Source organism: Cheilinus undulatus, linkage group 22, assembly GCF_018320785.1.
Source record: "Cheilinus undulatus linkage group 22, ASM1832078v1, whole genome shotgun sequence".
In the NCBI taxonomy this organism is placed as follows: domain Eukaryota; kingdom Metazoa; phylum Chordata; class Actinopteri; order Labriformes; family Labridae; genus Cheilinus; species Cheilinus undulatus.
The window spans coordinates 16,631,083-16,690,126 of NC_054886.1; the positions used below are offsets into that span (position 1 = coordinate 16,631,083).

The 59,044-nt window shown below is 38.5% G+C and overlaps 2 protein-coding genes across 2 annotated transcripts; both read left to right on the forward strand.

Moving 5' to 3' along the window:
- Positions 1 to 28,025: 28,025 nt before the first annotated feature.
- LOC121505021 (G-protein coupled receptor 26-like) lies at positions 28,026 to 33,671 on the forward strand. The gene is made up of 3 exons (XM_041780142.1): positions 28,026 to 28,696; positions 28,998 to 29,111; positions 33,434 to 33,671. Exons 1-3 carry the CDS (start codon positions 28,026 to 28,028, stop codon positions 33,669 to 33,671), a joined length of 1,023 nt encoding a protein of 340 aa, XP_041636076.1.
- A 9,849-nt stretch (positions 33,672 to 43,520) lies between these two features.
- Positions 43,521 to 58,797, forward strand: LOC121504860 (carboxypeptidase Z-like). Its single transcript, XM_041779937.1, has 11 exons — positions 43,521 to 43,772; positions 44,260 to 44,289; positions 46,538 to 46,912; positions 50,472 to 50,699; positions 50,934 to 51,163; positions 51,673 to 51,834; positions 51,947 to 52,105; positions 52,245 to 52,380; positions 52,596 to 52,735; positions 52,911 to 53,010; positions 56,905 to 58,797. The coding sequence occupies exons 1-11, from the start codon at positions 43,700 to 43,702 to the stop codon at positions 57,261 to 57,263; spliced, it is 1,992 nt and encodes a 663-aa protein (XP_041635871.1). The 5' UTR covers positions 43,521 to 43,699; the 3' UTR covers positions 57,264 to 58,797.
- The last annotated feature ends 247 nt before the right edge of the window (positions 58,798 to 59,044 follow it).

Genomic DNA, 59,044 nt, shown 5'->3' on the forward strand with positions numbered 1-59,044 from the left:
CTGAAACAATTTGCTGTCTGATTTAGGAGCTAACTAAGTTAATGTTAGCTTAAATCTCTAATGGTCTCCTGCTATCCCAATTGTGCCTTCATTCTAAGAACAAGAGCTTTAAAAAGGCTTTTAAGAGTTGTAAGAATAAAAACTTTAAGTTTGGTTTGTCTTACAATTTGCTGTCTGAACCCATGTTTCAATAGAAACTTAAGCTAATGTTAGTGTAACAGTCTCCAGCGTATTTTTTGTGTTATTCTAAAAACAAGAGCTTTGGAAGGGTTTATGAGACGTGTAGGAATGAAAAAAAAATCACAGGTTTGGTCTGTGTAACCAAAACAATTTGCTTTCTAAATGATTTTAAAAGCTACTAAAGCTAATGTTAGCTTAATTTGCTGAAGAGGTCTCCTACTTTTTATGTGTCATCATTTTTAAAAACAATATCTTAAGATGGGTTTATAAGGCTTAAGAACTTTAAGTTTTAGTCCATGTTACCAAAACTATTTGCTGTCTGAACTCGTAGGATATTTTAGTAATTAACTAGCAAAGCTACAGCTTGCTTAAATTCCTGTGACAATCTTCTGCTGTCTTGTTTCTGTTACCATTTAAAAAAAGAGCTTTGGAAGGGCTTATAAAGCTGTGAGAATGAAAAAATTACATGTTAGGTCTGTTTAACCAAAACAATTTGCTGTTTGAGTCATAGCATAGTTTAGTGGCAAACTACTTAAGCTAATGCTGGCTTAAATTCCTGTGATGGTCCCCTCCTATCTTGTTTGTGTTATCAAAACGAGAGCTTTCGAAGGGCTTATAAAAGCTATGAGAAGGAAAACTTAAAGGTTTTGTCCGTGTTACCAAAACAATTTGCTGTTCTTTGAAAAAAATCAGGCTCTTTAGTAACACTTATGATCGCTCTGAGTATGAAAAGTTAAAGGTTTGGTAGGGTCGACCAATATGCTTCGCAAATTAGATATTAGATGCTAGTTAAAGTCCCTGTAGAGTTATATCCAAAATTTGTGTCTCAATTCACTTGATATGTTGGAATGTGGTTGCTGTAAACATGTGAGAAAGATGTGGGACTGAATTTTGGATTTAGACTTTAGAAAGTTTTTCACCTCTTTCATAGCTTGGTTTAATTTGGGCAGGGCAAATATAGTGCCCCATGATGTCACCAGACACTATAGGGAATTACCTGACCTCCTAATGCTATAAAAATCGAATGCAGTTTATCTCAATAGTCTGCTGTTAGTCGATGTCCCTGCCTTCAAAATGAAATTTTGGCAGAAAATGAAAGACCAGGTAAATGCTGTGTTTTTGTTCATTGTGAGTTAAATTTGCCAAATCTATCAGGCACAGTGGTCTATGGGTCACTAAAAGTATCACAACAATGCAGAAAATAATCTTCTGTCTCTTTGCTCTGGTACAGAGCCAGGCAGCTGTGCTATAGCCATAGTTCACTTTAAGGTCAGGGGGGATGGCTAATTGCTGGAGTGCTTGTCTACTTATCACTTGAGCAGTAACAAACATCTTACCTGCTGAAGATGTGTGATCCATCACTTGTCTTTAGTCCAGAAAGATTTAAAGAAGCAGATTGTTGCTTTGTCTCTCTCTAAGCAGCAACAGTTCAATACCTCCTGTCTGTTAGTGTCGTGATGCCAAGGTTTATTTAAGTATAGTGATAGACACATTATATTCCTGCCAGGTATGTCATAAAAGCCTCTGATCCTAATCTGAAAACTTTTATTTTGAAGTGCAATATCAGGGAATGTAATGTTTTCAACAGCAGCCTAACAATGAAGATGTCTCATGAAGGAGAGAGAAACATAACTTCACATAACTCAGATAGTGAGATATAAGGATTACCTTGAGTGTTATATACAGGATGAGGAAATGAAACTTAGTCTGTTTCTCGCTTTCATGACTGGGTGTAGCTTTGGCGCCTTCAATACACCCACACCATCCTAGAACAGATATTACTGGCTCATTTTTCATGACATTGCAGCTAATTTGATCAACTGATATTTTTGCCTTGACTAAATTTGACCTGGTGGTTCATAACACAGTGGCCTGTCATACAACAAGCTTAAACCACAGATTTTTCGATCACTTTACAGGGACTTTAATATCTCCATAGAGCTGGTTTTGACTTCTTTGAAGTCTAATTATTAAAGCAAGTAACATGATGTCAGTGTGACTTGTTTTGAGTGGAGCCTGTGGACTTGATTTTTTTTGTTGATGGTAAGCAGTGGCAATTGTTAGATCATTGTCTCTTGTTCCTCTGAGTGGTGCTGGATTGCCTTACGTTATTTGCGTCATAATGTAGGAACATATGTAAATTTTTGGATGTAAATGATGCGCCAAAAGTGAACAAATTAGAATGAAAATAGATTTTGATTTTCAAAAAGTCCATGGGGAGGACCCCTGGCCCCCAAATCCAAGCTCATCAAAAACCTCAAAACACCTCCATATCAAGCAAATTAGGTCGATTGTATAGACATGGTGAATGAATGTGCTGGTGGATTACCATGTTGTTGAATATGAATTTGGCAGATGAATAGATACTGAATTGACAGTGAGCATTTTTATAAGTTACACCTGGTCAAAGACATGTTAAAATATTTAGATGGAGTTAGTTTGAGTTATGTTGCTTTTCTACGAAGTGACAAGCAAGTACCACTAGGTATCAGGGGGTTAATATTTCAGAATTTGGGTACGTCCTTGCTCTGGCGTTGTTACTAGGAAAAAGATGCCTCAAAGTGTTTTATTCGCTCATGATTGCTTTTAGCTAAATGGTTAAGGGCCTCTGTCTTTGCCTGGGGCCCTCCAGATCACTAAAACCATGTCTGTGTCGGAAGTTTTTATGAAAAATAGATTGAAAATCTGACATGTTTCAAATAAGGATGGAAAAAGCTCATTTAAACTTTATCAGACAGTGCTTGAACTTCCTTAAAAAGAGTTCCTTAGAAGACTTTCCAAACACAGAAAGCCTAAATCCCTTCTTAAACCCTCTCCTCCTTCAGGTTTGATAAGTCAAGGATGGAGTTCTCATCCAGACACCTCGATCAATATCTTAAAGCCGACCAGTGGATGGTCAGAGTAGATAACACACTTTATGTGTGTGACTTACTGTACCTGCAGGAGATCGCTTTTTCACCCACTTCCACCCCGGTCTCCTTCATCCCTCCTTTCACCCCCTCAGATTTGGGTGACTCTGAGAGATAAAGGTCTTATCTGCCGTCTCTCCAGCTGTCATACCTGGTGCTCCCTCGCTGTGACATTTCATGAAGCGTTCCCTGCCAAGAGAAAGAGAGATGGGAGGTTGTTGTTTGGGAATATATTCCGTCTGACATTTCATTTGAATTTCAAAAAAGTTCATAACCTCGTGCATCATTGGTGCAGAGTTGCCAAATATGGATGCAACTTCCTCTCGCTGGATTTAAACAGTACATTCACATATGGCATATATAGAATCCTCCTATGTTAACACAGAGCTAAAAATAGGGAAAGCTACTTGATATACAAGATTTGGATAATTAATCTGATTTATTCAGTCTGAACTATGATATAATTTCCTAAAGTATCCTGATTTAAATAGCATTCCTTTTAGATCATTGATCCAAGGAACCCTTACTGTAAGATAAGTGTTCTGAGATTTTTCCCAAAATATCCAAAAAAGGGACATTGTTTAAAATGGGAATCAAAACAGAATACAGTGATTTGCAAGTCCTTTTCAACCCTTAACTGAATATAGCACAAAGAAAGGAGAAACCATATGCACAAAAGTATTCATCCACCTGTCCATTCCACCAACAGGGACTATAATGACATTGTTTTCAAATACATGTACTGTAATATGGAGTTGCCTCCCCTTTAGCAGCCTCCACCCTTCTTGGGAGGCTTGCCACAAGATTTTTGCAGTGTTTTTTGTAGCATTTGTTCCCAATCTGTAGAGCATTACTGAGGTCAGAACAAACTGTTGCCACAAAGTTGTCCAAAATGTTTTGGTATGCTGAAGCTTCAAGATTCCCCTTCACTAGGGAAAAGTGGCCTAACCCTAACCCAAACCCTGACAAACAGCTCAGTAACATCCTTTGTTCACATGGTATTCACCAAACCCAGACTCACCCATCTGACTGCCAAACAGAGAAGTGTAATTTGTCACGCCACAAAAGACGCTCCATATCCAGTGTCTGTGTACTTTATACCACTCCATCCAACACTTGGCATTGGACTTGGTGATGTGAGGCTTGCATGCAGATGCTCAGTCATGGCAACCCATTCCATGAAGCCCCTGTCACAGTTTTTGTGCAAACACTAATGTCAGTGGAAGTTCTGAACTCCTCAGCTATGGAATCAGCTGAGCATTGGTGACTTTTAAGCATAATGCACTTTAGCAGTTGTAGACCCTGCTCTGTGATTTTACATGATCTTCCACTTAATGGCTGAGTTGTTGTTGTTCCTAAACGTCACTGAGCTTTTCAGAACGACCCATTTTGTATCACAAATGTTTGCTTGGTGCTTGACACCTGTTGCAATGGGTCTGACTAAAACACCTGAATTTAATAATCAACAGGTGTGGCTAAAGATGCAGATCCATGTAATGTAATTAATGTCAAACTGGTGCACTTTACATTTCTATGGGACTTTAGACACATTCTGAATTTGATGCTGCTGAAGTTGAAGTTCTTAAATGCTCAATTTTTGGAAAAGAAGCCCTCGGACTGAAAGGAAAAGGACCTTCTAGATTATTATCAACACAAAATTCAAAAGCCAGTGTCTGTGATGGTGTGGGGGTGTATTAGTGCCCATGCCACTGGTAACTTGCACATCTGTGAAGACACCACTAATACTGACAGGCACATTAAGTTTTTGAAGCAACTATGCCTCCATTCAGACCATGTCTTTTTCAGGGACTTCTCTGCTTATAAAAGTAAGACAATGCCCAGCCATATTCTGCATGAGTTACAACAGCATGGCTTCACAGTGAAAGAGTGCGGATGCTAGACCTGTCAACCATTGAAAACATAAAACTCCCTACAAAGTGCAAAATATGATGATGGGAACTTTTTGCTGTTGAGAATCTTAAGATGTGCATCAAGCAAGAATTAATAATTCAACAATCAGTGTCTTCAGTCCCCAGATGCTTACAGAGGGTTGTTAGAAGAAAAAGTGACAACATGCTCTTGTCCCATCTTTTTTGGGACATTTTGGAATCTTCAAATTCAGAATGTGTGCAAACTTCAAGAAACATTATTGTATATCACTCTTAATATTAAATATCCTTGTGTTGCATTCAGTTGAATATAGGTGGATTTATAAGTCAATGTATTCTGTTCTTATTCACATTTTGCAAAATGTCCCAGCTTTTTTAGACTTTGGGTTTGTAGATCAATACAAACATTTCAGAGCAATAATTAGACATGTGGCACCTTTACACCTAGCATTCCTGATTTACATAAAACCATTAAATTCCCTCTCTAACTGATCCACAGCATCAAAATATCTCATTCACTGCGTTCAATTCACCTCTTGGGAGCCAACAAACTAAATGAAAATTAAATGAGGTTTTAATCTAATTCTGTGTGCAGCATTAAATCTAATTCCTCACACAGTGTGAACTCTCTGTACTTTCCCTTTCTCACACATCTCACCAGACTAAAATATAGATTTCCTCCTTTCATGCACTCCTCAGATAACCGGCTGTTTAAAATTTCATTAGCATGGAAACGTTGAGAGAGAAGGACGCATTTTCAACTGTGGGATGCTCCAAACTCTTATGAATAGTATGACATGTTTTTCTTTGGGATACTTGTTTCTCTGTCTAATCCTTTGGGGATTCTTTGGGCCAAAAAGTCCGAGGTACAAGTAAATAACTTATTTTTCTTGCTTTTTGGGCCTTCAGGGGCTCCTTAAATATCAGCATGAGGTACAGTAAACCCCTCACATCCTCACATTAACAAACATGTAAGGTGTACAAGAAAAAAACATCTGACCCATGTATGAGCAGCTGTGAAGTGAAGTGAAAATGGGGTTATCACAGAGGCAGACCTCTACGGGCGATGTGACCTAGATGCCATAAAAGCAACAGAGACTACAGGACCAACGCTGTGACATCATCACCCTGTTTGTCATTGGATTAGGACCATGGTCATCATTGTCACATCACAGAATGCACAGACTGTACTGGGCTAGACTGAAAATACTGCATCCACATGCATGGATGTGTTTACCTACAGCCTCCACTGGCTGAAAAAATCAGTTAAAAAGTAACATTTACCTTACAGAAGCTCTAAAGGGACATACATCCAATCATTTTATTCTCTTCATATATCCCTGTGAGTAATCTGTGGGTGTGTTCTTGAGAACTTGATTTATTCATGTTATTTCTAGATAAAAATACTTTTTCTAATATAATACTGACTTAAGTTCTTGATATCTTGCAAAAATAACTTAAATTGAGACGCCGTATGTCCCAGAAAGGAAGTGCTCTAATTTGCCAGTCCAAAGTATATCCAGTTTTAGATTCTTTTAAATTCAACTTTATTCACAAACAAAAGCCGGCAGTTACATTCATGAATTAACCACATTGCAAACTGTACAGACTAAGCAACATTTCATAAATATAACAGAGAAAAAGGTCAGTGGTCTAATCTGGGATTAAATTATGTATAGACCAGTTTAAGAACTAGTTACACCAAAGGTGGCTCGCTTTAGCAAATGTAGCTAATGTAGCTACATTGATAACATAGATATTTGGCTTAAGCTATGTTAGCTACATTAGCTACATAAAAGTCCTAAGCTACATAGCTTATGTGTAAGAGTGCTTTTATGGAGGACAAGCTTTTTTCTTGTAAGCAGACTGTTTACTTGGTTTAATTTACATTTTGTAATTAGGCTTTACAGGTCAGGTTTCTAACTTTCATCATCTGGCATCCTAAGTCTTACCTTAACCCTTAATGAAAGTTTAATCTGATTTTATTTTGAAAGTTTTAGCTTTTATTTGTGTTCTGAGATATATGGCACCTCAGATAAATGGTCAGTGAGAGTGGCTGTGAGAGATGTACGGTCTACCCCCTATAGACGCTACCTCTGTCAGGCTGGACATACACCTTATAACTTTCAAAATAAACTCATATTAAACTTCCAGAAACTCTGAAATCTGCAAAACTTATTACAAACTTTTAGTACAGCTGAGTAAACAGTCTGCTTACAGGAAAAAACGCATGTCCTCCAGAAAAACACTCAAACACTGAAAATCTCATAAACCCATATCTTATTCACTTGAAATAGTTACGTTTGTACCCACCTAAATTGAATAAAGTTTCCTGAAAATGCCAGATTGTGCAATAATGTCATGGTGTTATCTTTTAATCATTTACGTCATATTTTGTCCTGCTGTATTTTATTCTTTCTCATTGTTATTTATTGCCAGCATTTTTTTAAAAAGACTACTTCTATGAGAGTCTTGTGCAATATGAGTATGTGCCATATGTGTGGGTTATGTGGTTTTATCTTTATTGATATGTGCAACTTTGTTCACAAAATCATTGTTGCTATTTTTCTGATTTATTACTGACATGTTCCTACATCTGGCAGCCTCATCTATGCAGCTCTTGGAGTCCAAGACAAATTTCCCTAAGGAGAAAATAAAGTGCATTGTATCATATCATTGTATTGTATCGTATCATATCATATCGTATCATATTATATCGTACCGCATCGTATTGTATCGAATCCTATCATATATAGTATCATATTGTATCATATCATATCGTATCGTATCGCATTGTCTCGTATAGTATCGTATAGTATTGTATAGTATCATTGTATCGTCTGTATCATTGTATCATATGTAGCAAACGTAGCTAAAACTAAGTTAAAGCTAACACAGCTACATTCTTATGTTATGTTTGCTAATGCTAACTTACCTATGTTAGCTAAATTATATAAATAGCTAACAAAGCTACATTAGTATTAGATATGTTTGCTAAAGCTAATGGTGCATAAGTAAAGCTAACGTAGCTACATTGACTTACATTGGCTCTCTGATGGTATGGGGTTGCATTAGTTCTTATGGCGTGGGCAACTCACACATCTGGAAAAGCGCTATCAGTGCTGAAAAGTATACAGAGGTTTAAGAGCAACACATGCTCCCATCCAGACAGCATCTCTTAAAGAGAAAGCCTTGCATATTTTGGCAAGACCATGTTAAACCACATACCGCATACATCACAACAGCGTGGCTTCACAATAGAAGAGTTTGGGTGCTGAACTGGCCTGCCTGCAGTCCAGAACTCTTACCAATAGAGAAGACTTGGTGCATCATAAAACAATGAGTAATAGAACATTGTGATAGGAAGCTTAAAGTAGTGTGCTGTGTTGACAGGGACCAAAAACTGCAGAGTAATAGATGTCTAGGTTGTAAATAGTTCCAGAACCGTCAAACTGTGTCTTTAAGCAATCAAAAGTCTTCAATGTGCCCCCTTCATCTTAGTCCCTGTTTTGGGAATGATGACTTCCTAATGCAGAGCTTGGGGTTAAGCCATATGGAGACTGTAGAGTGAAGATGGAGGTTAAAATTGTGTATGAAGGCCAACATTTTCCTCACCCACTGAATGTGAGAAAATATAGGGTGAGTTTGAGCCTCTGGGGGAGCTTAGATGTAAGGGGGTGTGGGCCGCTGAGAAAACTCTCAAGGTTAAACCATGGAGGTAAGACCAATTGATCATGTGTCCGACACCTAATGCATAGTGATAACAGGTCGGAACACTCAAACCCCTTTGATCGACTGGTCTCTGTAGTGTTTTTTTTTTTTCTTCTTCTTTTTTAGCCTGGGGTGTTTCTCAAAGAAGGTTTTCAAGACCACTGAAGGTTTCCAAGAGCACTAATAGAAGAGGTTTGGTACAACCAGGACTCTTCCGAGAGCTGGTCACCCAGCTGAATTTGGCAATCGGGAGAGGGGGCCTTGGTAAGAGAGGTGATAAAAAAAAAAAAACAAGAAGGTCACTCAGACTGAGCTCCAAGATCCTGTGTGGAGATGGGACAAAGTTCCAGAAAAACACACATCACTGCAGCCCTCCACCTATCTAAGCTTATGGCAGAGTGGCTAGACAATAGCCTCTCATCAGTGCAAAACACAGGAAAGACCACCTGGAGTTTAAAAGAAACCACCTGAAGGGCTTGGAGACTGTGAGAAACAAGATTTTCTGATACTTTCTGAATGCAGTGTACGTCCATCTTAAATGTAGGGTACTCTAAAATTGCTGTACTCTACATAATATGTAAAGGTGTACTGAGGTGGAGGCCGTGTCTCTCATGAGAAAACTTGTGCTCATTTGCCACCATCATGCTTAAGACAAGTACCAAAGCACTCTGGCAAAGCTTGGGAAAACTACTCTTTTGACTTGAACATAATAGTTTTTAATTACCATATAATCTTAAAAATAATCTCACACACCACAGACACAAGTTGCATTCTTAAGATCTGCCTCAAAGCATACTCTTTAAATGTGTGTTCCTTAATCTAATCACGCTTTCAGAGGAATGTTTGGTAGCCTTTTCTTTGCTTTAAAAGCCTTGCTTTGCCTCCCCAGAGAGGGTGAGAGTGGGCGACGGTGGCTGAAAATAGCACCCGCTGAGAACGGATGAATCCACGCTGCACCTTATGCTTAATTAAAGATTAACGAGAAATTGCTCGCTGGTGTGGCGCTTTCTCAAAGCCTCACTTTACTTCCCTGATTAGGCTTACGTAACACTTGTTAATACTGCATGGTCCCAGCTAAAAAAGTAATGACATCTAGCAATGTGGCCCAATCAATCCAGGCATCACAGGCCCAAACAGTTTAGGCTGGCGGGGCTCCAAGACATTGATGAACTGACTGCTCACAGCTGCAAAATGACTCAGATCATACTGACTTCTGCTAAATGCATGTGAATTAATGATGAACCCACATGAGAAGTCAGAGGATTCGATTTGTCATCTGTCTGTCTGAAAAGAGAGTTACTGCTGCACTAAATGACCCACAGAACTTCCCAGTTCACTCTATATTACTTTTAACCAGTTTCCATGAAACAAAGAGATGTTTTTTTGTTTCTTGGTCAGAATCGAGACGTTTCATGTTGGTTTGGTCAAACTTAAATGTAAACAAAATACATCTGTTCTGACTCAAAAATCCTTATGTCAAATATGTGAAAAAATCCCTTTGAAAGAAAAAGACAAAAATCTCATTAGTCTGTGTACGTACTTTAATTAAGCAACAACAAAGTCAACTGCAATACAACAGCAGGAAGGACACTGACAAAAACTGCAATCAAAACCAATTTTAAAGGACAAACAACATGGTAAAACAATAAACAACTAAGCAACCAACAATAACAGTAAACATTTTAAATGATAGAAGGGACTTATTAAAGCAAACAATTATGCACAAACAAACCAAGCAACTAGAGCTATGGCACAAAATGACACACAGTAAACAACTCATGTCAGGTAGGAGCATATGCCGGATTGGCACTTCACCAGCCTTGGTCCTGTACTCCTCCGGCCTACTGATGGCCAACATCCAGGCATGTGCCAGTCCCATGCTCCATCTCCCCAGGTATCGTCCCAGCTGTCCCCTCTTCGAAACCCACTGCTGTCCCTGAGGTCTAGCCTGGGAACCCAGTAAGAGGTGAGCCAGGAAAACATGCCAGGTTCCTGTAGAAGTGCATCTGCCTCTTCTTTGTCCAGCTGCTGACCCTTCCAATCCCCAATCTCCTGAGCCAGCTACATTAGACACATGGTCTTGGCAAAAAAAAAAAAAAAAAAAAATCCTCCTACAGACTGCACTTTTAGAAATCTTATAAGATTCTGGCATGCTACACTGTGAGACATGAATCTCACATGACATCAGGTTTGATGTCATCGATGACGACTCCCACTAAACACCGCTGAATGTGGGCTACATGGTACTCCAATATGCAAGAAATAAACGTGTAACAGTGTAACAGTTACATCTGATATCAAGATTTTCCTTCTTCATTTACGCATTGTACCCATGCTAACTTGTTTGTTTGTTGGCACCAGTGTTGCGTTTATTGTTATGTCATTTCCTGCTAAATTAGTTGGTTAGTAGCAGCAGTCACATTATGAGATGGCCATCCTAAATTTCTGACACTGTCAGAGTTTTATCACAGGCTATCTTTGGTAACCATGACAACTGCCGTCTGTCCACCTGTCTCACAGTGCGACGTACGACCAACGTTACTGAGCCACGACCAAAGATATCATCACAATTGGTCAACTTTCCTTTGGGACAACCCGATATCACACGGTGTATACCAGACTTAAGAGAAGTCGACACAAAGGAGTCAAGCTGGCACCTTTGGCCATCAGTCAACATCCAGGCCTCATGAGAGTATAGTTAGACTGTAAGGACCGAGAACTGGAAGACTCGGACTTTTGTGGGCATGCTCAGATACAGTGAGTGCCACACTGCTGTCTTGCTCAGCGAACCTCAAAAAAAAAAACAAAAAAAAACTGTCATCAAAAAAGTGTCATCAAGAGCATAAAACAGTTGAACAGCTAAAAGAAAGAAGCTAAATATAGTTTAATCGAAACAGAATATTGTCAAAACTAATTAATTTCAGTAGTTCAATTCAAAAAGTGAAACTCATACATCATCTGTTTAGTCATCTTTTAGTTGAAGTGATTATGGCTAACAGCTCATAAAAACCCAAAACTCAGTATCTGAAGAAATTAGAATATTACATCAGACCAATATAAAAAAAAAAAGATTTTTAATACAAAAATGTTGGCCTTCAGAAAATCATCTTCATTTATATGCAGTCAGTACTTGGTTCTGGTTCTTTTTGCATCATCACCAGTGCGGCATAGCATGGAGGCGATCAGCCTGTGGCACTGCTGAGGTGTTATGGAAACCTAGGTTGCTTTTATAGCAGCCTTCAGCTCATCTTCATTATTGGGTCATGTGTCTCTCATCTTCCTCTTGACAATACCCAAGAAATTCTCTATGAAATTCAGTGCCAGCGAGTTCAGATATAAAGATTGCCAACGAACCAAATACTGCGGGTACAGTCTTGTACTTAAAGCTACTGAGCCGTGAAGCTCATTCACTGCTGCCATGACTCCACTTTCCAAAAAAGGGTGCATGATTCTTTTTGCAATGAAAGCCGATGACTTCAACAATCCTCATATTTCTTGTTGTAAACCCAACATGTCGATACAAGCTTCCACTATGCAGCTTTTAACTCCTTATAAATATCCAATGACTGCGTGCCTCTGCTGTGTCAGAAAGAGGAAGGTGTCTACTCTGACTTCGCGCTCTGTGACTCATTCGGCTTCTTTGCAGTGAGTCACTACCCAAAAGTCCACACCTATGAGAGCATCCACGCCTGAACAAACGCCTTAAAGGATGGTGGAAGCAGATGGTTGGGGATACAGTGTGTTCTCGGGGTGTCTTGTCCTTAAGACTGACGGGTCACAGTGGAGATGAGGAAAAGCTGCAGACAGGACAAACCGCTACCTTTGGGAGCTCTGCTTTGGATCCTTGTGTGTATCAGGGAAAGAGAAGGAAACAGAGCCAGTAAGAAATGAGTCAGTGCTTAGACTGGGTGTTTTTACTATGGCAAAAGGCTGAAGCTCAGGGGAACAGCCTCGGAAATTATAGATCTGATAATAAAGTCATGGGCAGTTTAAAATCTGAAATGGACAACACAAGCCTATGCAGCCACAAATGTTTTGTTTCACAAGCAAGACAAAACGTCACTGTAATCACTTCTATTTTTTGTAGATAATGAAAAGTGATGATAAAACATATTCTTGAACAAGTATGTGCTGATGTTGAATGTTGAATATGGACTGGCTTATGCTTATATTGGCTTATGCTACGTTTGCTTAAACTAACATAACTATGTAGACAAAGTTAGCTGTGTTAGCTTTGTAGCAAGCATAGATAAAGACAAATAAATACATAAATACATTGTCCTCTATGAAAACACTCTAATACAGCTAATTTAGCTCAGGCTAATGCTATTGAAGCTACCTTTGCCACTTTAATAGTTTAGCCATGAAGCTAACAGTACCAGTCTACGTTACTCAGTTTGCTATGTTGGCCTATGCTAGGTTTGCTAAAGCTAATGTAACTATGTAATCAAAGTAAGCTATGCTAACTTTGTAGCTGTCCAGTTACACATAAATCCAAATGCATACTGTACATTAATACTTTGTCCTCCACGAAAACACTCTAATGAAGCTAACATAGCTAAGCTAAAGCCAACAAAGCTCCTTTAGCTATGTATACAATGTAGTTAGTAGATAACGTAGCTAAATCAAAAGCTAACACACCTGTGTTAGCTACATAAGTTATGTAGGAAGAGTGGCTACATAACTAAAATAGCTAAATCTACACCCAATAAAGCTACTTAAGCTACATAACTAGCATAGCTAAAGTTAAAGCAAATGAAGCTATGTTATCTTAAGATTACGCTATAATGCCAAAGCTAGACCCATTTTTAGAAGAAGTTATGAGAACTCTAGCTGGGTTTCCATTACACTTGGAAATGTGCAAAATCAAAATTAGCGCAATAAAAACTGGTAATGGAAACACCTGAATTTTAAAAAAACCCTAAAATATTGCTAAAAGTTAAAAAGTTTTTAAGCTTTCATGAGGAAGTTTTTCAGGTGTTTCGATATAGAAATATATCGCAAAAGTGCAATGGAAACACTTTTTCCGCATTTACAAGTCACGGGACATGACGTATGGTGCCACGTGACCAGTCACTCCGAGACAACATGGTGCAGTATGTGTAGACAGAAGAAGAGACAAGACTTTTCTTAACATCATACTTCTACCCTTATACATGGCTTTTGCCATACATACGGACTTTACCTCTGAACTATCATCCGTTGCCTTTGTCTTTTATACAAAATTATCACGGCAACCGCTGTAGATGTAACCAAAACCGTACCAACATGCAACAGGTTTTGAGCATCAAGCTTCCCTGCAGCAGATTCATGCAAGATGAGATTTTACGAGAATTGCAAGGCTTATGCCTGAAACTCCCTTCAATGGAAACGCATTCAAAGCGCAATTGTACTTAATTGAAATTTAAGGAATATCGCTTTTATTTTGCGAAAAACTGTAATGGAAACCCAGCTACTGGCTCGCTTTAGCCCTGTAAATTTAGCTACAGCTACCAAGGCTATATTAGATACTAACATGTTGGCTTATGGTACGTTTGCCAAAGCTAATGAAATATGTAGCTGAAGTTACCTGTTTAGCTTTGTAGCTGCTTTTTCACATAGATAAAGATGAATAAATGCATTAATAAACTGTACTCCATAAAAACACTCTGATGAAGCGTACATAGCCAAAGCTAAAACCAACAAATCTTCCATAGCTATTTAAACAACATAGCTAAATCTAAAGCTTACAAAGCTATGTAGCTCATAAGTTATGTAGGTAAAGTGGTGACATAGCTAATTCTACAGCTAATAAAGCTACTTAATCTACATAACTAACATCGCTAAAGCTAAAGCAATGTAAGCTATGTTAGTTTAGGATTATGCTACGTTTGCAAAAGCTAGACCCATTTTTGGAAGTAGTTACGCAAACAATTGCTTGCTTTAGCTTGGTAAGTTTAGCTCAAGCTAATGTAGCTACACTGGCTTACATGGTAACATAGACTACATAGCAAGCAAAGCGTTGTTTGATTAAAGCAAGCCACCTCTTGAGTAACTCCTTCTTTAAAGGGTCCATACATCATTTAATGCGGGTTTAGACATTGGACCTTTTTCTGTTTTATTTAGGAAATGTTGCTTAATAAATTAAGTCATTTCATGAATGTAACTGCCAGACTCGGTTTATGGATAAAGTTGAATTTAAAACAAAACTTCTAAAATGTACTGGAAAATTACAATCTTTCTGTTCTGACAGGGGCAACATCTCAGCAGTTATGTGTGCAGTTATGCGTCTGAGATCTGTGATCTGCAGCCAGACTCCTCTCAAATTGTGACTATATAAAAGGGATAATGTTCAACCAAGTGGCAACCTGCAACACTGGAACTTAAAGTCAATGAGGAAGAGCAAAGCTGCAGTCCCTGAAGTGTCCACTGAAGGTTGGCTTCAAAAGCTCTAGAAGTTCCATTAATGTCCATGTTAAAATGCCATCAGTGCAGCAGGAAAAAGATACATGTTTACACCCTTTTTGATGTTTCTTTTCTATACCACATTTCTGTAGAGGCGCACACACTATTAAAGATGTGTTTGTACTGTATATGTTGTGTGTTTGGACAAACGTGAACATGACAATAAATCTATGTTTCGCAACAAAACAAATGAGCTGGGATCACTTAGGGCACAGATATACAAGTGTTTGTGTATGTATGATGGCTGTTGTTCATATCCACTGTCAATTCAGCACATCAGATGTAAATATTCTCTAAAATCAACTGCTACTTGGACCTGTGGGGAAAAAAAACACTTTTTGCAAAGTGTAAGTATCAGGTGTATGAAGAAATTTTAATAAGAAAACTGCAGCATGCTTGTCCATGTAGAGCTTTAAATACTGACTTTCTTCTGTTTCAACCGCTGTTCTTCATCTCCTGCCCCTTATCTGACTTTCACACATCACTGGGATCATGTGACTGCAAACAGCCTATAGGTGTGAAAGCACTATAAGAGTTCTTCTTAACTGGAGCATGGCTGATGTGACTGATGGACAGGCATGCCGTTGTTTGCAAGGAGAATTGGCTCCAGCTCTACACCTGTTACTTGGCTGGTACAAAGTTAGTTTGAGACAGCACTTCTAGTATGGTCACCACCATTGATCAGCTTCAGAACTGCACATCAGACTCTTTAGAGTGTTGTTATGGAGACTGCGTCCATGTTTTATAGTCTCTGCTTCATAGTAGCTGGCTAAGCTAACCCTGATTGGCTACCTTTGCTCCATTTTTCAAGTTTTTGTTTTGTTCAAGGCTATTTAAATTTATTTAGATATTTTCTACCCTCCTGAAAGAGTAGGCCATGAATTTTTCAACTTCTTGTGAGCTCTGCAAATATGGCCAGGCTTTCAGCAGCAATGAATAACAATGAACATATATCCATCTATGCCCACCATGAGATCCATCAGTGTCACAGTTTAATGGTATAATGGTATGGTGTAATTGCAGAAGGACATTAAACTGTGGGGTTTGTTATGGACGACAGTGATGGGCTGAGTCATTTATCAGCAGCACTTTACTCTCTATAGTACAGTTTGTACCTAAAATACGGCTCTTCATATCAGAGCTGATGAATTTGTTCTGATATGAAACTTTCTCTGCTTAGTGAACTGATTTACTTGTTAGATGCCTCTGTTAAGGCTTAAAAAGGCCATCTTTTATATAACAGCCAACCACAAAAACTACTAATCAGATTATGGTAAGGGTTCATAAAAAGAAAAATAAATTCACCAAAGAATGAGCTAAGCTGTAATAAAAACAACTTTAACCTGATTAACTTGAACTCAAGGCACATCTATGAGCTTTTCTGTAATGTAATTAATAAAACAGGGTTAACTCATGTCCTAACAAAGAGATAAAAGGTACTACTTTGTCCACAGGGGGTGCCAAAATCAACACAAACTAAAAATATATCAAAGAAGCTTTATGAGAAATACATTTCGTATCATAGTTTTATGTGACATTAACATTTTTGACTTTTTCAACATGATCTTTTTTTAACACTAAAATTGCCTTGGAGTAGGTTACTTTCTCTCCGATCCTGGTCAGGCTAATCCAAATTTGTAGACACGCATTGTCATTGTCATTAGATATCATCAATGTACTGAGTGAAGAAGAATCTAATGGTGGGGAAGTTTCAGGACCTGAGATTTTTGATGTGATGGATCATCATCCAGCAGTGATCCAGTTCTCTGGCTGGGGTAAACCAGCAGTTCATTGGTCATTGTATCTAAAGGTAAAGCAATCAAAGCTATGTTAGTTTAAGATTATTCTATGTTTGCCATAGCTACTCTCATTTTTGGAAGTAGTTTTGCAAAGGGTGGCTCGCTTTAGCTTTGTTTGTTTAGCTGAAGCTAACATAGCTACACTGATTTATGTGGTAACATTAAGTACCTAGCTAGTGAAGCGATGTTAGATTATAGCGAGCCAATGCTTAGGTAATTAATTCTAAATGGATCTATACGTTCATAATTTAATCTTGGATTACACATTGGACCTTTTTTCTTTTTTGTTTATGAAATGTTGCTTAGTCTGTAATTTTAGCATTGAGGTTATTTCATTTAAGTTATTGTGGACATTTCAGTGCGAACATCCTTCATATTGTGGCTTTGAGTTACATACTGTTGCGCTGCAAACATGACCTAATATGTTCAGTGGCACATAAATCTTAGAAAGCAGTTGTGATCTCTGCACAGCATCCCACCAAGCCCGTAAAAAGCCTTGTTATGTTGTGTTTTCTTCATCAGTGTTTCTGCACGTTTTTACAAGGCTGCTGCAGAAGCTGTGACTCTTCATCACGTGCGTGCTGGCCTGCTCCTCGCTCCGTCTGCTCGCTGGAGCCTCGGCTGGCTTCAAAGCGCCCCTGTCGCCTAATGATAATGAATGCAGTGTGTCTGCTGGATGTGCTCAGTGGCTCTCTGTCAATCTGTTCCACTCAGACTCGGGTTACACTGCTCTGTGCTGCTCTCTTTCTACAGAGCCAAGAAAGATGCCTGCGGTCACGAAACTTTTGCAATAACAATGTGTTTACGAATTAAAGGAATGCTCCTCGAAGCCAATAAAAACACTGGTGTGGGCAGTTTGATTCAAAAGTTAACTCCTGCACTATTCTCCAGGAAGCATGTTTAATACATTTCATCTTTATTTAAAAAAAGTCTTTGACTGTGTGTGAAGATTGATGAGGAAATCAATAAATAGGCTGGGTACAGCCTAGTGGGTCATTAATAAAACACTAAAGGAGTCCTTTATGTGCTCTGTCCTCACTGGGTCAATCTATTTATGCTGCTTCCTCACCCCCTGCTATCTCTGTGTCCAGTCCTTTAGGTCTGCAGATAAAAGAGGGCTCATTGTGAACAAAGCAAAGGGTCTGACAGAGGGGTCTGGACACCTGCAGTCGACCAAACCAGCTCGATACAGAGGCTATCTGAGGCGGGAAGACATTTCACTGCATTCAAAGCTGTCATGACCAGCACTAAAGCTGTAAAATATTCCTCGGATTACACAGACGCCATAAATAGAATATAATGGATTACCTTTGAAGAGTAATTTTAAAGCAGCAGATAATAGAGGCCTCATAATCACTTTGTCCCGCAATAACAGCCCCCATGTAAATGATATACGCTGCCACATCCAGCAAGAGATGGTGCGATAACTTTGGGGTGTTGCTATGGGAACATGACTCACCTGTGGCAGCTGCACAGTACTCGTGGAAGCTGCTCCATGCCCCCCTTTTGTTTGCCAACCAGCAGTGCTGACTGAGCCTCAGTTTTCAATAATATATCACATCAGATGTCTGGGAAAACACCAGCGGCTTGAAAAGATCTTCTGTTTTCTTCTTTTCATTTCTTAAGGGTTGTTACTCAGTGTACAGTCAAAAATCAGTTGATTATTACCTCTTGAATGTGAAAAACGGGGGGAAAAAAATACCATCCCAGTTGCAAAAAAGTTGAGGCACTTTGGAAAATGTAAATAAAAGTGGTACTAATGAAAATCAGCTGGAGGAGCATTTTGCAACCAATTAGGTTGTTTGGAGGCATATAGTTACATGACTGGGTATAAGAAGGCATTTTAGTGAGTCGGCCAAACGCATGTAAAAGCTGTATCATGCAAAAAAGAAGCAATACAGTATGTAGACACAATCCAGAAATGCTGCTGTCTTCTCTGGGCCAAAGCTGATGTAAAATTGACTGAGGAAAAATGGAAAACTGTTCTATGGTCAAGTGAAACAAAATGAGGCTAGGGTTAGCTCTGGAAAGGCACTATCAATGCTGAAAAGTAAATAGAGGTTTTAAAGGCATGCGAAACCGCATGCTGCATCCATCATAACAGAATGGCTTTGCAGAAGAAGGGTCCAGATGCTGAACTGACCTCCCTACAGTCCAGACCTTTCACCAATAGAACAACTTGGCACATTGTAAAACAAGTAATCTGGCCAAGACAACCCTGCGCTGTTGAGCAGCTATACATCAGACACGAATGGGACAACATCCCTCTCTTTCTTTATTCATCCTCATTCCTTAAACTTTTAAATGTGATCCAAAGACTGGAGTTTCAGCTAGCTTCAGTGTTTGCACTTTAGAAGAATGTGTTTTGTGTTGTTTTTAGCACTTTGTCAGGATTGTCTCTGGGAAACAACCTGATGTTTAAAAGGGGTCATGTTTTTATTGAGTGCACTGCAGAGCTCTCTCTCTATCAGCAGGTTGTAACACCACTGTTTGCTGTGCTCTCAGAAAGGCTGATGAAACTTGATTTTACGCTCTCTGTGAAAAATATGAACACTACACACCAACAAATGGTTTATATTTGAAAAGAATGCATCTTCTATTTATTCTAAAATCAAACGTTGCTTAAAACAAATAGACTTTCACATGAAGAGTAACAGTCCAGTCCTAGGACAGGAGAGAATACGTCTTTACAATATAAACGGTGGGTATATATATCAATATCTTATCAGTGTTTCTGTGAGCATTATCACAACTGCCCATGAGTTGCTGTTGTTCCTGAACACTTCCACATTCTCATGATATCACTTACAGCTTACTGTGGAACATCCAGAAGGGATGAAATTTCATGAACTGTCTTATTATCAGAATGGCAATGGGTCTGATTGAAACACATGAATGTGATCATTTGGAGGTCAAAGGTCATGTTTTGTTGGCCTAATGTTCATCCCTGTCTTATAAGTTTTCTTATAACGATCAAGCAGAAGTTCTAGTTCTCAAAGATGACTCCTTGCATTTAAAAAAGTCTGCAAATTCAAATAATGAACAAAGACAAACAGAGAAAACATAAACCCCTGCAGGACAAAGCAGTTTAAAGTCATATTTTCTTCTTCAGTCATTTCTGATTATGCATTATACTGTATAATACACAGTAAAATACCTAACAGATGTTTGAATTCAGAAGTGTCAGCGTGGCTGTCCTTGTGTGGGGTGCTGCAGGTATGTTGTCAAACACTGAGCAGTGTGGAGGAGGCCCATCTGTCACACCTCCAATAACCCTGTAAACAAAATCCTGAGCTGTCCTTCACTACAGGCCCACGTCTTTTTTTTTATCCTCTCTGGCTACATCTCAGGAGGGTGATATGGAGCTGCAAACAAAAGTACGACAAATCATACCTCACTTTATAGAAGCATCTGTTTTCTGGAGATGTCCTACTTTATGATGGTGGCAGCTGTGCTGTGTTATTCTGGTTGCCTTGTTTATAAGATGGATCGTCTGTTTTTTTAAAGTATCACTGACCTTAAGATCACATATTGATCTGAACATGATGGATCATGGGAATATGAGCCTGAGCACAGCACACTGTAAAGGTTGATATCTCCTGACCTCATTTTTAACCCTTGTATCTCCATCCTTATACTCACTCAGTATTAGCTGACATGAACATTGTCTCTAATAATTATGTCCACCACAGCAGAGAAGGCATTATATCAGGCTGAATTACAGACAACAAAAGCAATCTCAGAGATGGGAGTTATGGGAATTCTGGTGCTTTCAGAAAAACAATCATCCAGCCTATAAAGAAATGTCTTTTAGCCCCCTAAGTGCACCTTATTTTGTAAATATTCAAGACTTGCATATACATGCACTGAAAAGCTCCGTTGGGACGTTTTTAACTGGATTAACCAAGACTGAACTTCATGCTGATGCCCGATATCCAAATCATGACAAGATTTATTATTTCAGTTACTGTTATTATGAGATTTTGATTGAGATTTTTTGGCAAAGGGGGCACAGAAGCCAGAACAAGCCTGAGTGCTTAACCGTGTATTTTTAAGATATTTTAGAAAATGTTTAGAAAGAAATAGAAGCTTATTTTTGGTTAAACATAATGCCTTTAAAAAATAGAACTGAAGATAATTTAAAAAGTATTAAAGTCTTACAATGTGTCTTAGTGTTATTGCCAAAGTGAGAAATTTCAGGATTGTGTATAACATCCATATTTAATTATCATCTACATGTTTTGGTCAAATGTATACTAACAACAACTTTATTCATATATATACAGCTGTGCCCCATAATTAGCTTTATGGACTAACTCATCACCAGAAGGGTTAAATATACAGAAAAAAGATAACACTGATTCATGAAATGGTGAGAGACCAGCCATCTGAGACTCTGTTTAGTTCAGAGAGACATCACAGTGCTGTAATTTACAAAAACAATGTTTTTCTAGCTAAGTTAACTTTAGCAAGCTAGCAAGTAAGTGAGCTTACACAACATGAGCATTAGCAAGCTAAAGCAATTGTAGCTACGCAGCAAACATCTACATAGCTTACATAGCTGCTTTGTGAGCCTGGCTTTAGCTATGTTAGCTACTTTAGCTAGTTAGCTAGTTATTTATTGCTAAGTAAACTTTAGCAACGTGAGTTTTAGCAAAGTAGCTGAAAAGATAATCTCTGTATCTTACATAGCTTTGTAAGCTTACCTTTAGCTACATTAGCTACTTCAGCTATGTAGCTCTGTTATCTATAACTAAGTTAGCTTTCACAATGTGAGCTAGCGTTGTACTCAAGACCACACTTTCTGAGACCCAGACTTGCCCGAAACCAGGATGCAACGAGACCAAGACAAGACCAAGACTTTTAGGGGACAAGACCAAGTCAAGGCCGAGACCAAGACAAGACCAAGATTTTTAGGGGACAAAACCAAGTCAAGGTCGAGACCGAGACAAGACCAAGACCATAAAAATCAATTTTATAAAAAGAATGACAAGGTTAAACAGTTAAAGAGCATTCTCTCTTTAATTTTATTTTTCTTTCTAATAAATCTGACAGATAAAAACAAGATGTCTCAAAGCACAACATGCAAAAATCTCAAATCTTAACAAATTTGTTTGACTAACTTCTTGTAAAAATACACCCTTGTATGTAAATACAAGTCACTGACAAGTCCAGAATTATATTAAATATCTGAAAATGAGATGAAGCTACATCGCTCCATTATATATAGCTAAATGGGTTAGCAATGTGAGCTTTAGCAAACACAGCTAAAGCTAATTTAGCTATGAAGATATATAGCTTGTGTAGCTGTTTTGTTAGCTTAGCTTTAGCTATGTAGCTACATTCTCTATGTAGCTTACACAGCTAATGGAGCTCCATAAATTACTCTTGCTGCTTTGATCGTTTTGTAATCAGGTGTTGCAGGTCAGACTTTAACTTTGAATTTTTGGTATCCTAACTGTTTCCTTAACTCTCAGCATAACCCTAAATGGAAGTTTAATTCAATTTAATTTAGAAACTTTTAGGGCCTGTTCCCATTCTGAGATATATTGTTCCAGGGATAAGTGTTTTGTGAGAGTGGCTATCTGAGATGAATGGTCTGCAGCCATATTGTTTTGGAAATGACCATACCTTGAATGAAATTAAGTCTAAGTAGAACTACTGCGTGGTGGTTATTTGCCTCTGTGAGGTATACGATTACTGGATAGTGAAAGTAAAAAAATTAGGGCTAGGTTGATTTCCGTGGTAGTGTAATTGGTAGAAAATCTTATTAGCAAGGGAAACCCAGCTTATAATTGATCATACTTAGCCTTAAATCAAATAAATATTCAGTTTTAATGATGAATGAGTTAGTGCTTGAATGATGAATAGTATAAGGTTCTACTCCACAAAGCTGTCCAAAAGCATCGTGTTACCTGCTACTGTATCTTGTGTTGTGACTCAGAGAGGAGACATACCAAACACCAAGTTACCTAATGCATGACCTGAGATCTACCCCCTCTCCCTCCTGGCCTCCAGCAGTACTCTGTGCTCCTGGGACATCCAAGCACTGAATTTAAAAAGGTGAAACACTGCACAAGTAGAGCTCTGAGTGACATTTTGAGTACCTGCAGGGTACCTGAGGGGATTCTCCACGATGCTGAAATCACACTTTTTTTTCTAAACATCTAAAGCATGCCTGAAGGTGATCGGGTTGTTGGTTTGTATGAAGGGCAGGTGTTGTTATGTAACATTATCAGTTACAATAAAAAGATGAAACCTTCAGAGGAGCGTTTGTTATGAAGCTTTGGTCGTGAGGTGCCCACAAAGATCCATTTTTAACGGTGTGCTGTTTTCGTCCTGCAAATACACAACATCTGTTGTGTTTATTTGTGCTTTCCATTTCATTTAGCGAGCCGTTTCCCATTGAGGCCCTGTTTCATCCTCAAGAAGAAAGGTATGACTGCAAGAGTCATTTTGGCTGAGCTGTTCATTATTTTCAATATCCTTCAAAGACTTGTGAGTCAGCAAAATGTCAGAAGATCTCATTAAAGCCAATAATAATAATAATAGTTGCTGGAGTTTAAGGAGAGGAATGTTGTCCCATTCTTTTCTGATGTAGGATACTAGCTGCTCAACGATCCTGGGTCTTCTTTTAGGTTTTATAACACACCAAATATTTGTTATTATTGATGAAAAGTGTGGACTGCATAGAGAAACTGGCCTGACACTCAGAAAAGAAAATGCCAGAATTTCCTTGGACAACGCATTTCAAGTTTAAGATTTTTTTTATATATACAACTTTATTCATAAAAAATCTCTAACCGGTGAAATTCATGAGGTCAGAGGTCTAATCTGGGATTAAATAATGTATAGACCTGTTTTAGAAGTAGTTAGACAAATGGTGGCTTGCTTTAGATTGATCTAAATAGAGAACATAGCTATGTAGCTAACAGCTAAAGCTAAGCTCACAAAGCAGCTACATGAGCTACATATCTACGAAGCTTAATAAGCATTGCTAAAGCATAGATTGCTAAAGCTAACTTAGCTATAGATAATGGAGCTATGTAGCTAACATAGCTTAAGCTAAGGTCACAAAGCAGCTATGTAAACCATGTAGATTATCTATGTAGTTATGCTCTTTTTGCATTCTCTAATCTTTATCTCTGTTGGCTTTGGCTACGTTTGCTATAGCTCATGTTGCTAAAGCTAACTCAGCTATAGATAATGGAGCTATGTAGCTAATGTAGCTTAAGCTAAGCTCACCAAGCAGCTATGTAGACCATGGAGATCATTCATGTAGTTATGTTCTCTTTGCATTCTCTCATCTCTATCTATGTTGGCTTTGGCTACATTTGCTAAAGCTCACATTGCTAAAGCTACATTGACTTCTGTAGTAATGTTAATTCCATAGCTAGCATAGCTATGTTAGCTTTATCTAGAGCTAATGAAGCTAAAGCAAGCCACCAATCATGTAACTACTTCTAAAAAAGGTCTATAAATACAGTAGTTTTAATCCCAGATTAGATTTCTTACCTTTTCCTCAGTTTTATTTAACTAGCTCCTTTATCTACAGCTAAGTTAGATTTAACAACATAAGCTTTTGCAAATGTAGCTAAAGCTAACTTAGCTAAGCTTTAGCTACATTAGTTCCTAAGTGCAAAACAGGCTGTCATGTGTTTTTGCACTGAGGGGTGGCACCCATCTTGCCACTCTGTGTCCTGTGTCCTATCTCCACACAGGACCTCTGGAACTCAGTCAGAGTGACTGCCAAGTTCTCAGTCACCTCTCTTGCTAAGGTCCATCTTCGCAAATTGCTCATTTTGGCCAGGCAACCGGCTCTTGGAAGAGTCCTGGTTGGGCGAAACTTCTTCCATTTGAGAACTATGGAGGCCACTGTGCTCTTGGGAACAGCAACAGATTCTTTTTTGCAGCCTTCCCCAGATCTGTCAACAATCCTGTCTCTGAGCTATGCCAATAGTTCCTCATGGCTTGGTTTTGCTCTGATATTATTGACAGCTGTGAGGCCTTCCATAGAGAGGTGTGCCTTTCCATATCATGTCCAATCAGTTTCATTTATCACAGGTGGACTTCAATCAAGATGTAGAAATATCTCACCAAAGACTGGAAGTAATGGGAGGAACCTGAGGCCAGACTGCATACTGAACTTACCCTCTCTGTAAAAGAAGTAATGAATTCCTCTGTTTTACCTCAGTTCTCTTCTCTGCTTAACTCTGACTCATAATCAATATTAATCTGGTACGTTCAGTCGAATCTGAGTCGGAGGTAATTGACTTTGCCCTTTGTATTTTTGTTCCCATATTGAGCTAGTTTAGTTTGTTGTTGGAATAGGAGACAAAAATAGAGTCAGCCAACAATGTTTAATGATCAATAGCACTTTGACAGGTTTGAATTAATTTTCTTTAACTCCTGATCCTCATGTTTTTTTTTTGAGAATGCCTATATCCACTTTGGCTGATTGCTCACCACACATGAAGGCTTCCTCTAAAAGCAATCAGCTCCAACGCTTTGCTTTGATACCTCTGTTAGATAATTCAACATCACTGAGTCTTATATTGGAGGTGACACCCCATCAGGCCTATAAATAGTTCCACTCGCTCCCCCCAGGAGCCCAGCTGGAGCTCTTCTCCTGGCATTTGATCACTTGTTTGAAGGGGGACTTACATCATCCGCTGCTGCTTTGTCGCTCTGCTTTTCTGACTCAAACACGCATGAAGAAACACACACTCTCAGAGCTGGAGTGGCTTCATTACAACTGGAATACAGAAAGATTTCTGTGATTGTGGTGCGATAAAGAGGCAGTCACTTCACATTTAGCTCGCATCAGGATTCCCCAAGGTGCATTTAGTACTGATTCACCTAATCACTTTAAAAACGCCCCGAGCACAGCAGGTCCGAGTGAAGTGAAATCTCGGATACTTTTAAATCCTAAATAAATCAAACTGCTAATTGATGGGGAGGGGATTCAGGAACAAGCCCTCACACAGAGTGGGAGTATGAAGAGAATCAAACTGCTGCAGGCTGTGTCTGACCTCAGTGAGTCACCGTCTACACCGGCTCCTCCAGATTTGGACATGACTCAGAAACAAACATCTCTGAAGTGCGCTCCTATTGCTGCTAACAGTGTGTTGCTACAACTTGGCTTAGGTACCATTTTAATGCTCCTAGTTTTAAGCCATGAATTAAAGGAGCAGTGCTTACATTTTTAAGAGCTACTCATAGAAAACACAGTGAAATGTTTTAGCATCTCACATGTTTAAAGGTCCTATGAAGAATTTTTAAGGTTTATATGAAACAAACTGAAATTAATAATAATGCCTCTATACTACTTATAAAAGCAAACAGGGCAGTCAGCATAAAGCTGGGCGTTTCTTTATGGTTATTTTTTAAGCCTGAAACTGCGGTTGCTAGAGGGTAGGGGCCAGACAAAGAGATTGATGGCAAGCTATGTTAATTTTCACTTTTTTTCCCCTATTTTGTGTTGCAGTTAATAATTTCAACTTAAATCTGAATCACTGATGTGGACCTTATTTCAAAATAAGAGGTTTAACCATTTCAAAGTTACATCCTGAGAAAAGCTCTAAAGTAAATGGATTTTTCAAAATAAAAGCCCTATTTGATTCAATTAAAATTCCTTCAAATCTCTCAAGTTAACCTAATTTCAAAATAAGAGATTCAGCCTTTTTAAATTATGTTTCTTAAAATTGCTTGAAAGTAGACTGGTTTTCAAATTAAAGCCCCAATAATTTTAACTTAAATTCTTTTGAATCTCTAATGTGGACCTTATTTCAAAATAAGAGTTTCAACTATGTCACAGTTAGTTCCTTAGAATCTCTTTTCTGTAGAATGATTTTACTTTTTTTTCTGATGAAATTCATTTGAATCTCTGAAGTGGACTGGATTTCCAAAATAAAAGCCTCTCCAGCACCAGCTCGAGGACTAGTCCTTTATGAATGGAATATCCCACTTTGCTGGGATTGCTTGCATCCAGCCTGCTTTCAAATTTCTTAAAAATCTTTGTCTTGTTTCAGGTTTTTTCTTGAGCTCTTTGGAAAATTAAGAACATTACAGGTTGTTATTTTGACACAACATAGAAATAAGTGGGGATCTTAAGAAGACAATTAAAAGTACATAATAACATGGGGAAACAGTCAAATTAAATGTATGGAGGTATGTGTGTGCTTTAGACTGCCACAAAAATCCACCAACGTGTTGTCTTTGTAACAAACCTTAATGACAGACAAACAAACAAACACCCTGTACTGATATTCTACTGAAAATGACGCCCCTACAACATATTTTTTTTGCAGATTATGAGAGTGAATTTACAGTAGCTAGGGTGGCTATAAATAATTCATTTCAGGGGATCTATTTGCCCTCGTGCCTCTCCAGCTCTCCGTCTGCGTGTGCACCTGCTTCCATTCGGTCACGGCAGAAGCGCCTCCAATTATCCGCGAGCTCATCTCTGGGTTTACCTCCAGACCCACATTGATTCTGAGAGAGAGTGTGATCAGCGCTGATGACACGTGAACGCAGCATGAGAATAACTTGTGCGGAAGAATTAATTTGATTTTAGTTGAAGAAATCACAGAAGAATCAAAAAGAGGTTTCATATTTTGATATGTAGGGAATGCAGGGTGACTTTGGATGTTTACTGACTAGGACAAGTTGTTCCCTCCTCCACGTGACATGCAAAGATGATGGTTCACTTCAGTGGGCTCGCTGCTCCCAGCTCTGGTCTTCCTCACTCCCCTTCAGAACTGGTTCTGTGTGGATGTCAAGCGCCTTTTAGGAGGTGGTAGCCGATGAGGGACATACCACACATACACGCGCACTCTGCTTCACTTTGTAAAGGTTTACTTTAAGGATTTAAAAGGAATAAAGCTGCAAATTTAAGGAGGAGAATGCTGGGGGCGCCTGCTAGCTTCAGCACTCTGGACAGCGCTCGTGGAAGTTTGAGAGGACGGTGGCGCGCGAGGATTTAATTGAAATGAATTTAGGGCGCTGCTTCAGGGGTGAAAATGGTTGATTTTGAGTTTGTATCATCAACAAAATGCGCAGGTAACCTAAGGGTGGACCTCCTGGAGTGAGACATGGACTTTGCTGAAATTATTTTCGCTTTGTTCATCGTCGTTGTCGCCGTCGTCTCACTGTTGTCAAACTTGTTGGTACTGTTATGTTTCGTTCACAGCACCGAGATCCGCCGGCAGGTTCCCGGTGTCTTCACCATGAACTTATCCTTCTGCAACATCCTCATCACTGTTTTAAACATGCCGGCCACCCTGGTGGGGATTATCCGGAACCAGCAGCCTTTTGGAGATTGTGTGTGCCACACAGTGAGCTTTCTGGAGACTTTTCTCACTGCGAACACGATGCTGAGCATGGCGGCTCTCAGCATAGACCGGTGGATAGCGGTGGTCTTCCCGCTCAGCTACTCCACCAAAATGCGCTACAAGGACGCGCTCATTATGGTGTGCTACTCCTGGCTGCACTCCTTCACCTTCTCCCTGACGGCGCTGCTCTTCTCCTGGGTGGACTACAGCCACGTGTACGCGTCCTGCACCCTGCAGCCTCGCGAGGAGGGCAGCGACAGGGTGAAGTTTACAGTGTTTACGGTGGTTTTCCACGCCACGAGCTTCATGCTCTCGCTGCTCATCCTGTGTTTCACCTACCTGAAGGTGCTCAAAGTGGCCAGGTTTCACTGCAAGAGGATTGACATAATCACCATGCAGACTCTGTTCCTGCTGGTCGACATTCATCCCAGGTATGGGTCACGCAATGGCTCAAAAAACCTTCAAGGATGCCAAAATGTTCCATACTTTGAGAATTTTTCGATATATGTATTAGTAACTTGTATTAGTATTTATAAGTCATATTTTGGACCAAAAGCTGAGAAAATAGAAAGAGAACACTTAAAATTGCACAATAACACTGGCAACATGTCTTTGTCAAATTGTTGCCAATGTATTTGTGCAATTTGGACATTATTCAGGAGACTTTCTGCATTTTTAAAGGAAAATTAAACATGAAATTATACTCCTGATTTTGCAATTGCATTTTTACAGTGTAAAACAAAGATGTTTAGCTGAACAAAAGAGGAGAAAACAGAGAGCCACAAAGAAGATCAGCATCTTCATCGGCTCCTTCATCATCTGCTTCGCTCCTTATGTCATTACAAGGTAAGCCAACTTAAACCCCTTTCTAAAGCTTAAAAGATGAATAACCCAACTAAAATGTACACATTTTGCACATTTATGCACAATCTGACGCAAAATAATGAGAAAATTATTGAATTTTTCCACCTGCTTCTTGTGGTTATTTTCTCTTAACCATGAAATGCCTCATTAGTCGCCTGTATTATCCTGTAAACAGCTGGCTTACAATGCTGCTTCCACAAAAAAAAAAAAAAAAAAATCAACACAGAGAACAGGAGAGTAGATACAGTCCGCATGATAAATAATGGGCCCCTGAGAATAGAATATCTACTTCAGGGAACCTGTTGTCAGCCAGATGTGCTGCTGATGATCCATCACTTTGACATGTGTGGTGCTGCACATGCAGGAGGATAGAAGGAGGGCACTTTAACAAGGAAAAGTGTCAGACAGAATTGGAGTAGCCTCCTGGCCCAGCTCACACACAGGAAGTAACCTGAGTGAGAGTTGGAACCCAAAATCCAATTAGATAGTTCCCGGTCGTGTTTCTGGTCTACTTTAAAGTATATAAAAACATGATATAAAACTGATATAAACATCAGTTACAGACAGTGAAAGTGTACCATTGTTCTCTTTTGCAGGTGTAAATAAGGTGGAATAAATCAAAACACATCACTCAAATAGTCACTTTAAAATAATGTGGGCTCTATTATTATTCTTATGAGAATAACCAACATCAAAGTTTTTTTTTAATGCCAGCATTTATGAATACAAGTAAAGGATTATTACTAATATTGCTGGCATGTTAAATCTTCCATGCAGCCAGTGAAATCACAAAGTCAAAAAAGTGCTGAATTTTTTCAACAATATTTTTCCTCAGTGTTAGCATAATAGGCTTCTTGGTGCCTGTTTAATTTGTTAATTATTCTAAAGTGTGTTCTATGGTGGCCCAAGTGCAAAAGATATAGACGTCCTCTAGGATGCTCTTAAAATCATTAAAAGATGATAAAATAGGCTAGTCTCTTTCCAACAGTTGCCTCATTTTACCTGCTATTTACTTTGCTTTAACCTAAGCATTAATAGTAACCTGTATACAAGACGCACAAAGAGCTTTGTAGTTTCTGAAGTAAAGCCAAATTTGACAGTAAACTGAACTTGCATTCTTTCTTAGGACCAGCAGGGGAGACTTTCGTCTCATCTGTTTTCTGTTGCCACAGCCAATGATTATACAGCCTTACTCGTAATGTGAACAAACATCTCTCTCTGGAAATCCAGATCATTTGGCTCAGTTCACCTAGCAACCAGTCTTTTAAGGTCCAAGGCGGCTTTTCATTAAGTGCCATTTGGGCTTTTTTAATGTCTTAAATAACATCGAAAATGCAATGAGCCAGCTCTTGGGACCAGCTAGTTTGCAAACAACACATCGCTACAGCTCGTAACTTATCATCTTGGTTTGAGATGTAATTTCAATCTGTCAGTACCTCACAAGGTTAATTTGCTAGTAAGCATATCGCCTTAAGAGCATGTTTATGACATACTGAGGGATAAAAGCAGATTATCTCAAAACATAACTGGTTTTGTTTTTGTCCATTATTACTGCTGTCACATGGGAGTGAAGATTCTTTCAACTAGCTTCATTCTTTTGGGTCGAATAGGTGGGCTTGGTACCCTAAAAGAGGGGCGTCAACAAAATATGATGGAAAAATGAATTATTTGTACCTTTCCCAACTCTTGACTTTGGAAATGCAAATAAAAGTGCACCTACTGAATGAAACTGAACCAGACCACTTAGTGGAGACTTAAATTTACTGTTTGATAGGTTCTGGTTCTACTTATCCCAGAGACGTTTCTTGCTTGGACTTAGAGAGTTCTGCATTGTTCTCTACCCTCCTTACTGTGTGGAGTCCCCCAAGGATTAAGTTTGGGGCTGCTTATTTTCTCGCTGTACCTTCTCCCTCTGGGAAAAACATTGTATCTCATACCACATTTATGCAGATGACACATAAAATGACCTGCCTTTAAAAAGATACGATGCTAGCTCACATACAGTAAGTATCTGCTGGTTTGTGTTACTAAAGAAATTATGACGTTTGGACCCATTGGAACAGGTTTGTTACATTTTAGGTAAACATGTTTTATGCATTTTATTTTAATGTATTTTTTCCTTCTGTGTTTATTTCTGCATTGGTTCTTCCAGCAGAGCACATTTTTATGCATAGATTGTTTTATGAAAAAGTATTGCATAGACAGTGCCTATAAACCCCCCCTTGGATGTTAATTATACTACCCTTTTAATGACTTTATAAATCAATTTGGCTTTTATGACACCCCCCCCCCCCCCTAAAAAAAACAAAAAAAAAAAACAAAAGACCATCTCTGATGTCTCTGTGAAAACAGATTTTTACAAAGTAATGTCAACTAAACAAACATACAGTATGTAAGGTAAAATGAGTTATTACATAAGTATTCACCTCCTTTAAAGTGACTTAATTCAACAGAGGTCCAGCCAATTGGTGCTACGCATCTCACAATTAGTGAAATGGGATCACCTGAGTGCCATGAATGTGCCTCAAGTGATTGTAGTATAGAGACACCTGTGTCTGGAAGGCCCGGTCTCTGGTTAATCAGTATTCCCGGCTATTGTTACCCCATGAAGACAAAAAACCACCCCGAGCAACTCAGGGAAAAGGTTATAGAAAAATGTAAGTCGGGATTGATACAAAAATTTTCCAAGGAACTGAACACCCCCCATAGTTCAGTTAAATCCATCATCTAGATAAAGAAGGAGTATGGCACATGTGTATATCTGCCTTGATCAGACCGTCCTCACAAACTGAGTGACTGTGCATGATGGAGACTGGTGAGAGAGGCCATTAAGACACCTATGACTACTCTGATGGAGCTACAAGCTTGAGCAGCTGAGATGAGAGTGTGAACAACTGTTTCATCACCAGTCGAAGCTTTATGGGAGAGTCTTGAAGAAAAGTCATATTAGATCTGGTCTGATGAGACCAAAAGGGTGCTTTTTGGTCATCAGACAAGACGTTATGTCACCACAAACACACCATCCCCACTATGAAGCATGGTGGTGGCAGCATCATGTTGTTGGGATGCTTCAGTTTAATTGACATTAATTTGTAGAAATCTGTTTTCACTTTGTCATAAAATATTTTTTCATCAAAAAGCCAAATTATATTAACTATTATTTATTTATAAAGTCAATAAAAGGGTGAAGCATCCAAGGGGATGAGTACTTTTATAGGAACTGTGAATGACAAACTGAGCTTTTACTTTGAAAATCTCAGACTGCGCTGTTTATCTGACTCATTCTTCATATGTGAACAAAGATATTTGCTAATATAGGCAAGCCTGGTATTCTGGGCAATCTGAAAGCCCTTATTTGTTAGCATATACAGTGCTTAACAAATTTATTAGACCACCTGCCATATTTGTCTCAGAGACCATCCAGCATCATGAAGTGCTTTAATGCAGACTCTATCATTTTCAGTGAGCTCTCCATGTTTTACCATTTTGAACAGGAATGAGGAATTTCAAACTGACTTCACCCAAATTTGAGCCGGCTCACTGGGCTTCTCTGAGAAGTCAGAAATGAATCAAGCACAACATTCAACCACTAAAACTAATTTTTCTGTTCAGGAATGCAAGTAAAAAACTATAATTTGACATATTAATCAAGAAATAATGTACTTTACTATTTTTTTTTTGTAAATCAGTAAATTTGAAAATTCATGGATAAAAATAATAATTATATTTTAGCATTAAAAATATCATTTGGGTTAAAGAGCTTCAACATATTGGTGTATTAACCATTGCAGAAACATAAAAAATGATTTTGGTAATTACCAGTGCTGTTAATTTAGGCATAAACCTTACTTTGGTTAGGGTTAGGGTGGTCTAATAAATTTGTTATGCACTGTACAACAAAATGAAAATCAAGCTGTCACACAGCCATAATGGGAGTAAGCAAACCAGTTGGTGACATCACTGTAGCTCCATTCATGTCTTTTACACAATCTTAGTCTCCACCACCAGTAACTAATTGAGAGGAATGGTAAAACTTCCTGCTGCTCTAGGAATAACTACAATAAGATTGAATAGTCTGACCTGAAAATTAGAAAAAATGTAACCATTGATTTTAACTAGTTAGACACTGAAGAAACAAAAACTCTATTGTGCCTCAGGATAATAATTTTCATATGGTCCCTGGTCCTTCTTGATTCAGTAATATACAATTCTCTAACAGTTCACACATTTGAAAACTCAGGAACAATGGAGCTCTTTGAGTAAAATGTCTTTTGTTATGTCATGCTTCTTCCTCCACCCTTCAGGTTGGCAGAGCTTCTACCCTTCGTGGATATCAACCGTCGCTGGGGAATCATCAGTAAGTGCCTGACATATAGCAAGGCTGCGTCGGACCCCTTCGCCTACTCCCTCCTACGTCAGCAGTACAAGAAAGTCCTGGTTACTGTCGTCAACCGGCTGCTCCGCCGTGACCTGTACCCTTCGTCTGGCCATAACAGCTCCTTAGACACGGAGAACGACTACTGCCTCCAGAGGATCAGTTAATGGCGAATGCACGGACATGACAGATACGCACTACCAGCCAAAAATAAAGGTTGCCTCTTGGAAAAAGGTGGGCGGAGGAGAAGAATGAGGAGAGAGACAGGGAGGAGAGTAAATTGTTAGGGAGGAGAAAGAGAGCGGACAGAGGGGACAGATTGTGGGCGGGGGTTGAAGACAGAGCTAAAATAAGGAAAATGGTGGGTGGAGGAGAATGAAAGACGATGATGAGGGGGAGGATGAACGGGCAAAGAAGGGGGAGACAAAGAGGGCAAAGTGGACGATGTTGATGTTTGCTACAGACCGTATCGGCAAACAAGGGATCCATGTTTCATCAACCGTACGGATCAGATGAATCAATGCCATCGAATCAGTCACAGGTTCAGATTAATCTCAAACTGAAGGCCCACACTGCTGGAGACTTGAAAAAAAGTGGCCTTTTGTACTCTTCCAACCACTTTATAATGACTTTAGCAAATCCACTGATGTGACCTTTCTACTGCCACAGAATGCAGCCAAACAGCCAGAAGGTTTGATAAAGGCGCTGGAGCAAAGATTTCAACGTTTGTACCTTCATTTCATGGATATTCTGTTAGGTGAGGAGACTCCACTGCTTTACATTAATGCCATGTTCTGTATTGACAACACTAGACTAATTTGCAGTGTCATGTCAGTCACTGAATATTGATGCACTTTGTCTAATTCTCTCAGCGCTACTATAGTTTCAGGAGCCAAAGGCGAGTAACATTTACACCATAGTGTTAAAAGATAAAGCTGGGGATATTCTGTCTTTTTAAAATACTAACAAATGCCATGACAAGACCACTCTTCATGATACTACTCTCTTAAGTTTTATTACAGTATTTATATTTCATCCTTAAGGTAAAAGTAAAAAAAAAAAAACACTGTTATTATTTATTTCTTGTGGGTATTTGATTAAAAAATAAAAACAGAGCCATTATAGAAATAAGCTGTTAGATTTAACTCAACATTTTCCATCATGTTAATGCTGCTTTGATTTAATTCAGCTTTCTTTTTACATGATTAAATACTGCTTCAATCTAGCCTATGTTTGCTTACATTTCACGACTGGCTGGTCAATCATGCTGCAAAGATTGCAATGAACTCTGGACAAGTCTCTCAGGAAAGTCTGCAGATAAGAGGACTCACAGAAAATACATAGTCCTACAATTCATTGTTAACTAATCAACAAATTAACAGTGTTGCAGTGTGGCATCACGAAGCACTCACATATTCACCTCCAAGTCCGAGCTAGCTAAGCTAGCTCTGAGGCTTGACTTTTGGGTATTGTGTGACTGATTACATCTTGACATGTGTCAGGAGTCAAAAAGCACAGACGGATGACATAGAATCTGGTCATTTTTTAAAAATCAAACATCTTTCAAACTAATAGTCAACAAAATGGAAACAAAATAAGTTGTTATATATCTGTGTGGCCTGGATCCCGTTGACCCTTGGAACAGTACCAATCCCTGGCCTGGTGGATTGGGACTGCTGCCATAGACTGTAGACAATGTTGAAAGAAGCCTATGTTATACCACCCCACTGAATATTGAAACTCTGTCAAAAACTCTGTCTGAAACTAACTTTACATCAGCATGGTAACAAGGCAAAGAGGTAGAGTTGAGTGAGTCTTAAGCCTGGCAAGCAGCTACACATTGCAAATTGCAGTTACATTAGCAATGCCTCTAATAATGCGTTAACCAATATCCTTTTGTTTTCCAACCAAAACTTACCATTTATTAAAACAATATATCTCTGATGCCCATAAATACATTCAATATTCCATCCAAAATTGTTTTTCGAACCAGGCTATAAACATTTTTATTTCTGGTGTAAAAATCAACACTTTAACATGGGTGTGTATGTGACTATGGTGCTTTTGCAGTGAGCCTCTAGTGGACACTCAAGGAACTGCATTTTCTTTGCACTTCCACATTGGCCTAATTTTAAAACCAGGGGTTGTTGTTTAATTTATCCACACTGATAAACCAGCCTTCTTTGAACCCCCTACCAAACATTTAGAATCAGCTCATGCTGCGTACTGATGCACATTTGAACAAATAGCCATAAAGAAAAGCAAGCAGGCTTCACATGCCTCTGCAGTTTGGGTGACAGCAACTGATACATTTACATACAGCCTTCACCAGCCACAAACACATAAGGTGCTTATTTTCTTTGTTTGTTCAACATCTTTTCTATAAATTTCAATTCCGTCACACTAGCCACACCAAGAATGGCAAAACAGGTGGACAGTTGCAAACCACAGTTAAAAGGGACAAAAAAAACCCACAAAAAAGTGGCATACCAGTTGAAGAGTCGTAAAAATTGGTTAAAAGTGACAAAATGGGCAAAAGGGGCCCAAAAATGGCAAAATGGGTCAGGGTGGCAAAGTGGCTAAAATTGGCCTAAAGTTGTCCAGTGGGTTAAATGTGGCAAAAAATAGGGCAAAAGGTGGCAAAGCAGGGTTAAAAATCAGCAAAATACAGCAAAAATTGGTTAAAATTGGCACAGTAGGTCGGAAAAGTTGAAAATATGGGATTGGAGTGGTAAAAAAGAACTGGCAAAATTGGCAAAATGTGGCCAAGAATGGCTAAATGGTTCAAAAGTTGGCATAAATTGGTTAATTGTGTCAGAAATGGGGCAAAAAGGGGTAAAACAGGGATAAAGGTGATAAAACATGGCAAAAAGCTGCAAAAAATGTTAAAACAGGCAAAATAGCTACAAAAAAAAAAGAAAAAAAAATGCAGTAATGGGTTTAAAGAGGCAAAAATGTATGACACAATTTTCAACTCCAAATGATCTAACTGTTAGCCAGGATGCTAACACCAATGCTACTGATCCCGCTCACATACATTGACATAATCATTGAATCACAACTGGGGATGGCCCATCAGTTTTTCAGGGACCCAGCTTATTCTGTGGGTGGCCCTAGGTAACATTGCAATGTATGGGGTTATACTTGTCACTGCGCAGCAAACCTTGATCCCACTATTGCCTCTATTAAAAACTGACGTCCTTGTTGATCCTCACAGTGAGCTGTCATCTGCCACAAAGCTTGATCTAAAGGAGTCACTTTAGTTCACTTGTCTTTTTTTTTTTTTTTAAAGATTTATTTTTGGGCTTTTTTATGCCTTTATTTATCAGAGGAAGGCCAGTGAATAGATTCGGAAACAGGGAAGAGACATGCGGTAAAGGGCCACAGGCCAGATTCAAACCCAGGCCGCCCGCGTACATGGGTAGCGCCTTAAACCACTCGACCATCTGCGCTCCCTCACTTGTCTTTTTGACCTTGTAAAAACATGGACCAATCCTGTTAAAGCAAGCAGAATGGCGTGTCGTTTACATGCTACTCTGCCACCTTATCTGTTAATCATTCCTGAGTCTCGTTTCTTTTAATTTAATCCAACAATTTTGAGGATTAAACTAGCACACTCACAACACTTAGGGTTCAGTCTGATATTGGGACTTTTTGTGGGATTTGTGAGTGCAGAATATCCCCTGTCTTATCCTTAAAATTGTGACTTTGTAACTGAATGTACTAGAGATAGCCCACTTTTGTACGACTGTGCTTTGTTTGACAGTTGACAGAGAAATGTTTCTATTTAAATGATGTTGTTATATCTATATTTTACACTGTACAGGAACAACTTTTGTCTAGATAAACAGGGAGCAGTGTGATGTAGCATAGGATGGCTTTCAAAGTGCTTTAAACACACTGTTTTGTGTTTGTGCCAGATTTGAATATGTGATTTTTTCCATTTTTACCAGATAGCTGCTTTTATTATGATTGAAAATCTGTTTTCTTGAATGTGATCTAAGCACATGTATTATTCCTCCTGTGGGCCACCCGCTGTTTTTGGCAGTGTGATTAGCTTTTAGTGGAATTTGTGCAATAAAAGCTGTCACTGATAAGCTATTAAAAAGATCAATGTTTTCAAAGCAGTGTCACTGAAACTTAATTATTCTCTGGTTTAATTTGTAAATTTAATCAAACAGCTCAGTTTTAAAGTCTTTAAAAATGATGATAGTCTATTCAAATGGCTCATTTTGGAAATAAACACAAAGTTTGATGTTGAGTTAATGGCTATGAGTTTTAATATACTGCTGCAGTAATAAATCCTAAAACCAGGAAATGTGTTAGTCTGCTAACACGTGTGGTTCTATCATCTTAAGTTCTGTAGGATTTCTGGTTATGTGCCCAAAATGAGGTCAGTGGTATACACAAGCTTGAGAGATTTTAATGTTTTTTTTGTTTTGTTTTTAGGAATAAGATTGTCCTCTAGGATTTTCCTGTATTTTGACTCATTCATTTTACCGTATACCTAACCAAACTTTTCAGGGCTAGCTGTCAAGAAGCATCCCCACAGCATGATGCTGCCACCACCATGCTTTACAGTGGGGATGGTGCATTAAAACACTATTTTGGTCAAATCAGACCAGAGAGTTTTCTTCCTCTTGACCATGGAGTCTCCCACATGCCTTAACTCTAGCCCAGTTTTAATTTGAGTTTTCTTCAACAGTGGCTTTCTCTTTTTCACTTTCCTATAAAGATTCGACAGGTGAAGAACTTGGGCAACAAATGTATACAGAGTTTCTCCCATCTGAGCTGCTCAAGCTTGTAACTCCTTCAGAGAAATCATCTCTCACTAGTCTCCGTCTTTACACATGTGCCATAATTCTTCCATTTCTAGATAATGGATTTAACTGAACTATGGGGGATGTTTACATTTTTTGCATCCATCACCTGACTTGTACTATTCAATAACCTTTTCTCTGAGTTACTTGGAGTGTTCTTTTTTCTTCATGGTGTAATGGCGGCCAGGAATACTGATGAACCAGTGACTGGACCATCCAGGCACAGGTGTCTCTATACTTCAACCACTTGAGACACATTCACTCTCTTTAGGTGATCCCCATTTCACTAATTAATCACTGTTTTGCCTGTTTTTTTTTTTGTTTTGTTTTGTTTTGTTTTTTTTTTTGGTTATTGACATTATTTGTAGAAGTGGATTTTTACTTTGATTTTAAAAATTGTAAAAAAGTCTGGTATGACCGTCGAAATAAACTTTGAAGCTTTATAAAAGAAAAAAAAAGAAAGAAAACAAAAGAAAACAAACAAAAAAACTCCTAAAATTGTTGATAGGACACATGTGATGTTGATCTCCACTTTGGCCCATAAATATAAGTCCTCCCTACAGCACTCTATTAAAGGAAATACAGCCTTTTCACTGCCCATCCTCCATCAGCTACAAACCTCCCTCTTCATCACATTGTTTTGAATCTGTCTGACTTTTGGCCTTAATTATATCCGTAGATGATACACTGCATAGAAAAGACTCCGGTGTCACATGAGCCATCTTTGGAGCATTATAGCTGAGTGTAATTAAACACAGAGGTCAAAGATCACTCTGTGAATTAATGATCCTGATTAATTCTGATTCCCAGGCTTAATATGATGGCTGGAAACAAACTAGCAGTAATTGTTAATTAACATCAAGAGGAGAGATCTGTGTTTTTCGCACCTGTCAAAAAATAAGCAATGCATGCTACGAGCTGGTCAGAGTTGAACTCAAGTCTACATCTACAGTGTTTACAACTGTATATATAAAATGTAGCTGATGATATTGATTAATGATAAAACACTGTTGATTAAACCCACTCAAAGTGAAAGTCAAATCCATCATCAAGAAAGGGAAGAAATTAGTCACATGTGTAAATCTGACTTCAGTCTAATCCACTTTATTCCTGGGGCCGCTATCTGAATACTGGCGAAACTTCTGGTGCTAAAGCAGAAGTACATTAAATACATGTATTCTAGTACAGCAGCTAACCATAGATGCTAACTACAAACAACAGTTGTTTCAGTAGGAATTCACCTCAAATTTGTAAATATTTGTATATTTTTGTAATCACGTGTTCACATTGTTTGTATTGTAAGATGTAAATAAGGTGGATACCACATATTTCCTGGGGGGTCTACTGTAGCTATGAATGTAGGTGGAACTTCCCGTACAGTAACAACAGTAGCAAAAGTGCGATTCTTCCAAGGGCTTACTAAAGTGATTTAGCGTCGACAGTGGTTGTTCTGAAATAAATAAATAAATATTTGCTGCAATAAATACTGCTTAATTTTTGTTAAATCAATATCAGCTGAAAGTTTTTAATAATATTTTAATGCTCAGTACCTGTTGCTTCGTTCGTGGTACTTATATTGTTACAAAGTTAAATATGTCTCTCACACCAGTGTTTTAAACATGCTGTTCACTGTCTAAGTGTATCAAAGGTTGTGATTCTTTCACTATTAACTTAGCATTAATTCTTAATACAAAACTTGATTTAACAAACTGAAGAGCTGGCAACTTGAGTCATGGATAATTTTATCAATATAATTCCCACGTTTTCAGAGGGATTATTTGGTGAAATAAGAATTTTAGCAACCCCACAACCTAGAAATTTATCTGAAGGTGTTGTCCAAACTCCTTAAAACTCCAAACTCCAAAAGCTCGTAAAGTTAGCTAAATATGCTTGTCCAGGTTATCTGAGGTAATGTCGTCACTTTGTACTCTCTAATGAAGGGTGGAGAAAAATAATGTTATCCTGTTTGAGGTGAAGCAGTCGAAGTTTATATATTTTGGTATCCAAATTGCTCTAATAATCATGTTGTGTCTCATTTCTATGCAAAGTCCCATTTAGATAGAACAGACTGGAAGTTGTGACATATTTCAAGCAAAGAATCATGGGGGCTAGGAATAAGGTAGACAGAGAATTTGTGAGTGGTTCACACTTGATACCTATGAAACCTGACAGAGCTTGAGCAGTTTCACTAAGAATGGAGTAGAATTGCAGTGTCCATATGAGCAAGCCTGTTTAAGACCTAACCACACAGACTCGGTGCTGTTCTTGCCGCCAAAGGTGCATCTACTAAATACGGACTTGAACGGGGGAAATTTTTATGCAGTCACTTGTTTTATCTGAAATATTTTATTTATTCAACATTACTTCATAGAAATCTGTTTTCATTGTCATTAAAGAGACTTTTATGAGGGTGTGGGGGGTCAAAAATGTCAAATTATATTGACCATGATTGATTTATAAAATCAATAAAAAGGTAAAACATCCAAGGGGTGAATACTTATTTAGGCACTCCCTACCACCTGGCTGAGTCAGATACTCAGATACAACTGAGCTAGTCCCTGAATCTGTCAGTAATGGTGTGACCAAACAATGGTCTGTGAACACTACCAAACGTGGTCTGTCTTAATTCTGAAAAAACAATGAAATAGGGTCGACACTCTCCACTGCCGCTGTGTTAACTTAGTAAACAAACATTCTGTCAATCCAAATGATAGTGTTCTCATCCTGACCAAAGCTAGCGCCAGTGGTAGCCATGGCCAACCAGTGGCCCTCTGAAACCTGACTGGCCACCCCAAAATCTGTACAATGTCAGCCATTAATGGAAAGTGGTGATGTAGGTTTGGACCAGTTTTACTGACTTCAACACAGTAAAGGTGACATGTATCAAAGTGGCCCAGTGATTTTTGTATTTTTGTGTGTGACCCTCAGTGACGCTCATGTTATATGACCCTTTTACCAAATCATAGTTTCCCCAAAAGAGACGGTATGGTTTCACAACAAAAACTATGGTTTTAGCCTCTCCTAAAATCTTCTTATCTAATACAACACTCAACCAACTTTAAACACCTTGTGATATAATACTGCTCCTTTCTCTGTGCAGGTGTTTGTCCATTAGAATGATCTGTAGGTGGTTAAAAACAAACTGTGAGTCACTCAGTCTTGCACATTGAGGAGAAGCCTTTTCTTTCTATCAGGCCTATTATCCTGTTATTTTTTCAATTCTTTTATTTCTTCTTTCTCCTAACTTCTTAGAGGTAGACTGGTCTTTCTCTGTGCACATCTCCCATGTAGTAATCTGCATAATGCATGGCCATGTTCAGGAATCATTAGCATATTCCTGATTTAGCTGAGGTTTAGTTGTACTATATTCCCTTTACTCCTGGTCACGCAGTCCTCTGCTCACTCCCCTCATTACAACCAGAGGGCCGACCTTTCTCTCAAGACACCCTATACAGTCTGGGGCCCAGGGGTCCTGCGTCCGCCTGCCTACATGATGAATAATCATGCTTCTCATTATGGTAATTCAGATCAGCTCTGCTTGAAGCAGAGAAGACCCTATAATTAGTTCAATGAGTAAAAGAAGCTCACTTCTTAGGAATAAAAAGGAATACATGACTTTTTTTTATGTTTGACAGTCTTAAGGATCTCATTTTTTTTGTGTGAGTCAACAAGAAATAAGGTCAGGTGGCAATCAACACAGCAAAATCTAGACAGAAATCAACATTCTTCTTGTTGAATCAAACAATTTGCTCGTCTCATGGTGGTGTAGGTGGGCATTTTGAGCCGCTATAACTTAATGGTCATGATGGCTTGATTTTAAGGTGCCTTAGCTTATCACAGCAAGTGAAAATCAAAGCTATCTGTCAATCAAATGAGACGCGCCAATCAGCGTGAAGTGAGCTTTATCCTAAATATAATCCAAATGACCGTGGTACAAAAAAAATCACAGTGAGAGCACAGTAAGACACTAGCTAATGAGACACATTTGTTTTTGTCAACCAGACTGTAAAACAGTTTATTTTTAGTGTAAAAACCAGCTGTTTAACAGGTGTCCAGACGGGACTTGCGGTGTTCCTGCAGCCAGCCTCAAGTGGACACTCGTGGTATTGCAATTTTTTGCACTTCTGCATTGGCTACATTTTTCAGGACCGGAGGTTAAGATAAGATATTCCTTTATTAGTCCCACAAGGGGAAATTCCAATTTACAGCAGCAAAAAAGTATCTTAATCAAAGCAGGCCATTAGCGACAGAAATAATAGAATAAAAAGGTTGCTGCTTGGTTTAAATACAACATTCACTTTATTTAGGGTTTACCTGGGTGGGAGTTTTTGACTTCTTTCTACTGGAACTCTAAGTAGTTCTAAGCATAAATCCATAATTCCTGAGTTATTTTGTGGCAGAAGTGTGCATGTTGGTATTATAACAATATGATCAAAATATTTTAAAAATTATTGAGCCAAATCCTAAAAGTGTTCGGCTGTGCCCCTGTCTCCCCTACATCTTGTCTTTGGTCTTGTCCCACCTACCTTAAGAAAACACAATTATCTTGTTGCTAATACTGATATTAATGTAAAATAGTCTACTAGTGTACTTTTTTGGAAGCAATTTCTTAATTTTGTCCTATCCAGTAGAAGGCACAGGATAATGATACTATACCTTTTTAGGTGTAACAGATGATTTTTACATATTTAATACCTGAATCGCTGTAATAGTCAGGAAATGCATCCATTTGCTTTGCAAAATCACAGTTAGACAGAAAGCACCGGAAGTCACATATTCAGACGAGTATGGCTTACTTTAAAGCTTTTTTTTTTCTAAAATGTTTTTGATTACACACTCTGGTACATTTGAAATACATTAAGAACACAAAAACTCTTAATTTTACTACAGGAAAATTAAATCCCACAGACAAATCCAAAGTGCAGTCAAGAAAATTGGCTTTTATTTTGAAACGTTTTGTATCAAGCTTAAAAAAATGAAACGTTGCTAAGGTAAGAATATTAAATGAGTGGTCAAACATTAGTAAGAAACCCTTGAATTGATTGAAATTCGGTTCAAAATTCAGTTCTTCCTGAAACAAACAAAGCAACATAACTCAAAAGTAGTGAAGCGGCTGAATTTGCGTGCATGCTAGCTTGTCATATTGATTTAAAAGTGCGTTATTAGCGCCTCGCTAGCTTAACGTCAGTGTCCCTGCGTCACCTCTTCGAGCCTCTCTCTGTAACATGATATTGGACCGTAATACGCCTAATAAACACGCTGTGAGAAAAGTTTAGAGGAAACTTCTCCAGACTTTGAAGACAGACGCACACACCCTCGGTCTGTGAGTGAGGTGCCACATCGAAACGGAGCCTAAACAGCGAAAAATAGGCATCATGCTGCTGATCCTGCTGCAGTCTGTGGTGCTGGTCTCGTCTGCCCCTCCACCGTGTGACCCAGCAGTTAGAGGTAAAGTTATTTCGTAGTTTATTGAGGACAGAAACTCTTTTTATTGTGCTTGCATCATGACCTGCAGCATGAATGAGACATGCCAGTTGTTCATAAGAGCTCTGAGTAGTTTACAGAGCTGAAAACCTCACTTTAAAGTTGCCAGATTTATGGAAATGCTTATATGCACCTCTTAATGGCTAAAATCAACATGATTGCCATGTGGATTATACATTTGCCTGTTGCTTGTCAAGCAGTATTATTGTATTTTGAGGATACTTTTTAACATATTTGAAGAATACTGATAATATGCTAATAAAATAGTGGCTCTAGTGGCTCAATAACACTTAAAAGACAGAAAGGCATTTCAGAAAGCTGCTGAAGCAAGAGCAGAGGTTGACCAAACACAGTTTTTCCAGGCCACATTGAGGCTTTTAGAGAAACCACTCCTGCCATCTAGTGTCTGCCACAGTGTCGACTAATGATATGCTGCTGATGTGTCTTACAGGACTGTGCAAGCCAATAGTGGAAGAAAAACGTAAGTACCCTTTGGGGCTTGGATTAAGGAAGAACTGGGTCCTGTAAGAGCATGTTATCCCACCTGATCAGCTCTGTGGGCTCTTTAATTTATAAATATCAGCATTTATATTGACTTTTCAGCTGTCAAAGCCGTTTGGATTTGTCATCCTGGAGAAAGATCAAGCTTGATTCTTGTGTTTGCTGAGTTACGTCCCTGTGGATTTGAACTGAGTCAGTGTTTTTCGCAACAAAAAGGATGAGATCATAGAAGTCACTCTGGGTGTACTCTTAATGGAATCTGAGCCAAAAGCAATAAGACCATCATGTGTATTTTTAGATGATCCATGACACTATGAAATATTCATATTCTAATTTCCAGAGGTAATAGAAACATTTGGGACTCAGTGAAGCTCATTATTAAATGTGTGACAGATGGAGATGCTGTTAGTGCTTTCACACACACACACACACACACACACACACACACACACACCTCTGTCTGAGCTGCATGTATGAACACAAGTTGCCACATTTTTCACCCCAATTTTAACCAGAACCTTTCCTGCTAGCCCCTGCTAAAATTTCCTGCTAAAATTTCCATGTGAGGACCACATGTGAGGAAATAATCAGGAAAATTCAAGGCAAGCAGAATGAGGGGGTTGTGCCTTTTATATCCCACAACTGGCACACAATCAGTGCAATCTCCATGCATGTAATTTTGGTTTTCCAGTATGTTCTTCTCTAATCTTTGGCTGACACGATGAATACATCAATGTAACCCTTCCACCCTACAAGGAAAGTCTCCGGCTGTGAGGTGCCTGTATGAACACACATTTCAGAAAGGTTTCAGGGGCAGCCGCCTGAGCTTGCAGAGCAGATGGGTCATCAGATATCACATCTGTCATCTGGCCACTCCATTTGCCAAAGCTTTAAGCGGATGCATTCGTTGTCGGTCAGAGAATGACTGGACCAATCAGCACCATTTAAGGAGAAAGAGGCAGTAGCTTTGGGCGTGGTTTATTTGAAGCAACTGCAAACCTATAAACAATGGCGACTGCATGGTTGCAGCTATAGCTGCCTTTAATTAAAACTGCACATTTCTTTATTAAAAGCATAGTATGTAAATTCTGCTGCCAGGGGCTTCTCAATCAAAACAATAACACAATATAAGTACTGACTATCACCTGTTGACTTCTTGTTTTGAATAAAGAGAAAACTCTCCATAAGGCTTATTTAGTAAAAAGTAAACTGACGTTTTGATTTCAATGATGAATGTCCAATAATTAGGGAGAAAAACTGTAAACAATGCCCTTCTGGGTTTGCAATGCTACTGGGGATCACTTGTAGATCTTGATTGCCAAGAATGAGCTGCAGCTGTGACTGCCCAGTGCTCCTACCCTCACCAACCAGTGAAAACACACTGAGAAATCACTAGATTGAAAAGCTGAGTGGAGCCAGGTTACCTGACTGGAAGCTGTAGTACACTCTGGTGCCTGATAGTTCAAATTGAGGTGAGGAGCTCTTGATTGCCAAGAATGAGCTACAGCTGTGACTGCGCAGTGCTCCTGCCCTCACCAATCAGCCTACAGAGAGAGCGAGAGAGACCTCTCCTACACAAATATAGATACAGAAACTCACATAAACAAAAGAGCAAAAGAGATCAAATAAATTTAACAGTATGTCTTTTAGCTCTGGTTTAGTATTAACTTTTTATATGTGCATTTTATCATGAACTAATACAAAATTCAATTCCAAGCTAGATGATAGAGAGTCTCTCCTCTCTGTTGTTTCTTAGCTGGCTCTTTCCAATGTGAGAGTTGCGTCATGGCAGCCGATCGCTTTCTTTTCTGTTAAAATTATTCATCATGCTGTACTAGGCACTGTAAGGACTAATTAAGTTTTGATGCAGTGAGGCAAATTGACAGAGGAATCTGTTTGGTGTGTCATATGTTTTGAACTAAATATACATCTCTGACACCAGTGGTTTAAGAATTGTATCAAACAAGTTGCAACACTTATGTATTTCTCTATCAATATTTTTGGTAACACTTTATTTGAAGTTTTATTCATAAGAATGACATTATGCTGTCATAATCATGACATGACACCTGTCATTAACATGAAAAGAGCTTCATTAATGTTGCCATTAAATGTCATTAAGTCAGACTTATGAATAAAACTTCAAATAAAATGTTGCCAAAAATATTGATAGAGAAATACATAATTGTAGAAGAAATCCTAACTTGAATTTCTTCCTCCCTCTGCAGCTAAATGCACTGATGTGTTACTCTCCTACTGTGACGACATGCCCTACACTCAGACCATGTTCCCAAACATCCTCGGACACAAGACCCGCGAGGATGCCGAGGCTGGAACCGAGTACCTCCTCATGAGCGTAGTGGAGTCCCTTCTCGGTGGAGAGTGCAACCCTGAGATACGCATGCTGGGCTGCTCCGTGTTGACTCCCCGCTGTGAGAAGGCGATGGTGATGAAGCCCTGTCGCACCACCTGCGAGGCGGTTCGTAAAAAGTGCGGCCACGCTTTTGAGGCGATAGAGATGGCCTGGCCCTACTTCCTGGACTGTGATCGCTTCTTCGTCAGTGATCAGGAGGGGTGTTATAATCCTCTGGAGGGCCTTGAAGGTAAGAGTTAGAGCCACTAAAACCTAATCTACATTTTACCTTTGAGAAGACTCAGATTAGTTTTAATATGCGAGTGTAACCCAAAAGTTTTTGACCTTTTATGAGCCGACATCTGGTTTGCACATATGTGGTTTGCCTAAGTACATCAAGTGCAACACCTTTTCTTCCCGTATAAACTCTCACTGAAGTACAACCTGTGGCTATTTTCCACGTGTTTTTATCATCCTTCTAATGAACCACTAAAGGCAAACACTGTCTTGCAGCTTTTTTCTGAAGAGTTGTGAATTCCTCTCAGAGTAAGGTTCCTTAAGATGGGCTAAAAACAGACACAGGAATCATGTGTGAGCCATATGAGAGCATGAGCGGTGAAATTCTGCAAGACGGAAGGAACTGATCTGGGTGGTAAGAATGTAGGTTTTTACAGTAGCATCTACAGAAAAATAAATTTAGGAAGCTGTAAAGTCACCCTTTTAAAGGAAATTTACTGAACTACTGTATTAAGTTTATTTTTTTGTCATGCAAAAGTACATATTCACTGCCATGTGGATTTAATTCAGATGTTTGGCAGCAGGTTGGATCTGTGTAACTATTTTCATCCTCACAATTTAAAACTGATGTTTTCATAACATGTGACTTTAGACTCTTGATTAAGAAGGCTGCAAAGACAGTGCATGGAATGATGCTCTCTACAGTAATAAAATATGCTGCAAAATGTGTAGTTATTGTAAAACAGGTGTAAGTTTCCCTATGTTTTATGTATTAATATAACTTTATGGAGTGGTTCAATCACAGCATAACACACTGTAGTCTCAACCTCACAGGACTGGTGACAGGGTTATGGCAAAAACAATCAATCAGTTAAAAATTTCTTTAATTTCAAGACCAGCTAAATTACCACCTGTTGATCATACAGGTGCATCTCGAAATATTAGAATATCATGAAAAAGTTCTTTTTTTTCCTGTGGTTTAATTAAAAAAGTTTAACTTCTAAATATTCTAGATTCATCTCATACAAAGTGAAATATTTCAAGACTTTCTTCCTTTGGTTTGATCTTGAAGATTATAGCTTACAGCTGAAAATCATAAATCCTCTATCTGAAAAAATCAGAACATCACCAAACACCGATATAAAGAATTAATTATACAGAAATGTCCACCATCTGGAAAAGTATGCTCATTTGTGCACTCAGTAATTGGTTGGAGCCCTTTTACATGAATTACTGCATCTGTGTGACATGGCATGAATGTGATCTGTCTGCGGCGCTGCTGGGGTTTCAGCTCATCTGTTTTGTTGAGTCTGATGTCTCTCATCTTCCTCTTGACATTTCTCCAGATATTCTTTACAGGGATCAGGTCAAACCAGTTGGCTGGCCAATCAAACACAGTAATACCAGAGTCAGCAAACCAGTTTCTGGTATTTTTTGCGTCCCTGTGGTCAGATGCCAAGTCCTGCTAGAAAAGGAAATCAGAATCTCAATAAATCTCCTCAGCAGATGGAAGCATAAAGGGATCTAAAATCTCCTGGTAGACGGCTGACAGCGTTGACTCTGGACTTAATAAATCACAGTTCACCAACCGCTGCAGATGACATGGCACCCCAAACCGTCACTGACTGTGGAAACTGAAAACACTAGACTTAAAGCACCTTGGGTTGGAGGACAAATGACCTTGACCTCTGACCTCTAAAACTTCATTGGTTCACCACTGAGTCAGTGTTGACATTTGTTAAAAATCCTGGACATGATGGTTCACAAGAATGGCCTGAACAGACGGAAAAACAACCTTAAACCATGAAGCCTCCTGCCTTTGCTTTGGCCAGCATGGAGGCATGAAAATCAAGGATGCACTGCTGCATCGGTTTAACATCAGTATCAGCTGATATCGACACTGCTGCCTAACATCAACCATCAGCAAATATTGTGGCATGAACAGGTATCAGCAGCAAGGGTTAATCAGTTGTTTTAAATCAATTTGATACTGACATCTATGTTCCAAACTGCTGAATCAAATAAGAGATTTTTACTATGGGGATGTCACCTGTTGGACAACCTCTGGTCTGTTTTTATGGTCAAAAGAGAGAATATATTGACATAGTGCAGTGGTAGTTTTTTCTGCTTGGCACGTACACATCAATGTATTAAATTATGTAAACATACCAAAAATGCCCTGTCAGTCACAAATTATGCTAACAAATTCCTTAAAAAAAAAAAAATTATAGTGACATGGAACCTCCAAATCTAGTAGAAATAACAACAACTATTGCCTCAACAGAGTTAAAAAAAAATCTGACTCTGAAGATGAACAGTTTACCTTAAAATAAAAACTTTAAAATGTATATTTCCAGTCCTACAGATCTTCATAGGTGCAGCCATCAGACTGCCACTCTTAAGTTATTTTCAATGTCAAGTTTTGACACAGTTAGCATTGCAGAAGGAAGGAGTGTGGCCAGGGCTTTCCTGCCTAGCAGGCGCTACTCTTTTCCACTCCAATTCAAAATGCAGACAATGTTTTTGGACCTGAACTGCAACCCCATTGTTGAATCTGGGGTGATGTCAATGAACTGCTCCTCCTCTGCAGTGCTGAAGCCATCAGCTAGTGTTGCTTTGCACCATGCACAGTTTGGGAACCACTGGCATGGTGGGAGAAGTGACAAAAAAACATCTGTATCAGCCCTAATTTTCCCAGTGCATCTCTAATAAAATGAACAGCAGATTGGCCCATAATGAAAAAAACCCATTTGTTTCCCTATGTAACCTGTTATAAATGTAACTTTTCTGATTTATTTAAAAGGTTCTCTGAAAAGTCAAGATGGTTATTATTCTTAATGTAAGAATTTGGTATTGTTTGTTAGAAAAGCTTAGCTTTACTATGTAATGCTCCCATTCTAGCAACAACCAAATGATAGAGTTAGCTGGTCTCTGATTTTCAACAATAAGTGGCAAAAAAGAAAAAAGAGAGCTGAACAACTGGCTTGAAATCATAAGTTTAGTAAGGAAACGTTAAATAAAGCTTTTGCATTACTTTATGGCTTCATATGTGTGCTAACATATCCACTATCTCCCCCTTGTGCCAAAATAATGACATTGCCTTGGCATTTTATCTCGTCTTAATATATTTTAAAGGCATCATTCATTTAATGAGGGCTAAGGGTACTGCCTCCATTTGCTAAGTCTAGGAAATAAAACTCAGGTTAACTTGGAAAGGTTGTGCAAGCTTGTAAGAGATGAGAAATATTTTGAGCCAAGAAATGATAAGAGTTTTGCACTAATGACACTTTGATAGATACAAATTTTTCTCTGAATTACAGTTTGAACCAAGGTTTTAGAGGCACCATGTGGTTTTAAAGCTGTTTCTGGTTTCTGAAAATAAGGCCAGACATCAGCTGATATACTGCTGAAAGAAGCACATTTGGTAATCCACTGACTTTCCACATGCTCTTTTTGGCTTCTTCTACAAACTCTTCAGACATCCTATTTATAACCTGACAAGATCTTAAATCACTGTTACAGCTAAAAAGCACATTCATCTCCGCTAATAAGACTCTGTTTTTTCTTCACAGCACAGCAGGATGAAGCGTACATGGATTACATGGATATGCTCCCTCTCGAGGAGCCGGCCACCACAATAAAGTTCACTTATCACTCTAATGCTCAGATGATCAACATCTTAAAGAAAACTGAGGAGCAGTGCTCTGACATTGCCAAAACTTACAGCATCGGACACAGTATGGAGGGCCGGGAGCTGCTCGTGATCGAGTTCTCCAACAATCCTGGAGAACATGAACTGCGTGAGTGAAACGTGTCAAAGTCTGTAAAGATAGAAATAATGATGATTAACTTTTTTTAAGTTTCAAAAGGTCAGATATGAGGCAAAATTGTGACAACATGTAGATACAGAATAAAAAGAGACTTAGAATTGAGCCTTGTGGAACTCCACAGGAGACATGAGTAGTGTAGGAAGAGAGTCTGCAGCTTTTATTATACAGCATGGACGTGATACCAGTTTTTGTGTCCCTCCATAGTTGAGCCAGAGGTAAAGTACGTTGGCAACATGCATGGTAATGAAGTCCTGGGACGCCAGCTGCTGATCTACTTGGCTCAGTATCTATGCTCAGAGTATCGTCTGGGAAATGAACGGATCCAGACCCTCATCAACACCACCCGCATCCACATCCTGCCCTCCATGAATCCTGATGGATATGAACTGGCAGTTTCTGGGGTCCAGGGCAGCAATGACGATGATGAAGATGGGGTCAGTTTCTACTGTGTTCAGGGTGTAAATATTCTCACCTACACTTGAGCCAGCTGTTTGAGTTAGTATCTGCTATCTAATGTCACTATTGGACCAGATCATCCCACAGGTCCAATTACAGGACAAAGTCTGGGAGATGGCAGCCTTTTGGATACTGAAGGGGGCTTTTAAAGCCAATCAGGAAGGCCTCTGCCCTTTCCCAGCCGCTGTCTATGAGTAGTTTTCCAGATGGATGTGTGAAACAAATCTATCTGGCATGCCAGGTTAAGTCATGCCCCTATTTATACCTAACTCGTGTCTTTGATCTGCTAATTTGACACAAAGTATCTAAAGGCAGACAGGCCAATACTCACCGATTACATTCATGCAACCATGGCCCATTCAAACACTTAAATCACCTTTCTTCTTCAGCCACATGCTTAATGTAAACTTAAGCAGAATTATTATTTCTGGTTGTGAACACTTGAGTAGTTGTACCTAATAAAGTGATCTTCTTTTGTATTCCACAGAGTCACAGATATGATTCATGGAATATCGGCAGAAACAACGCTCAGAACATCGACCTGAATAGAAATTTTCCTGATTTAACGTCCATCGTTTACAGAAGACGCAGGCAGAAGGGCTACCACACCGACCGCATCCCAATCCCAGACTTTTACTGGTTTGGTAAGGTACAGGGTGAATCCTTATATGTGACAGAAAAGTATATCTTTAAGACTCATGGAAGATCAAACAGAAGAACTTCTCATTTTGACCTGAATAAGTTGTAATACTACAACACAGGTGGCACCAGAGACCTACGCTGTTATGAAATGGATCCGTTCCATACCGTTTGTGCTTTCGGCTAACTTTCATGGTGGAGACCTGGTGGTGTCGTACCCCTACGATTTGTCCAAACACCCACTGGAGCATAACATGCTCTCTCCGACACCAGATGAACAGGTGAACGAGCTCCTTGGCATATACCATCCATGCAACGATTAGCAGCATGCTAACTTTAGTCCATTAACCACCAAAGTATAACCTGGAAAACTTTTAAAACTTTTAATTATGAGTCAGTTCACAGACTTTTATTTTGTAGGTATTCAAGTTTCTTGCAAAGAAGTATGCCAATGCCCATGAAAGAATGGCCAATGAAAATGCCCGCTGTGGACCGTCCAGTACTCACAGTCAGAGAGGAATCATCAATGGAGCTCACTGGTCCAGCACTGCAGGAAGTGAGTTCATAAAGTGACTGTGATTTTTCAGATTTAAATCAAGTAAAATGTAATGAATGATGGAGCCACTAGAGGTCACTGTTAGACCAGTAATGATAGAAAATGAGGCTCGTTGTGAGGAGGAATCCCAGGGAGGTGTAGGGGAAAGGTCAGCTCAGTTTTTTCATGGAATTCTGGGTAAAGCAGTTTTTTTTTATTTTTTGGTCTCCAATCAGGCATGCAGGATTTCAACTATCTGCACACCAACTGTTTCGAGGTGACTGTGGAGCTCGGCTGTGATAAATTCCCTCCTGAAGAAGAATTATTTATCGCCTGGCATGAAAACGTTGAGGCTTTACTCACATTTATGGAAACAGTAAGATTATGATTACACTCATTCAACAGCAAAAATCTTAATTACATTTGTACTTTTGGTTATAGTTGTAAGTAAATCTTCGTATGGGATAAAATGTGTCATTTTCTGTACGTAGGAAAGATTGTTTTGTATCTGAGAGATTTGATTGTTACATATATGCTTGTTTATTGTTCAGGCCCATCAAGGTATCAAAGGGATTGTGAAAGACGAGGAGGGAAATGCAATCAAAGGTGCTAAGGTATCAGTCAGAGGAATCCGGCATGACATCACTACAGGTAATAAAACACCTTCATTTTAGGAATTATCAATGCAGTGGTAATAGTTTTATTTCCCAAATTGTTGTGGTCCAGTTTACGTGTTTTCTTGTGTTAAAGAGCACTCAGTCAATTAAAGTTAGCACAGACAACTCACAGGAAATAGAACTAACTTTCTATTCAACTTTATTTTTGAGGAGTTGGAAGACATGGCGAACAACCTGTGGAGTTTTCAGCTCCTCTAACAGTCGTGACAAACTTTTAACTAAAAAAACATGAAAGCTTTCACTTGATGAATAGTCCTCCTGTATGACAGCATTTACAGATGTACCTAGATATTCCTCAGAAAATAATCAATAATGGTTCAACCGTTTTTGCCTCACTTGAGTGATTTGTATTTGGTGCTTTATGAATCCTCGTCACACAATTTATAAATAATCTTGAATATAGCGATGATCTAGGGAGCATATTTAAGTCAAAGCTGACTTTAATCTTCACAAGTCAACTGCTTTGCAGAAATTATAAAACACATACATAATGCACATTTATGGGAAGAAGGGAGTGTAGAATAAAAGCAGGAATTTGCATATTGGGTTGTGTATCCTGACTGGTAGTCCACTGTGGGCCAGCCATTAACATCCTAGTATGATGTAAAGCAGCTTTATAAGTTTTAATTTCTATATCTCACAACTACAGTAAGTATCAGTGTTTGTGGATTAAACAGACATATTAAGTCTGTCTTAATTTAACCTTATAAAATGTGGTGTTTTTTTCCATGTTTATACTTCTGAAGTTAACGATTTACTTGTTGAAATCCAGATTCAAAACAGCTTTGTTAATAACATGGTTTGGAGCAGCTTGTCCATAAAAGATGTAAATAAGAGGCAACAGCAATTATATACAAGAGCTGAAAATATGAATAAGACCCAGAAGGTTGCTGATAGAGCATGTTTACCATTATTACCAGTACCTTTTTACAATTAGGCAATTGTCTGGGGCCTCATGCTCCAAGGGGCCCCAAGATATACTGCCAGCAAACATCTGGAAGAAAAAAAGACAAAAACTTTTTACTTCCAAGATAAAGGAATCTGTAAAAAACAAAACCTGAGATTCAGAATCTATCACGAGAAATTTTTGTTCTGTTTTGTGTCGTGTTGACACAATTATTATATTGATGAAACATGAAATATAATAAAACTAAAAATATACATATGTATAATACAGAAATAACATTTATAATATATATAATAATAATTGGAACTTATAGTTTGATGTGATGTTTGGCTTGCAGGTAGTTTAATTCAAATGTTTTTTTAGTCTGTGCATGTGCTTCGTTAATTATTTGTGTGTGAAAGAGGGGCAGATTAAATATGATTATTCTTCTTTCTGCTGCTTTTCATGAAAAATAAAAGATTTGCATTTGGATTTTAATGTTTTGTTTAGTCTTTGATCTAACAGCTGTAAATATTGGCTCCTTATTTTAAGAAATAAGTTTGGGGCGTTTTGTGCAGGACCCAAAGTCCTACATCAGCTGAAGTCTTTTCTTCGTTACTCCTCATTCCTTAAATTTCGAGTGTGTTTCTAAGACTAAAGTTTTGGACCTGAACTTCATTTTTGTATGATAAATGAAGGGGTTTGGGTTAGTTTAGCTTGGGCTTATTGAAGACATGGAGGGAAATGCAACCAAAGGTGCTCAAGTATCAGGTGCTACATAGACTTTCAAATGAATAGACTCATAAAAAAATAGATATGTAGGGATGTGCAGTATTATCCACATGATATTGGTGTCAACAGATGTTAGCTTAAAAAGTTAATCATTGGTCATTTCTGCCTTTTTTTTTTTTTTTTTTTTTTTTACAATCAATAGATCACTGTAAACAATATTACAGCATTTGTACGATTTGTTCATCCTCATTCCTTAGACTTTTAAGTGTGTTTTAAGAGCTGAAGTTTTGGGTCTTGAACTAAATTTAAGTATGATAAATGATGGATATTTAGGGTTAGGGTTAGGTTTTAGGGTCAGGGGCCAAAGAGATTATAAAAAACAAGGAGGGAGATATAATCAGAGGTGCTCAAGTGTCAGGTGCTACATAGTCTATGAAATGAATAGACTTATGAAAAAATGAAAAAGTAGGGATGTAAGATATTATCTGCATGACACCAGTATCAGCAGATTTTAGCCTAAACAATTAATTACTGGTAATTTTTGCTGATTTTAAAGCAATATATTGTTGTAAACAATGATACTGCATTTGTACAATAAGTTTGTGGCGTTTTGTGCAGGACCAACAGTTCATGAGCTGAAGTCTTTTCTTTGTTTAACATCATTCCTCACACTTTAGAGTGAGTTTTTAAGATTGAAGTTTTGGGTCTGAACTTGATTAATGTTTGGTAAATGATGGTAATTAGGGTTAGGGGTTCAAAGGAATTATAAAAGACGAGGAGGGAAATGCAATCAAAGCTCAAGTATCAGTATTTAATAGTCTTTCAAGTTAAAAAGTAATAATAAAAAAAGTCGGAATGTATGATATTATCCACATGATATCGGTATCAGCAGATATTATTGTAAAAACTAGATTATCAGTCATTTCTGCCTATTTTTTACAACAGATGCATCGCTGTAAATAACGGTATGTTATTTGTATGATTTGTTCGTCCTCATTCCCAACTTGTGTGTGTTTAAAGGGCTGAAAGTTTTGGGTCTTAACTACATTTATGTATGATAAATGACATATTTGGATATTTTGTTCTGTAAAGAAATGACAAGTAGTTGTCAAAAAACTATAATTATAAACTTTTATTTGATTTTACTTAAATTAACCCATACTAATGATTGTTTAAAACCTCAGCAACAAAAATTGAAGTCCCACTTACCCAGAACTGGACAATTTTAAATTATCAATGTTTTCTACAAAAATGAGCTCTAAAACTGTACAAAACATCAGCAATGCTTCTAACTTTTCAAAATATTCAGTTCTCTTAAATACCATGTGTTTCAACGTGATCAAATCCTTAATTTATTCAGTCACACTTTGTCTAAATTGCTAAAAAACTTTTGGAAAATAGCTGGAGCAGGCAATGAGCTCAAAACATATTTGTGCATTTGGACAGGGTGTTGGAGTTAACCTACAATTTCCGCTAATTACCTGAAAAGGGATGCTTAAAAAATACTTTGTTAACTCGCTATGATTGCTTTGAGCTAAATGGGGACAGGCCTCATATCTGTCTTTGCAAGAGGCCTCCAAGTAACTAAAACTTCCCTTGCTGTTATTAAATAAACTGAAAAATAGATAAAAAAGATTTAATCAAAGCTGTACAGTAATCGGATCAGTCTGATTAAAGGATAAAGGGATCTGTTTGGCAAAAGGATGGAAAGTCTATAAAGAAATACGAAACCTTAGGAGCATTAAGTAACCTAACCACAGAGAGGATAAACAGTTAAACATTTTTATTAAAAGCCTCATGAAATAAATGAAATTGATGCATATAACCCAGTTTTGTCTTTCATACAAACAGACGTTACAACAAGATGTCTGGCCCAAAAACAGATCAATTATAGCGTCTTTTCCATTCTTAGCATCAGTTTCTTTGTGTCCGTCTTTATTTTTCACATTGCAGAAGTCACTAGTCAAACTTACACCCAGGGAACTCAGATACTGTACCTTTGAAAGCTTTAATTCAAAAAGATTTCTGAAAAACATACAAAGAGTAAAGCCTTAACTTTTACTAAATTCTCTTTTTCACCTACATCAAATGAATACAGAGTTATAATGGAACACATCTACCATCCATCATGTACTGTACCATATAAAAGCATCAGTACAGTCAGAGAGAATGTAAAACTCAAATTGGTGTTTTGCCCCTTTAAAAGAAAAAGCCTTAGTACCAGTTCTCTGCCTCTGTTTTTCTGTCCAGCTGAAAATGGAGACTACTGGCGCCTCCTCGTCCCCGGCATCCACATTGTCTCCGCCTCAGCCCCCGGCTACACCCGAGCCATCAAGAGAGTATACCTCCCTCCTCGCATGAGCACAGCAGGCCGCGTGGACTTTGTGCTGCAGAAATCTACTGCTCAACCCAGCACACAGGAGGAGGACCCCAGCATCCCGTCTATGGGCTCCTACGACCGCTTCGACCCCTTTAATCAGTACGAGCGTTACACCCTGATGGCCGATCTGAGCCTGAACCATGAGGAGAGAGTCGAGAAGCCATGGTGGTGGAGCTACTTCACACAGTCAGGAGGTCCGGCTCCAACATGGCTGCTCAAGAGTATTTAGAGCCATAATGCGAGAAGTAAAAGCTCCTATACTGTAGGCATACATTAAACTACAACATAATTAAAATGCTGCTTTAACTGATGAGTAATTGCAAGAAAGATTCAAAGCTAGCTGGCTGGCCTTCATGTTAGCTTTTGTGCTTTTATACACAGAGTTTTTGCTTTGTTAAAACCCCCAAAATCATAATATAAGCACTTAAACATTGAAAAAATATAAAACATATTTAAAAAGACAAATAAATGTTTACAGCAGAAATAAAGAGCTCATATTTCAATAAAACTCTCTCACTGTGAGTCCTTACACATGCACTTGAGTAGGTGAGTCTATAAACATTTCCACACACAGAAAAAGAAACAGAAAAGCTTTAAAACAAACTTTAACGTCAAAAAACATGTTAAACACAGCAGCATGGTTTTAACTGAGATTTTTAAAAGGTGATGACACCAGGTAGCCACTAGAGGGCAGACTGAATCAACTTCTTTCCCAAGTAAATCCAATCCAAGAGTGTTTTCCCCATTTAATGTAAGCAATTAGTACAAGTAGCAGAAATTGTTCTGAATAGGCATTTTTGAGCTAAGTCAAAAACAAATTAGAATAATTATAGTGTGCAATTTTTACTGTTATATAGACTCAAGTTATTGGTTTACAGCTTAGTTTTGATGGAAATAATAAGGAATCAATTTGACGAGTCATTCTACAGAAACATGTCTTTCTCTCTCCCTAACCAATCTGGGACAATCTGAACAGTTATACTTTCATGTAATGAAGACAAAAATGTATTTACAGCCTTTAGATGCATAATGTAAAAAACACAAAACAACAAAGTTTTAAATAAATATTATAAATTATATCAAGAAAGTAACTGTCCTTTAGAGTCATGCCACAGGTGTGACCTTATTCAATAAAGGTTTTTAATTTTGAAGTGAAAATAATGTTTCTTGATGATATGTGTAGAAATGCCCTGGATAAGTCAACTGACCATTAATCTTGTTAAAAACCGTTTGATTTTACGTGAATCGTACTCAGGAGTACCTAAGGAATTCAGTCGGTACCTCTAAATGTACTGAATTTGGCACCCATCCCTAGTCATTGGTGTTACTGATACTGGTATTACTGCTACAGGTGTTGCTGTCATTGGCGTTACTGTCACTGGTGTTACTGATACTGGTGTTACTGTCACTGGTATTACTCTCATTGTCGTTACAGTCACTGGTGTTACACTTACTAGTCTTACTGTCATTGGTGATACAGTTACTGGTGTTTCATTCATTGGTCTTACTGTTACTTGTGTTACTGTCATTGGTGTTGCCATCACTAGTGTTACCGTCATTGGTATTACTGGCAATGATGTTACCGACACTAGTGTTACCATCACTAGTGTTACATTCATTGGTATTACTGTCAATGATGTTACCGTCACTAATCTTACCACCACTAGTGCTACTGTCATTGGTGTTATGGTTATTGGTGTTACCTTCACTGATGTTTCCCTCACTAGTGTTATTGTCATGATGATCATTTAACCTTGCAAAGCAGATGGATACACCCGTTTCTGTGTTTCTCACTGGTGAATCCATTTCGCAAAGCTCCCGTCTAAACCGTTTGGGCCAGGTTAGAAAGTGACAGGACCAATCAGCGATGAGGGGCAGTACTTTCAGGCATGTTGAGTCGTGATGTAAGCAAGCAGCAACAAGAGGCCGGTGCAATTATGGCAGAAGAGCTTAGCGTGGATGCTGCTAAAGTGCCAGTTTTGTCAGAGCATGACATTTCTTTGTTAAAAG

Excerpts from the sequence above, each read along its gene's own strand:
- LOC121505021 (XM_041780142.1), top strand. The coding sequence starts at position 28,026 with ATGGACTTTGCTGAAATTATTTTCGCTTTGTTCATCGTCGTTGTCGCC. Across the intron at positions 28,697-28,997 it reads CTGGTCGACATTCATCCCAG|TGTAAAACAAAGATGTTTAG; the intron begins GTATGGGTCACG and ends GCATTTTTACAG. Across the intron at positions 29,112-33,433 it reads GCTCCTTATGTCATTACAAG|GTTGGCAGAGCTTCTACCCT; the intron begins GTAAGCCAACTT and ends TCCACCCTTCAG.
- LOC121504860 (XM_041779937.1), top strand. The coding sequence starts at position 43,700 with ATGCTGCTGATCCTGCTGCAGTCTGTGGTGCTGGTCTCGTCTGCCCCT. Across the intron at positions 51,835-51,946 it reads ACTTTTACTGGTTTGGTAAG|GTGGCACCAGAGACCTACGC; the intron begins GTACAGGGTGAA and ends ACTACAACACAG. Across the intron at positions 52,736-52,910 it reads TACTCACATTTATGGAAACA|GCCCATCAAGGTATCAAAGG; the intron begins GTAAGATTATGA and ends TTTATTGTTCAG.